This window comes from Emys orbicularis, chromosome 11, assembly GCF_028017835.1.
Source record: "Emys orbicularis isolate rEmyOrb1 chromosome 11, rEmyOrb1.hap1, whole genome shotgun sequence".
In the NCBI taxonomy this organism is placed as follows: Eukaryota; Metazoa; Chordata; order Testudines; family Emydidae; genus Emys; species Emys orbicularis.
In genome coordinates this window covers 62950749-63022687 of record NC_088693.1, presented here as the reverse complement: position 1 = coordinate 63022687, position 71939 = coordinate 62950749, and the positions used below count along the sequence as shown (strand labels likewise).

Genomic DNA, 71939 nt, shown 5'->3' with positions numbered 1-71939 from the left:
TTTAAAATTCCTCATCTGTGTTATTAATCAACAGTCTTGATTGTGACAGCTGCATTGATGGCACAGATCTGTCCTCCTTATAGGGTTTGTTTACTATTTATGTTTGTGGTAGCTGCAAAGAGACTCTCTGCAAGTCAGTTTCGCGCTGTGGGTCTGATGCACTAGCACAGTGCTGTGATGTTGTGCAACCAGGGCAAGGGAAGGGGCACATCGCAACACCCACCTTTGCATTTGACACTGCAAGTCACTTCCCCCGCCGGTGCCTGTGTCAAAGTGAGAGCTCGGGTGCTCCAGGGTGGCCTGGATGGGGAGCTGTGCCTGAGGACTGGCAGTGGCTTCCCTTTGGAAGCGGAGACTCCCCGGTTGCTCGGGGAAGGGTCCCCGTTTAAGCAGATTCAGAGGTGGGGCGCCCCGCCCAGCGCCGGTGTGTGCCCCAATGGGAGCGGGGGAATGAGACGCTCCCTTGGGGAATCACCGTGGGGAGTGGGTGGGGCTAAACGCGGAGGGGGCGTGGCACTCAGCAGGGGGCGTGTCCAGCAGGCGAGGGGGCGGGGCTGCAGCCCGTGCATTTGAGCGCAGGTGGCCGTGTCCGCGGCTCCACTCCGCCCACGCCGGCTGTAGGGGTGGCGGTGGCTGCAGCGAGTGTCGGGGCCGGAGCCCGCGGGCGGCAGAGCGCAGCAGCGGCTGAGGGGGGCTACACGGTGCCGGGCGCCCGGGGCAGTCTGATGCCCTGCCCGCCCACAGCGGCCGGGACCTCGCTCCCCTTCCCCTTTCGCTGCAGGTGGCTGCCTGCGGCCATGGAGCCCGGCGTGCGGGGGCAGCGGGCCGGCCGGGGCTGAGCGCCGAGCCGCCCCTCGCGGGCGGGCCATGCCCCAGGGGCCGGGCGCGGCGCAGGGACCGCTGCCAAACTTCTCCGGGAGCCGAGCGCCGCCCGTGCCTAGGGAGCGCCCCGGCCCGCCGGACTCGGGGTCCCCGCCGGTGGCGGGCGCCGGGGAGAGACTCCGCGGCTCCTGCCCGAGCTCGTCTGCTGCTGTCCCGGGCCAGCCGCGGCCGGTGCCGGGGCGCGCTGCGCTCACGATGGTCGGCGCCGGCCGGGGGCTCCTGAGCCTGCTGCTCCTGCTGCGGCTCCCGCTGCTCGCGGCCGCCGCCGCCAAGGCGCCCGTGTGCCAGGAGATCACGGTGCCCATGTGCAAGGGCATCGGCTACAACCTGACCTACATGCCCAACCAGTTCAACCACGACACGCAGGACGAGGCGGGGCTGGAGGTGCACCAGTTCTGGCCGCTGGTGGAGATCCAGTGCTCGCCGGACCTGCGCTTCTTCCTCTGCAGCGTCTACACCCCCATCTGCCTGCTGGACTACGCCAAGCCCCTGCCGCCCTGCCGCGCCGTGTGCGAGCGGGCCAAGGCCGGCTGCTCGCCCCTCATGCGCCAGTACGGCTTCGCCTGGCCCGAGCGGATGAGCTGTGACCGGCTGCCGGCGCTGGGGGACCCGGACACGCTCTGCATGGATTACAACCGCAGCGAGCCCACCACCCCGCCCGCCGCGCCGCCCGCCCTGGCCAAGCCCACCCGCGCCTCCAGGGGGCCCCCGAGGAGCCTGACCCCGGACTGCGGCCGGGTGTGCCGGTGCACCGAGCCCTTCGTGCCCATCGCCCGCGAGTCCCACCCGCTCTACAGCAAGATCCGGACCGGCCAGGTGCCCAACTGCGCCGTGCCCTGCTTCCAGCCCTACTTCACCCAGGACGAGAAGACCTTCGCCAGCTTCTGGATCGGGCTCTGGTCCATCCTCTGCTTCCTCTCCACCTCCACCACCGTGGCCACCTTCCTGATCGACATGGAGCGGTTCCGCTACCCGGAGCGGCCCATCATCTTCCTCTCCGCCTGCTACCTCTTCGTCTCCCTGGGCTACATCGTGCGGCTGGTGGCGGGCCACGCCAGCGTGGCTTGCAACCCGGAGTACCGCCACGTGCACTACGAGACCACGGGCCCCGCGCTCTGCACCATGGTCTTCCTCCTGCTGTACTTCTTCGGCATGGCCAGCTCCATCTGGTGGGTGATCCTGTCCCTCACCTGGTTCCTGGCCGCCGGCCTGAAATGGGGCAACGAGGCCATCGCCGGCTACTCCCAGTACTTCCACCTGGCCGCCTGGCTCATCCCCAGCGTCAAGTCCATCGCCGTGCTGGCCCTGAGCTCGGTGGACGGGGACCCGGTGGCGGGGGTTTGCTACGTGGGCAACCAGAACCTGGACAACCTGCGGGGCTTCGTGCTGGCCCCCCTGGTGGTCTATCTCTTCACCGGGACCCTCTTCCTGCTGGCGGGCTTCGTGTCCCTCTTCCGCATCCGCAGCGTCATCAAGCAAGGGGGCACCAAGACGGACAAGCTGGAGAAGCTGATGATCCGCATCGGCATCTTCACCGTCCTCTACACGGTGCCGGCCACCCTGGTGGTGGCGTGTTACGTGTACGAGCAGCACTACCGGGAGAGCTGGGAGAAGGCGCACAACTGCTCCTGCCCCGGCGACCCCAGCAAGCCCAAGCCGGACTACGCCATCTTCATGCTCAAGTACTTCATGTGCCTGGTGGTGGGCATCACCTCGGGCGTGTGGATCTGGTCCGGGAAGACGCTGGACTCCTGGAGGCAGTTCACGGGGAAGTGGTGCCGGGGGAGGAAGCCCTCCACCTACAGTGAAAGCGGCTCCGCTTTGACAGCGAGGGCTGGGGGCGCCACCGCCGCTTCCTACCACAAACCAGTCCCGCTTTCTCAGGTGTGACGAGCACCGGGACCGCGCCAGGCTCCCCCGGGGCCAGGGTTTGCAAAGCAGGAGAGTGGGGGCTCTGCTCCGGGAGCTGCAGCTTCCCCCAGCACTTTGTAATGGGACGGGGATCCCGCTGGGAAGGGCCAGAGGGTCCCTTGAAGCGCGTGTGGCCACCTGTCCGAGCGGGGAGAGCTGACTGCTCCGGCCGGCCCCGCTCAGAGCCGCTGTACAATACCTGAGCTAGCAGGTAACTCCAGCCTATTGATCGCTCCCCTCTCGCGGGTACCAGCAGGGACGTGTCTCTGAGGCGGGCTGGTAGATTTCACTCCCAGGTGCCCACGGGCGGATGTAACAGGAAAGGGAGCCCGTTGAACGGAGACTTTTAGAAGATCAACGCACTGGAAGATCAGCTTCCAGTGTAACTTTATTCAAAAACCCTGGGTGGCGGGGGCGGAGAATAAACACGGGGTTTTCGTGCCCTTTATACCGATCCGTGCTGCCTTTTTCCGCGGGATCCCGCCCCGGGGTGAATGGGACGGGCAGTCACCTACGCATGACGGGGGTGACCAGCTAGAAAGTGTGAAAAATCAGGACGGGGTGGGGGGTAATAGGCGCCCCAATCGCAGGACTGTCCCTATAAAAGCGGGACAGCGGGTCACCCGAAGCATGACAGTTCTTGGGCTAATCCGTTGTCATCTCCTAGAGCAGAGCCCGAGCCCAGGATTTGGGATGAGCTGGATTCCCAGGGTGAAGCGACCCGGCCCCCTAGATTTTGAAACGGCTCCCTGCTCTCAGGCCCGGCCCCGCTGGTTGCTGCTCTAGGCAGGGACACCCCCGTCACACCGCGGGGCTTTAATCAACTGCGTGCGAACACAACCCCCCCCACCCCCCCCGCTGAGTGCTCGGCCACCCGGCTCCCTGCCCAGGAACCAGACAAGCGCCCGCCTCCACGCACGGCTGGGGCCATGGCAGTCCCCGGGAATCCTGCCCCGTGAGCTGGGGGGGGGGCGGGGGGTTAAACCTCGGTGAGCTCTTGCGAAGCAGAGATTCGTAGTTTACAAGGGGCCTTTAACAGCCCGCCTGTTTAAAAGGGAGTCAGTCCCCCGGGTTAGTAAAGCAGGGGGGAGGGAAGCAAGCGCAGGTTGCAGTTACAAAAACCAAGTGTCCTGGGGGAGGGGGCCGCTTTTCACCCTCCCTTAAAGGGCCGGGGAGGGGAAAGGGCCCCTGGCTGCCAGAGGTCGCTTATTGGCGCTGCGCACTTAAAGCCCTAACCGTGTTTGCAACCTGGAAGTTTTGCCACCGTCTTGAGCGGGGCAAAGGTCTGCGCCTGCCTCAGCCTGCCAGGGCGGAGTTTACTGCCGCCTTTTCCCCTCGCTTTCCCTCCTGGTTCTTGCAGTGGGTTAGGGCCCAATTCGCTGCTTTGCCTACAACAACCGAGGCGAGCCTACCAATCGCTGGCCCGCTCTTAGCCGACAGGCCCGAACTCCCCCAGCCGGGCGAGCAAAGTTAAAGCCGCCCTTTCTGCAGGGGGAGATGGGGAAGGAGCAGGCAAAGAGGCCGAGCGGCTACTCCAAGCATGCTTGAGCCTAGGCCACTGCCTGCTGCAATAGCACTGGCCTGGTTTTCACTCCCCCCGGGGAACGAGGGCCAGGGGGTTCTATTGAAACCGGATTTGCCATTTCCTCCTCCGCTCTCTTCTAGGCAGGGTGCCGCCCGCCCGGGTTTCCGACTTCAGCAGTAGGGCTGGGCTGGGCTGGGCAGCGGGGCTGGATGATGGGCGGATTAAAACGCTCTAAAGCCTAGAGCCAAAGCAGCGGCCTCCTGCGTTGCTCCAGCGGCTGGGCTCTGCCAGGCGCTATCGCCCGGGACACGCTGCAGGGGAAGGCGACTTTCCACCACCGGCGTTAACCAGGCTGCTGGCTCCTATGTGCTGCCCCTGAATTGGACAAACTACTCTGGGGCCAAGCACCGCCCCTTTCCCTTCAGATCCCCTTTCAGACAGGAGCACGTGGAGACTTGCCTCGGCTCATGTCAATTTCATGGGCTGCTCCTAAGCGCCTGAGCCAGGCTCGCTGAGCCGTCAGGGAGCAACAGGCCCGTTTGCCTGTGTTTTTAGCCCTGTAAGGGAGAACGATCTCCCCGCCCCTTCCCATGGAAAGCTGGCAGCAGTGGCTCACTGCTCCCTACTCATGACTGGTGCCCAGGAGTGCAATTGATAGGGTGCTTCCCCTCCCTGTGCACCTGCCTAAACACAGACACGGAGTCGTTTGCTCCCCCTAAAGTCAGCCAGGGCTCAGCAGAGCAGAGCGGGCCACAGTCACAGGACTGACCGAGGTTGGAGGAAGGAGCTATTGCCAAACGGGGTAGTCAGCTTTACCCAGAATTGGGAGCTGGAGGCGAAGCTCCTGGGTGCTAAGGAGCAGGAATTACCAACTGAGGGATAGCTCAGTGGTTTGAGCATTGGCCTGCTAAACCCAGGGTTATGAGTTCAATCCTTGAGGGGGCCATTTAGGGAACTGGGGTAAAAAGCTGTCTGGGGATTGGTCCTGCTTTGAGCAGCAGGTTGGACTAGGTGACCTCCTGAGGTCCCTTCCAACCCTGATATTCTATGATTCTATTCTATAACTCTATCAAAGGAGCAGCCCCCCCCCCCCCCTGCAGCTGATTTGAGTTTCCCAGGAGGAGCTGCTTCCACTCCCTGGAACTAAATTTAGGAATAAAACCCCAGGGTGCTCTTCATTTTCTGGCAAGCCAACACCTAATAACTTCCCCCCTTGCACCAGCCTCCAGCTTTGATGCAATGTGGCAGTAGCCCAGCACCTGCTTTTGGACTATAAAGTGGTGCAGCTTTAAAGCTGGCACTGACCAGTGAGCACGCAGTCAGCAGGACCCACACTGGTAAGGGGACAGGGCTGGTGCATTGACCTGCACTCCCCAGGCACAAAAATGGACACAGCCCCTCCCCCCACCAGCCGGATATTTCAAGGCCCAGGCCCCTGAGCCTAGAGGCCTCTCGCTTTGTGGGCAGTAGAAGGAGTAAGGGGGAAAGCTCTAAAAACCCTGATTTCCGCAGAAGCAGCTGAATGTTCTCTTCTGAGTTGCACCACCTCCAATAGCCACAGCAGCGCCAGAGAGCACCTGCTCCCTGAGATGGCCAGGCTTTGAAAGCTCTACACCCCTTCCTCCCAAGGCAGCTCTATAGGCAAGTTCTCCTCCCCTGCTTATCCGAAACCGAGAGGGAAAGCAAGCCTGCAGCCAGCCAGAAACCCAAGGATGGCCAGGGTCTTGCCTATCCAGTGGTAGTGGGAATATGAACAAGCCCCCAGCAGCTGGGCAATAACCTTCCCCAGCTCAAGTTAGCAGCAGCTGTGACACAAGGGTCCTGCAATGCAGTGAATGTACAGTACTTCACCTGGAGATGGTTCTGTTACACGCTGTAAATAATTGTACTAGGGAAGCTGGTCTGTATATACTAGAGAGTTTTAGTGAACTTTGATACGGGTTTGTTCTCATTAATAAGGCAGCTTCAGCCTAGCTACACTGGGGCTAGTTGTGGGATGTAGTCCAGCATCTTGACTCATTTTACAGTCGTCAAATTCATGCCCAGTCTTACCCGGGTCTTGCTGTAGTAGGCACAGCTAGACATGCTTCATTCAATACTTTGAACAAAACCACATCAAAGGATTTTTCTTCAAGTGTAACTGCCTCAGTGCAGTTTTTTTTTTTTTTTAAATCAGCTGCAAACTGTGGACTACCGGAAAAAACGTGAGCATAGGTGAAGCAGAGGTCGAGGTAGCTTTGGGCTAGCGACAAATCTTTGCTACAGACAATCATAACGGCTGAAACTTTACTTGCCCTGGCTTTCAGGATTCTCCAGATTTTCACCACTGCATTGCCAGCAGCAGCAACTAAAAGCAGGAGGTGGGTAAAGAGACATTAGTTTGTGCCCAGGTGGGTGGGGCCCACACTTATCCGCATTCGAATTCACACACTTCAGTTGCTGACGCTGTGACTTTTTTTTGTTTAAGAAGTAACTTTGTATGTATTCTATTTTGTGAAAAGTTGACAAAAACCTGAGATTTTATTCAAAGAAAAAATATGGAGATTAGCTATTTATGAGAAAACAAAAAAGTGTCTATTTTTATTTCTTTGTTCCGGATGATGGTAGAGCAAAATAAAAGGAACAGAGGGGGAAATGAGAACGTGCTTGAGAATGTGTCCGCCCCCCCCATTTCTTACCAGCAGGAGACACTGAAAGGGATGTGCTGAGACTAGCCCTGAGGCAATGAAATAGGGCTTATAGGAGTAGTGCTTAGCTCCATGAGGCCCTATTCCCAAATTGGGGACTCCAGGCATTACTATACAAATAATAAACATGTCACATTTCCCTGCAGGAAATAGGAATGCAGCTAGTGGAATCCCACCAGAAGTCTTCACACAGGTTATAAACAAAGCCTTGTAAGGAAATGTTAGAGAAATGGGCGGGGGGGAAGCTTAGGTCTGTTCTGTGACTTAAAAAAAAAAGGGGGGGGGTAAACACACATAGATCAAGAGTTGCTTTCAAGGCAAGCATTGCTGTTGGCTTGTGTCCATAACAGCTCCTGTAAAGTGCACTGCCCTGACTGTTCAAGGTAACACCCCATCGCTAGAGCATAGGCCTTACTATAAAATGTACGGGTCTTTTGACTTGGAATAGTGTCAGGTCCTTATCCAGCAATAAACTCAAGCACCGTACACCTGTCCTTTGGTACTTGCCAGTTAACACAGTCAAGCAAGTCTCAGGCAACTAGGAGTGTATGCCAATCTCAGTCTTGTGTCCAGATTTGTGTCCACAAGACAGACCCTGGAAATCTTCCACTGCAGGAGGCAACATCTCATTTTGCAAGGATTCAGTCTAAAAGGTACCGATGCTGTAGGAAGAGCATTTAAAATAGGGAGGCTCGGGGTTAAGACTTGCTCACTTGTGACTAATCACGCAGCACTCAGCTATCCAGTTAGCTTTGAAGTGTGCACGCCTAGCATCGGCTGGATTTCTGTCACCCAAGCAGCACTATCAGAAGTGATCATGGACAAAATACGGACACTGACCCCCCCAAGATTACGATTCCAAGGCACCAATACCTGTCTGGCCATTCTCCATCAGTGCAAATAAGATGGTCACAGGGTTTGATCCTGCCGTGCATCAAGATCCACAACTTCCTTTGGGTAGAGAGGCTGCAGCACCTCTCAGAATGGGGCCTTTTCTAATAAAGTAGGGCACACTCACTTTCTTTTAAATACACCCTTTAAAACACACACTGAGTCTTGTCTTGTTCCAGCCTTCCCCTCTCCTGGAGTCTGCCATACTCTGGGATTTGGAGGCCTGGATCTGCATGGGGAGTTAGAATGCGTAGGTGAATAGGAGGTGTACAGAAGTGGCACACCAGGATTCAGCACAGCGCTGGCCCAGAGTTCATCCCTACAGGTGGGGAAGGAAGCTGGTTACTGTAGGTGGCAGGTTGCTAGTCAGTCCCTTACTAACAAGTAAGGTATTGGACTAGTTTATCCCACAATTAGGCATCTCATCACTAATCTAGGTCCCCCAGGGTGCGTTCAGTCCGTATCTGTCTATTCAGACTAATCTCAGGGCAGCTGCTGCCTCTTCCAGTGTCTTGCACAGCACCAGTCACAGCACGTAAGAGCTGGCATGGAACAGGTGCTGTCGAGATCTTAGCCTTGTGAGGTAAGTTTAGGAACTGCACTACAGGGGACAAACTTGTGTATCTTGGATTAGTCTCCTCCTCCTGCTGCCCTCCCCCCCAGCAGTCTTAGAACTAGGCATAGCCTTTACAGACTGACAAGTTAGCCACCCCCAGTACAGCAAATCAGCAGTAATTCAATGGAGCCACAAAGATGTGTGAGACAGGAAGATCAAGTCCAATGACCCAGAGCGCTCACAACTTCTAAGCTACCACGCACCATGAGAAAGGAAGGTAAACGTGAGTGTTAAGGACAAGAGTGGCAACGCTCTTAAGAAAAGAGGGGTGTAATTTGGTGCACTCTATAAATCCTTTCTGCATTTATCTCTGGTATGCCACTTGGCAGGAGAACATGCGTCAGATAAGGATGGATATTTCTTACAAAAACTGGGTACAGGTCACGCAAGAACTACATGAGCAACAGGGAATGGATCACTTGATGATTACCTTTTCTGTTCATTCCCTCTGGGGCACATTGGCCACTGTCAGAAGACAGGATACTGGGCCAGATGGACCTTTTAGTCTGACCCAGTATACCTGTTCTTGTATGGAAATTAGGTCTGAAGAGATACCACCACTTCCTTCTGGTGGAGCTCTCTCCACTATTCAGATCTACACTTCACCATTGACCAGCAGCCATCCCTACTTCAGTGCTTGGAACATACTCTGTAGCACGTACTCCACCTCTCCTTCAGCGCTTGCCTCAAATCGCTCCTTTCTCCTCCTCCTCCACTTGCCCACATTATGCCTGATGCCTTTTCTTGGGTAAAAATATGGGTGTTGTTGACATTTATTCTATCCCAGGAGTACTTGTCCTCCTACCCGCCAAACCCACTTTAAGTGGTTCTCATACTAAATTGCCGTAGCAACAAAACACACCGTTCCTGTATCCAAAGGGCAAAGGTTGCGCTGAAGCAAGTTTGCATTCTTCAGCTGGGATTCTATCAGACTAAGCCCGTATCAATGAATGGTTGGCAGAGTGTTGATCTCCACCTAACACTACTTGTGGATGGGAGCGGAGTTGATTCTAACTAGCCTGCATTGAAGCAAGCACATAGCTGGGCAATTTGCTGCCAGCGATTGAGTGTCACAGCTACGACTAGAAGATGACAGTGTTGCAGCTCAATAAAGATTTAAGTATCCAACTGTTGGATTGGTGGGCATTTTTCATTGGGTTATCTATACCCAGTACACATAGCCCAACGCACACACTGATCTATCCTGCCAGGTTGGCTCATAGGCAGAGAGAGAAAAACAATTAACTTGTCCTCTATAATAAAATCTCATTATTGTTTTTAAAGGGACATTTCCAATAGTGATTATGAATCAATTCCCTCTTAGCAATGGCTTGTTTTTGAAAAAGCACGGCTGACACCTTCTAGGGAGCCTTTTCTAACAACACAAGGCTTCCCGAGGAAAAACTGGATGAGATTCCCTTTGAAACACGCAGATGCTGTCTCTCGGCACCAAAAAGCAAAACCCAACTTCTTTGCTGCTTCTACGTATAAAGGTCCAAAAGATTTAATATCCCCGATTTCTCTGAGGTTGAAGAGCAGATTTTAAAGGTTTGTCTTTTGTGTTTTTGCTGGAAAACTAGAGCACTGGAGTGGGAGTTAAGTCCTCAACAAAAGGGGAATGGATGTTGCCAGCTTTAATTTCTCACAAGCGGTTGTCAGTTTCTTTTGTTAACTCCTATTTGACTGTTTTAAATAGATTAAAAATCACTTCCCCCCCTCCTCAGTAGCTCAGATTTCAGTTTGGTTATAGCAAAATCTCACTAGTTCTCCAATCAACCACCAACTCCTCTTGCAAAAAACAGGGTAGTAAGGACTTGCTTTTCCAAAGAAAGTGTTCTAAAAATATTCAGGCCCTTATACCATCATGAAGCAGCAAAAAGAGCATACCTTTTATTCCTCCCTAAGTCATTTTCAATAGCTTTTAATGCAAAGATGTAAACCAATGGGTAAGGAGACTCAAAGCATCTATAATATAGAAATATGATCACCTACACTTAAAATGAAGAACACTGACATATCAGTAGAAATGCAGAGAAAGTAAAAGATGATTCCACACAAATATCTTACCGTGTAGAAATTTCATACAAGGTATTTTTCACAGGTTGGAGAGACAAGGTGGATGAAGTAATAGCTTTTGTTGGACCAACTTCTGTTGGTGAGAGAGACCGGGTTTTGAGCCACACGGAGTTGTTCTTCAGGTCCGGGAAAGGTCCAATAAAAGATATTACTTCACCCACCTCGTCGCTAATATCCTGGGACTGACAGCTAGAACTACACTGCATATAACATCTGTAGGGGTTGGTCACCAAAGGCTGGCTGAACAGTGGATTTCCATATGGGGGAGGTGGAAAGGAGAGAATGAGCATTCTGACTGATAAGTAGCAATTTGTTAGCCAGTCTGTCAGATTAATGCATCAATGAAAGTTGATTTTTAAGGTAAACTGACTTTTTCAAATTCAGATTTTATCTATTTTGCATGTGTCATCAGATGCCCCATGCTGTTGCAGCACCACATATCATGCATGATACTTGGTAACTTAAAATGCCACTGAGCAAAGGCAGCTCCTGATTTCAGTCTGGTTATGAGGAGTCAGATGCAGTTAGAGCCTGTACTAGCTACACAAAAGATTAGCAATACGTCCTGCAGATTCATGTTACTTTTGGGGGAGTTTTTTTCCGATCCTCCCACACTGTTAGGGAGAGGTCTATTGACACATCCTGAGATCGGTCATGCGCCTACAAACCAGGATCATAAATCTCTTTTCTTACTGTGCTATTACATCCTTCAATATTTCATCTGTCAAAGAAAAGGTGAATACCAGGCACAGGTGATGCTTTCCTTAGAAGTGCCAGAAGGCACCTGCTACGTTTGTGAAAGCTGTATAACCAATCAGCAAAATAAGCACAGGAAAGGTGTGTTTATATTCACCTCAGAAAGTTCAAATCAGGTTGCAGAGTATTAACTAAAACACAGACTTGTAAGAATTAGGTTACAGGTCAACCTGAAAAATCAGAGATTGGAAATTACAAGCAGCTAACCTTGTTCCAGAGTAGATTCAAAAGGAGGACTAATGCAGCAGCGTGAGACAAGTTACCTCCAGAAAGTTTCCTTGCATTTAAACCAAAAATCTACCAGTCACCATTAGTTACTTAAACATTGTTGTTCACAAATGTTAACAATAAATAGGACCTGGAATCACAGAAGTTGTCAGTCAGTCATACCCTTCCTTCAGCTTAAAACACACAAACTGCAGTTGACTGCAAACTGTATGACCCCAGCACACATCTAATATTCATTTTTGGCTCCTAAGGGATATTTTCAGATAAAGGTGGTAAGACGAAAAAATTTAATCAGCTCATATTGGGGTGGATTTCCCACACCATAGGACTAAGATTTGGTGAGATTCTAAAGTAGCCACACAGGGCCACGTCTTCATTTTAATCTGTTCAACAAGTTATTTGCAAACAAACTCAGAGAAAATGGTACAGAACACTCTAACCACCTTTAGCTTTAATTAAAATAGAGTTTATTATTAGCTTTTTTTTTTTTTTTTTAATACAAACATGAGAAAGGAAAACCACCTGAAGATGTAGCATTATTTTCAAAATTGAATCGTGATCAATACCTGAAGTTCCAAGTTCCATGGATTGCGGGGCTGGCGCTGGTAGATTTGCAAACTTTAAAATACTATACATATTTAAATAGTTTGAATGCTGCCAAATTGTTATACTCAGAAGTCCCTAATCTCAAAGGCATGGGGACCTGATAACTTACTGGACCTTGGATGGAAGCAGGGTTGAACAAAATTTGTCCTAGGAACTAATGTCATTCAGTATGGCACAAAGTGCCTAGAATCTATCTAGAACTGGGAGAAGGAGGTATATAAGGGTTAGTAACAGGAAAAGTCTATTAATACTTATCCTGTTTAGAGTTTTGAAGTTTGAAAGGAAACTTCATCCCAAATTCTCATTCTGGAGGAGTAAACTCTATCTTCAGGAAAAGCAGAGTTACACAAGCTATAGTGTTCACTTCTCCAAAAAAATAAGTCTGACAACTTATACATTTGAGTTTTGTTTTTTTTAAGAACTCCATTGAAAGAAATCTTATGTGGTAATTGGGAATAAGTATCTACCCCTATCAGTGAGTCCAGGATCCTCAAACTCACTGTCGCACCACAAAAATAACCCCCCCATCTGAAAGCAGGAAGTCTAGGGGAACCAAAACAGACATGATGATCTTATCATCAACTTAGTCAGAACTCCACTGCATAAAGCACAACGGATCTGTAGTGGAAGAATTCAGAGAAGCAATGCAGTAGGCTATTCATCACTGGATTGCCACATTGTTTGGGATAGTGACTTTGTTTCCAATACAGCTCTCTCTCATTCAGTGCCTCAGAAAGATATACAGGATGCATATTTTCCTAAGCAGTAGTAAAAGTATTAGAAAGTGAGAAGCACCATAGTTCACAAGAAATGCAGCATGGACCCTATACATTTGAACAATCAATATGTAACACCATTTCTCTGCTTCCAACCAAAACATTCAAAATCCTTTGACAGTCTCTACCGGAATGACACTGCTGGTACAGTTATTATATCCTGCTCGAACAGCTTCTTGGTTTTCAACTCATCACCGATAATAGCAGCTTTTGAATAGCAAAACCCCTCAACACTTATCTATGCTACCATTTCAAGCTCCAGAGTGGCTTTATACTTCGTTAGAGTCCTTTTTTTTTTTTTTTTGTGAGCACTGTATTCACTCTGAAAGGCAAACGCAGCAGGATTCTGGATGACCGGGAGAAGAGGGAAGAACATTGTAACTATCGTCACGTGGTTAGTGTTTAAATTCTAAAATTTAAAACTACTCATTATTAAAAACCTCATCATTCACAGCTATAGGCCTACACAGTAAGCAAACATCTGTGGGGGGGAGGTGGGGAGCTTGTTTTTGCACCTCTGGATACATTAAAAGGAGGAGCACGGATTTGACAAGGTCCCATTTTTTGAATGGAATATGCTCCTCAGGCCCTGGGGTCCCTTGGCTGGTTTTATCCTTCCTCCCCTTACTGGAAGACACCATCACTGCTGGCTTATGTGCATGGAGTGGTGGTATTCCTCCGGTTCATACGTACGCTGGCTTCACGGTGCTGCACCCTTCTCTCTCCTCAGGAGAGGATGGCATTAGAACGACGGATACCAACTAAATTATCAGCACTGAAAGATCGTCTCATAGCAGCTTTAGACAAGTCTTTGTATTTGTCCTCACAGAGCCTGGAGATAGCCTGTAAAATATATTCAGACACAAAAGAATGAATGCGGGAATTAGAAGTGTTCAAACATTTTAAGAAAGCTCTTACAATGGCAACGCTAATGGACCAAGCACTTACAGTGCCTATATCTTTCAGTGACGCTACTGGCTGCTGCCCTGGGTATGCTATTACAAAAAAAACCTTTTGTTGAGGGAAAACATTAAGGGGCTGTAGAAATTGCATCTTTAAGGATCTCTCCCCATGTTCACCCGTATCATTATTAGTCACAGGAGATTATGATTTTTAAATGCAGTTCAATCTCCACATCTCTAAGCAACTTAAATCTTATACCAGCCTCTACAGCTTAATGGAAATCTTGGATCCAACTTGAAGGATGTGTGTTCATGTGCAAATTCCACTCAAAACTCCATGTAAATAGATGGGGTTTGGAGCCCAGGCTATGGATATGAGGCTCAGGAGGGATGCTAGAGATTCCTAAGCCCTGAAGGAAGAGGTTACAGGCGGCTGCTGGTTCCCCACCACCCCCCTCTCAACATAACCATCTAGGATTCTTAGGGTGTATAGTGGAGAATTTGAAAGGGAAATTTATTAGGGCTGGTGTTTTTGCACTTCCCGAGCCAGACAACTTTTTGCTGACGTTTGTAAACCAACACAAAGGGTTTGTGAATCCAATAGGGAGATCCTGGTGCTGAACTGTACAGTACCATCCACCCTGCTTTAGTGCAGGCAATGTCCTATTAACACAGGTCTGAGAATTGTATTTAGTATTTGAACTGCTTCAACTAAACTGCAGAGTAGCTCCATTTATTGAACGATTAAAGCAGCATGTACACTGGTGCAGTTATTCCAGTAGTGAGATTCCCATTAAATCTGTGTGTCAACTAATTCGATTAGAAACGCTTCAGGACAGTGTGATTGGGGCCTCTAGGGGCCATCATAATGCAAATAAATACATACAGAAGGGTGTCACTTTCTATTTGTATGCTGAGCCGTTACTATTAGGCTCAGAAGGTCAGTTGTGAGTATTAACTTCCATTAAAAATTTACCACCATCACCAGATGAGCTTTCACAGCACTTCATTCAGTAAAGAGACTGCACCTTCCCTCTAGGGTAGCACCCATTCTGCACAGCCCAATATTCTCAAAGTTCAAAAGGTGAGCAGCGCTTCTCAGCATGAATAGATTGCTAAATGTATTCTAAAATAATTATTTACATTTCTTTCTGTCAGCCTCCTTCTGGAGGCATTCATTTGGCTCAAGAGTGGCATGCTTTGAGACACTGGCTGCACAAGCCCCCGCTGCAAGACCAGACAAAACCTCTCTTTGGCATTAATGCGAGCACATCCATCAGAAAGGAACCCGTGTGTCACATTAAGCCCCACTCCCCCATATGGTGCAAATCCGTTTTCAATCTGCTGGAATACTAATTCGCTGCTTAAGACAAGCTCCCAAACTGACCTTTTTGTGTTTTTAAGCCAAAGGCAGGTTTGTTTTTAAATTCAGAAAAAACGTTTAGCAAATACTTAGTAAATTGTAAACGTTTTAAATCACTGAATATGCAGTAAATGTGTTTCATACATACGCACATTAGTGAGTATGTTGTGGCAAATCATATGCTGTGCTGAGAACCATTCAGTGAAGTAATATTGAATAACAGGCACCCAAATATTTGCAGCAAAGAAGTGCAAAACTGGGGCTCACGCCTGTCCAGAACTCATCCACGTCTGCCTATGTACTGAACAGATTAGAGAACAATTTTCTGAGGAATAGATTAGTAGTAGTATTATTGGCGTGCTCAAATATAAAAACATTTATTATTTGTAGCACAGTAGTACCTGGGAGGCCCCCGTCCTGGACCCCGCTGTGGTAGGTGTTGGTACAAACTACAAAAAAAAAAAAGATATTCCCTGCCCAGAGCTGCACTATAATCACAGAAGCAGTTAGTGACAATATTAGCTTTAACGTTACTTAAAGGTTAAAAAAAAAAAAACAACGAAAAGCAAAACAAAATCTGCAGAAAAATAATGAAGTGATATAGTTCCATTTTTAGACATCTCTTGCCTACCGTTTCAAAGGATCAGTAAGTGATTACACCTTCTGAAATGCAGCCATTTCTGAAATGGAGTTAAGAACCCAGCATGCTGCACAATTTTTGGGGTGTGGATGAAAAGTGGTTTGGGCCAAGAATAAAGTAGCAACACTCTATTATGAAAGGGGCTATCGGACCTTTTAGCGTCTACACAGAGTCTGTGTTTGTAAGGTCTCAAATTAAAGACCAAACTGCCTGGTAGTCAATGTATCTACCTCAGAAAGAGAAGGGATTGAGTTGACCCTGACAGAAGTTTGGCCTGGGGCTCCCATGTAACTTATATGTCGTTCAAATGCTTCTCCTTGCATAGTACTCTAGCATCATGTTAAAGCAACCATGAAGAAAAGTTTGTGCTGGGAAAAGGTTTGTGCGGTTTTAATTAAGTGAGCTTGGATCCTAGAGAACAGTAATGGCGCTCTTAGGGCAGTCATGAGGACTCTCTGGCAGGGGGTATTTTTACTAGCCAAGTTCTGCTAGGTCAGTAATAGTACAGAACATTTAAGTGGAGATTCAAGATTATTCATAAAATAGTTCTTTCCATTGATAAAGCATATTAGTTCACAGTGATTTTTTTCAAGTTGTGAAGTGAAACTACCACCTCCACAGTTGCTACCAAACATCCAGTTTAATAAATCATAATTAGGAGCATTAAGAACTCCTTTAAAGCTCAACAGGAGCTGTGCACTAGGTGCTATGGAAACCTGAATTTCAACAGGTTTGAAATGGATGTTTTAGGGCGCTTGGAAAGGAGACGTGACCAGGGAAAGAGAAAAACAGTCCATTTCGAATACAGCTTTTACTATTAAGTGGCCTAGCCGAACTGCAGTTCCAGAAACTAATGCCTCGTGTTTTATTTAAGGACCTAAATAGACTGAAGCCCCTCTTACGCCGTCTCCTCAGGATATATGCTTAAGTTATAAAGCACCAATGTGTTTTACAAGTGATAACTCCCATTATTAAGGGGGTTAAACCTCTCTAATACACTACTCTAAAAGCTTTTTAGTTTTGCTAATCACCACATAATACAATTAGCCAGAGAAGCTGTTATTATGCAGACACAGGAGTGCCCAGCTCACCAAGTCTCAGGCCATTACCTCCAGTTTCTGTGCTCTCTCTTTACTAAGAGGCTCCAGCAGAAAATTCAGGTTGTTGTCATCTGCTAAGGAGCGAAGGTCAAAGTAGTATTTGGCATAAACACTGGCAGGAACATTGATATTAAACTGCAGCAGCTCCAAGAAGTGTCTTTCCATCTCATTCCTAAAAGGGGTAGCAGGGAAACAAGGAAATGGGATTCAACATTTGCAACCAAGTCAAGCTGAACAGACCACGAATCACTTTCACAATGACCGGTTATACAACAGCCCTTCAAATTCTGTACTGTACTATTGTTTTCAAAACGCAATGGATTAATTCACTAGTGCTCAAAACCAGGTACAGCTTCTGAGCCCCAGCACCTCCAGCTTAGGGAGAAAGGTCATTGCACCGTTCCACACTCACTCAACTGACTTAGAAGGTTCATTCTTCAGACTTCCATTAGGACAGCTGTACAATTCCTACTCCATTCTCGTTCTCTCAGAAGGCCCTACTCTAGCAATCAGATGAAAGGAATGATGTACGCTGTTCATTAGCTCTGAAGAACTTGCAGACATTTTCACCGGGCGGATAACAGGAAGGGGGTTTATTGAAGTAGAGGCAGACCAACAAAAGGAGTAGTCCTATCACCACGGCAACAAATGGATCTATGAAGAGCTGCCGCTATTATCTCAGAGAAAAAAGCCTCTTGAGGCGACATGGATTCATCTCCAATAAGTAAATAAATAAGCAAGCAGCATTAGGTGGGAAAAGGAATTTTCTTCTCAATGGCATTAGGCAGGATAACAAAGTACTCTGTCAGGGCACAGGCACTAGTTTTGACTCACTACGCTATCTGTAGTGTCCAAATCATTTGGGGGGGGGGGGGGAGGGAAGTGGGAAGCGGCCTGTTACATGGGGGGTGAAAAAAAGCTCTCTGACTATTGCAGGTATCGAACAGACCAGAAGTGTTTTACAAAGAAATAATAAAAGTTTTAAAAATTAACCTAAAAAATAAACTGGCACCTGGAATAGGCAATTAAATTCAACGCTAACTGAGAACAGCACCATAGTTCGCAAGAATAATACACAAGTGAGCAGATGAATAAACAAACTGTATGCAATTTGAAAGGTAAGTCACACAAAAGAAAAAAAATCAGTAAGTTGTTCTTGCTCTTTGGAAGCTTTTAAGATGGATGTTTTTAAGATGGCCCCACCAGAGAGGGAAAACAAATCGAGGAATCATCCAGATTGTGTCTTGGGTTGGATGGCTGGTCTCATAATGTGAATAAGCAGCTTTGTGTTTGTTTCTAGCAGGGTGGACTTGAGTCCCATTGAACCTACTGCCAAAATTAATTTCCTGTTCATATGGTCATAAGCCTATAGAAATGTAAATCAGATAATGTTTTGATGATCAGCTGATCAGGGCTTGATTTATCCCATGAATAAATGCTCTTCATCACCCCTTTTGTTCTTGCTACACTAATACATTTTAATTGTGTAAAAATACAATACTTCATAGGATTAACAAGTCTATTAATAGCAGTTTTAAAAAAAATCTAGCAAAAGCATAATACCCATGTGTTTGCTGTACAAATGTAGGTAGCCAAAAGAATGAACAGCATGTTCCCTCTTTTGCACAATGTAATGCACAGGATTAGCAGCTGCACGGTTAATTTTGTCACTGATTAGAGACAAACTCCATCAAGGCATAAAAGTTTATAGCAAAGAAGGGTTTCCAAATATCAAATTAATTTTCTTTTAATTTTTCAATTAAGAAATTAAGAAAGTGTCTTTAGGTCCCAACTTTCTGCTGGGGAGATTGAGGTGAGGCAGAGGATGAAGATACGCAGAATGTTGATGCTTTACTTTTGGTCATGTTGCCTCTCTATTTGCCCTTCATATGAAAATTAAATTCATATACCCATAACAGGACTTTAGTAGCGTTCACTTTCCACAGCTCCAAAAAGCTAATTTTCTAACAGCTAACCAATGCATTTGGGACCCCAAGTACTGTACCACACTGCAAAATTAAGCACTTCAGTGGCGTTATAAATAGGGGAAAATGAGTTTATTTCTGCAATATGCCTTCTTCTGGGGCACTGCCTACTTGGTTTATAAGTGGCTATAGAACTGTAAAGCATCTTTTTCATCAGTTCTGCAATTACCACTCTCAGGTGGGTAGGAGTGTGAATGAAAGATCAGCCAGTCCGCAATCTTCCAAATTTCAGCTCAAAGAGAAAATGAAGCACACAGGCTACTAGGAATCAGCTAGGTCTAACAGTTGTAGAGAGTGAAAGGCTTTATTTGCACACAAAAGTTGCACCAAACTGATTTAAGTGGAACTGGTATAAACCCTTGTGACACTGAAACTGATTTAAGAGTGTTCACACAAGGAGTTACACCAATTTAGTTAGATCGGTTTCTAAATTGATTGAGGGCTTGTCTATACAGGGAAATTGACCAGCAGAATAACTATAGCAGTATAATTATTTAGTATGGGTCCACTGGTAAGTTTCCCCATTTAGACAAGTCCTTAGTTAAAATCAGAGCAGCTTGTGTTTAGACATGGCCCAAGTGTTTGGAAAATAAAAGTTGCACTGGGACAGCTGCTCTGGTGTCACTCAAACAACAAGGCTCTGCTTAGCACTTGCTACAAAGCGGTCTCCAACATCTGAACATGACCATTTCTGAAATTCTTTCCCAGGTATTTCGCTCAGTAGGATTAACATACAAAAGGACTTAATTCCCACTATTGGAAAAGTAGTTTAAAAATAGCAGAACAGCTAATACTGGCAAAAAAAAATAATACACTGCCAAGTACTAATTAAAGGGAGACAGATTGAATTGGGCCTAAGTTAGGTTTGGTTAAGAGGAAATCACTTACCAGTAGCAGTTTCCTAAAGATCTAGATCACATTAGGCCACCACAATTGGGTTTGTTTTGCACAAACTCCAAACTCAGAGTTCTAAGCTTCTAGTTTCAAGCAGGGGCTAAACCCCTGCAGTGAAACATAAGCCACCTCCTAGAATGCCAGCTCCTTTCAATCTAATGGTGGAAAGTTGTTCATGAGAGGCTTGATCAAAAAGATCACAGAACCTTCAACTCAGCAACTGTCGACACTAGGGAAAAACCATCTTTAAAAAATTAACTTAATTTTCAGCCCTATGTCAATTCAATTTGCTCCTAGCAGGGTTAGAGGATGAGATGCTGACTGTTAACAATCAGCAGGATTCCCCAGCATTGCCAACACCAGTTCAGCTGTACCAGGGATACCTGTGTGAAATTTTTCAAAAATGCTATTAGTGTAGACAAGTGCTTTGAGGTAAGATGAATGGTGATTTATCACAACTGGTATCTGCTAAAAGAACACCAGTTCCACTTCTCTCCTCCAAAACAGTCAATAGAGCCCCATTCTTGAAGACCAGTCTGCAGGAAAGGGGTGTGTATAAAACAAGCAGACAGAGTAAAAGCCAAGGAAAATACCTTGAACAGTAACAAAGGAATGTTTTTGGTGTGAAGGATGATAAACACAAGGTTGGTTGGTTTTAAAAGGATCATTATCTCAAAAACACTTCTCTGATATTTTATTGTTTGGAAAGTACAATTACTATTTGGGAAGTGAAATGTGTGACCCTAGTCCTCAAAAAAAATCCTGGGCGGAAAAAATCCTGTAAAACCAACAGGTCAAATTTTGAGTCCCAGTTTGAGGCTGAATCCAAAGTACAGTGCTTAGGAAACATACGCAGAGTCCTTCACATTTCTGCACTATAAATCTACTACTGAGAAAGAAACCAGATGCCTACTGTTATAGCACACACAACTGCCTTATATTGAATAAGACTGAATGTGTACTTGGAATTATAGCTCTATCAGGCTGTTAATTTTGTTTTGTTTTGTTTTGTTAACACATAGAAGAGCTAGCTAGAACCTGGGAGAAGTGACGCATCGAATCCAGTGTGAAGTTCCCTATGTACAATGCTTTGTGGATTCTCTGAGGGGCTTAGATACCATGACGATAAACAATTGAGAACAGAGATAAAACCAAGATTAACTAAGAAATACAATTAAACTGCGGCTTTGACAATGTTCTCTTGGAGACCGAGCCTACTGAGATGTAAATTGAAACCAAGAGCTGATGGGTTTTGAGAGCTTAAGTCCTCGCCATATAAAAGTCTAGTGACATTGGTTTTGGGGAAAAGGGACTTCTCTAGAACATTAGCAGGTTGATTAAAGGTATCAGTTAAAACCACCTTAGTAGGTAATTTAGTATTTGTCCTAAGCACTGCCTTATTTGAATGAAATAAAATGGATTAGTCCCTGGAGCTTCATGTTCAGTTTGACGTGAAGTCACTACTACAAGAACAAAAAATATGTAGAACTCAAGCTCATGGGTACTGAGTAGCTGTAGATAATATCAGGATGTTCATATTAATATAAAATGACATGCAGTTTAAGTGCACCAATCACCATACAAATCCAATAAGGAGGGGTTACAGAAGAAGTGACCTAGTTTTAATGTTTGTGTAAAGCCAAATAGCTGGCCAAGTGAATTCTTTGGAAAGTATTCCAGGAAAGGCCTCCTAGTTATGCAGACAAATAGCCACATCAATTTACCTCAGTCAGATTGCCCCACACATCCAAAAGAAATGTTTCCTCTGCTCGTTAGCTACCCTACCTGCTATTTTACTTCCCTGGCTTCTTCATCTGCTTCTTCTCAATCTACCCACAACAGGTAGTTCAGTTGATATCCTGCACTGGCCTTCATATTGCTGCCCTTAAAAGGCTGGTGGGGAAAAGCAGCAAGAGGAAGAATCTTCCAGACTGAGGACTCCCACCTGGTGTAGACTCTCTCTCCTGCAACCTGAAGTGTTTAAGACTTCAGATGCAGGATGGGCCTCAGCCTGTCCTCATTTGGGGAAATAGGAAAGAAGCCAGAATAAAATCTTCCCCTTTTCTGATGGCCTTTCAGGAGGGAGTTGTTGCCTATAGTCTCAAACTGCATTCGCAAGGGGACAGTTTGGAGAATTCTCTGAAGCTAATTAGCCCTGCTAGCTAATGCCTAAGAGGCACAAGTCCACAGCAATGCAAGCTTCCTGGGGAGGTGGAGCTAAAAAGGCTTTTGGTGTCCCTACAACAGAAAGATCCTCTGAAAGGGAGATCCTGGTAGTCTGGCTGGTTTCCCTACCTCAGAAACCTTGACGCTATTTCTTGTCTTAGGGCCTCGGAACACTTTGGCTTTTCACAGGAAGGCAGAACACCAGTTTTGGATGTTGTAAGCAACCCTGCAACCAGACTCGTGGGCCGGCTTCTGCCTGATGCAGTCTCTTTATTCCATACTTGATTGGAAGAGGACTGGATGACCGAGCTTAGCATCTGCGACTAGCCTTTAACTTTTGCCTAAAAGACGTTCCCCATCCATCTTTTGGCAGATCCTCGAATTTCTGCTGAACATCTGTGTGAAGTCTTAAAAAAGGCAGTCTTGTTCTCATGAAAACATCAATACTGTAAATAGTTTATCATACTGTCATCTCACTGATATCAAACGAGATAGATACCACTGCTGTCTCCACACTGCCAAATCAGCTTTTTGAGAACCTTTATTCTGTTTGGGAAGAGAATCTAACAAGTGCCGTGGCTGTCTAACACAGCTCCAGTTAGCATCTGCCCATGAAGTACAGGTAGTTTCCAATGACACCTGCCATCGAGGTGAATTGGCAAATCTTCATCCAAAGGTGACCCAACGTTTCTGATTATGGTCCTGAAGTGCTGTAATCTGTGTCTAATCTGACAGTAGTAGTCGTCATCAGAACCAGGATCGAACAGGGAGTGTGATGCAACAATCTTGGTGTTCCTACGCTGAAGGTACTACTTACCTACCATCTTTGACCCAGCTGGGGTTGCAGGACACAGAAACATCAAATAGCCCAGAAGGAAGTGGATGGGCACTGCTATCCTATCCCCAGATACCCTAATATGTATGCTTTGTATCCTAGATGGTCTCCAAATTTAAAGGACCTTATCTTCAAGTCTGTAGAAAGCCAAATCCAGAAAGTTAGTAGATTTCATGTTCAGAGTCTTAAAATACTATGTAAACATTAAATATCATCCTGGAAAGAGTTTGCTTACTGGCTTCTTCCCCAGCAAAGAAATGCTTTGCATCAGAAGAGTCCTCTTCCTCCTTAACATCCAAATCTCTCCAATCATTTTTTGAAACTGCCTTAATCCCAAACAGGCATTGCAGGTTTCTGCAAAAGCAGGAGCAGCTAAACTACCACAGTAAGTGTGTTAACACTAGGACCATCACAGCAGGCTTAGCCATAGACATCAGCCCAGAGACCAATGCATCTTGTGGGAGTCCAAACCTCTACTTCAATATACTCAATGCTTCCACAGCACTGGAGACAACTGGGTCTCAAGATACCATGTCAGAAAGTGGTTTAGTGTAGAAATCTGATGCAACAGGAGTTCAAAACAAAAAAGAAGGCATCAGGCTGATCAATACTTCCTGCTGTCTTGCACCAGAAATCCTGCTGACCAGAAGCTGAGGCACCTGAAGGTTTTGACCAGTTGCTTGCTGAAGCTGAAGTCAGCATAGACCAGTCTTAATGCATACCCATCTTGCAGTTCAGAAGAAGAGACATTTCGCTAAACAAAGAGTTGGAATCAATCACCACTGAAGTAGTATGAAACTTCAGGACGTCCTAAGGAAAGCAATATACTGGGTCTTTCTGGCCACTGAGGGCATCCCAATCTTTCAGCCCCTATTGATGGGAAAACACACAAGGTGCCAAAAGAACTAATGACCAGCTGGTTGACACATGGCAAGAGCCTTTAAGGCTTTCTGAGCCAACTTGTTAGGCCAGAAGAGATTCAAATGGTCAGGTCCTGGCCTGAGTGCCTCAGGTAACATGTGAGGAAGTGTCATAGCAAAACCAGTCATGAACTGCTGTGAGGCACAAAATACAAGTCAAGCTTCTACACGAGGGACACAGTGTGACTGTTCAAAACATTCACATTGTTTTGTGAACCAAAAAATGTATTACCCCCCCCCAACCCAGCTCTTCTCCACACATTTTTACCTATCAACACAAGCACAGAATACCACAAGAACACAGCAGGAGCTGTGGGGCTCAAGGCCTATTTGTAATGACAGAGGTGGTTCACGGTTTCCTAAGATTTGCAATTGGAGAACCTGAGGCAAAACGAATAGGCAAGAGGAACACGTTTATTTGTACGATGAGCAGTACAGCTGAAGAACTGATTGCAGAGACCACGGAAAAGTGCTTTCAACAACTCATTCAGAAGAGAAAGGCAGTCGCAGTACTAGGGGTGCCTATGTGCCACAGTAGGTTCTGGCACAAGACACCTGTTTCTGGACTAAACGGAGGGGGGTGTTCCTGATTTGGCTGAAAGCTGGAATATGGATCCAGGAGTGAGAAATCACAACTAATCCTGAAAGCTCTTACAAAAAAAATCCAAAAGCAACAAAAAGTATTTTAATCAATTCTTAGTTTAAATTTCAATGGATTTTTTTTAAAGATGCCCATTGTGTCTATGGACCAAGTATTTCTTTATTGCACTAGCAAACAGAAACCTGAAAGTGATATTGATTAGTGACTAGCTTGTTTTTTTATTATCAGGCTAAGGGAAGTGAAAATGGCAGACACTAATAACTTTTAATAAATTTTTGCTAACACCAATATGGACTTGTTCTAAGAGAACGCTTTTATCCGGAGTTTCCCTGTTAACAGACAGATAATTCTACTTTCAAGGGAACGAAGCCTGACAACATGAACTATTTCAGTTCTCCATACTGCATACCAGCCTTAGAATGGACAACTTTACAATAATGGCAGCTCTCCAAAAAACATTGTTTTTAAGAAAGCAGCAAATTGACCAAACTTGCAACTTACATGTCCTCAACCGTAATGTCCTTCAATATTTGGCAGTAATCCACATTCCACACAGCCTGATCATCCCAAACCTTAGAAGCCAGCAGAATAGCTCCTAGAACTATTCTTTTCCAGTTACTAGGACAGATGTCAATCTCCGCATAGGTTAAGAGTCTTTCCAAGTAAACCTACAGAAAGAGAACTCATCTTAGACATCTCAATCTGAAGTTTGAGTTCCAAACAAGTGTTCAGTCAGATTTAATTAGACTTTACCAATTATGTTCGTTTATTTATCCCAAAATTCATTAAGCTACCAGAAAAGACGGTTACTCACCGTTGTAACTGTTGTTCTTCGAGATGTGTTGCTCATATCCATTCCAGTCAGGTGTGCGCGCGCCGCGTGCACGATCGTCGGAAAACTTTTACCCTAGCAACACCCGGTGGGTCGGCTGTGGAGCCCCCTGGAGTGGCGCCCTCATGGCGCCGGATATATACCGCAGCCGACCCAGCGCCCCCTCAGTTCCTTCTTGCCGGCTACTCCGACAGTGGGGAAGGGGGGCGGGTTTGGAATGGATATGAGCAACACATCTCGAAGAACAACAGTTACAACGGTGAGTAACCGTCTTTTCTTCTTCGAGTGCTTGCTCATATCCATTCCAGTCAGGTGACTCCCAAGCCCCACCTAGGTGGCGGGGTCGGAGTGAGACATTGCTGTGTGCAGAACCGCTGACCCGAAAGCAGCATCGTCTCTGGATTGTTGCACCAGCGCATAGTGCGCTGCGAACGTGTGCACCGAAGACCACACTGCAGCTCTACAAATGTCCTGGATCGGGACTTGAGCCAGGAAGGCAGTCGAGGAGGCCTGGGCCCTCGTGGAGTGAGCGGTGAGGCGTGGCGTCGGGACACCGGCCAGGTCGTAACAAGCACGAATGCAGGACGTGATCCAAGAGGACAGGCACTGTGAGGAGACCGGTGAGCCCTTCATCCGGTCGGCCACCGCAACGAAGAGTTGCGTCGTCTTTCTAAACGGCTTTGTACGGTCAATGTAGAAAGCCAGGGCCCTGCGTACGTCCAAAGAATGCAGACGCTGGTCTTGACGAGTAGCGTGTGGCTTTGGATGGAAGACCGGGAGAAAGATGTCCTGGTTTACGTGGAAAGGTGAAACCACCTTCGGAAGAAAGGCAGGGTGGGGGCGAAGCTGCACCTTGTCCTTGTGGAACACCGTGTATGGGGGCTCGGACGTCAGCGCTCTGAGTTCAGAAACACGCCGTGCTGAGGTAATGGCTACGAGGAAGGCCGTCTTCCAGGATAAGTACAGGAGCGAACAGGTCGCTAATGGTTCAAACGGGGGCCCTGTGAGCCTGGAGAGAACAAGGTTGAGGTCCCACGTTGGAACCGGCTGGCGTATTTGTGGGTACAGCTGGTCCAAGCCCTTGAGGAATCTAACGACCATCGGGTTAGAGAAGACCGATGACGAGAGTTCTCCTGGGTGGAATGCCGAAATGGCGGCGAGGTGAACCCTGATTGAAGATACCGCCAAGCCTTGCTGTCTTAGTGACAGGAGATAGTCCAGTATGAGAGGGATAGGTGCCTGCAAGGGGGACGTAGCCCGTTGCTGACACCAACAGGAGAACCGCTTCCACTTGGCTAAGTAAGTGGACCGTGTAGAGGGCTTCCTACTTCCCAGCAGGATCTGCTGGACGGACTGCGAACATTGTTGCTCCGTCTGACTCAGCCATGGAGCATCCACGCTGTGAGGTGGAGCGATTGTAGGTCGGGGTGACACAGACGGCCGTGGTCCTGAGAGATGAGATCCGGACTCAAGGGGAGCGTGATCGGCGCTTGAACCGACAGCTCTAGCAGTGTGGTGTACCAGTGCTGCCTCGGCCAAGCGGGAGCCACTAGAATTACTCGTGCCTGGTCGGTGCGGATCTTGAGCAGCACCCTGTGGACAAGCGGAAATGGGGGAAAGGCGTAGAACAGGTGACCCTTCCACGTTAGAAGGAATGCGTCCGACAGAGAGCCTGGAGCTCGTCCGTAAAGGGAGCAGAATGCGTGGCACTTCCTGTTGGCCCGGGATGCGAATAGGTCGATCTGGGGAAATCCCCACCTCCGGAAGACGGAATAGATGACATCCGGGCGAATCGACCACTCGTGCGTCTGGAAGGACCTGCTGAGACGGTCCGCCAGCGTATTCTGGACTCCAGGCAGGAATGATGCGGTGAGATAGATCGAGTGGGCGATGCAGAAGTCCCACAAGCGAATGGCCTCTTGGCATAGGAGCGATGAGTGGGCTCCGCCTTGCTTGTTGATGTAAAACATGGCCGTGGTGTTGTCGGTGAGGACCAGCACGCAACGGCCCTGTAGGAAGTTGAGGAATGCCTGGCAGGCTAGGCGCACCGCCATCAGTTCCCGGACGTTGATGTGTAGGGCTAATTCGGAAGCGGACCACAGACCCTGGGTATGACGCTCCCCGAGGTGAGCGCCCCATCCTAGAGATGAAGCGTCCGTGACTAGGTGGAGGGAAGGTTGTGGGGCGTGAAAAGGCACTCCTGCACAGACCACTGCGCGATCCAACCACCAGGTGAGGGAGGTCAAGACCGAGGGCGGGACCGTGACCAGCATGTTCAGGTCGTCCCGGTGAGGACGGTACACCGATGACACCCAAGCCTGCAGTGGGCGAAGCCGCAGTCTGGCGTGGCTGGTTACGTAGGTGCACGAGGCCATGTGACCCAACAGGGTAAGGCATGTTCTTATGATGGTGAACGGAGATGCCCGCAGTCCATGAATGACGCGTGCGATGGACTGAAAGCGACCTTCTGGCAGAAAGGCTCGTGCGCTTCTGGAGTCCAGGATCGCTCCAATGAACTCTATTCTCTGTGTTGGCACCAGAGTGGACTTCTCCCTGTTGAGTAGAATGCCCAGTTCGTGGAAAGTCTGTGTCACCATGTGGACGTGAGCTTGAACTTGGTCCCTGGTGCGGCCGCGCACCAGCCAGTCGTCCAAATACGGGAACAGCTGTACCCCTCGTCGGCGAAGGTATGCCGCGACGACTGCCAGACATTTCGTGAACACTCTGGGAGCCGAGGACAAGCCGAAGGGAAGGACTGCGAATTGGTAGTGCACCTTGTTCACTACAAATCGCAGGAAGCGCCTGTGAGGCGGATAAATAGCTATATGGAAGTAAGCGTCCTTCATGTCGAGGGCGGCGAACCAGTCTCCAGGATCCAGCGAGGGAATAATGGTCCCCAATGATACCATGCGGAACTTCAACTTTACTATGAATTTGTTGAGTCCGCGCAGGTCTAAGATGGGACGTAGACCCCCTTTCGATTTGGGGATCAGGAAGTAGCGGGAATAAAACCCCCTGCCCCTTAACTCCTGCGGAACCTCCTCTATGGCTCCCATAGAGAGGAGCCCAAAAACCTCCTGTGAAAGGAGTTGCTCGTGAGAAGGGTCCCTGAAGAGGGACGGGGAGGGGGAGTGGGAGGGGGGGGGCGAGGAAAATTGGAGGGCGTATCCCTTCTCCACCGTGCGAAGGACCCAACGGTCTGATGTTATAAGGGACCAAGCACGGTGGAAACGGGAAAGGCGATCCCGGAAGGGGGGAGATGAATCCTGGGTGCTGGTTCTGGTGCCGTCCTCGACCGCACCTTCAAAAGGCTTGTCTAGGCCCTGAAGGTGGTCTCGGCTGGCCCTGGTTCTGACCGGGTTGAGGGCCGGTCGACCGTCGCCTACCGCCTCGACCCCGCCTCCTGGCAAAGTCCTGTCTCGGGCGAGGCGGGGGAGGGTAGAACCTCTGAGGCTGGGGCCTGAAGGGTCTGCGTTGTGGACCCGGGACGTGCATCCCCAGAGAGCGCATCATTGTTCGAGAGTCCTTAAGGTTTTGGAGCCTCGAGTCTGTCTTTTCCGAAAACAGGCCCTGACCCTCAAAGGGCAAGTCCTGGAGGGTCTGCTGCAGTTCAGGTGGCAGGCCCGACACCTGGAGCCAGGAGGTTCGCCTCATAGCTATACCCGACGCTAGGGTCCTAGCGGCCGAGTCGGCTATATCCAGTGAGGTCTGTAGGGAGGTGCGTGCCACCCGCTTACCCTCCTCTACCAAAGTTCCGAACTCTTCCCTAGATTCCTGGGGAACCAGTTCCTTGAACTTCTCCATGGAGGACCAGGTGTTAAAACTATATCGGCTTAGGAGCGCCTGCTGGTTGGCCGCCCTAAGCTGAAGCCCCCCCGCGGAATAGACCTTGCGCCCGAACAAATCGAAGCGCTTAGCGTCCTTCGATTTCGGCGCTGCCGCCTGCTGACCATGGCGCTCCCGTGCATTTACTGATGAGACCACCAGCGAGCACGGTTGAGGGTGAGTGTACAAGTACTCATGGTCCTTGGAGGGTACAAAGTACTTCCTCTCCACGCCCTTGGCCGTGGGGGGAATAGAGGCCGGGGTTTGCCAGATGGAGGTGGCATTGGTCTGAATGGAGCGAATCAGCGGTAACGCGACCCTGGATGGGGTGTCCGCTGAAAGGATGTTCACGATCGGGTCGTGAACCTCCACGATCTCCTCCATCTGAAGGTCCATATTGCGCGCCACCCGGCGCAACAGGTCCTGGTGGGCCCGGAGGTCTATGGGGGGCGGACCCATGGCGGATGTCCCCGCTACCGCCTCATCAGGCGAGGAGGAGGAGGATACGCCCGGTGGCAAGGGGTCCAAAGGCAAGTCTTGCTCCAGGTGCTCCTGGAGCTGGGCCTCGCTCGTCCCAGTGTCTATGGCCTGCGCCGGCGTGGGCACTGGAGCCTCCATGCCCCCTGGCGGGGGGCGGGAGATGGTGGCCTCCGGGGCTCTGGGCTCAGAGCGTGCCGAGCGGGAGGCAGACGGTGGGGCCCCTTGGGCTTGGTGATAGGCCCATGGGGTCCAAAAGGACCAGTGAGCAGGTCCCTGCGTAGGGTCCTCTGCCATGTCCTGCGAGTGCCCGAAGTCCGCCGAAGCCGCCTGTCCCTGTGGAGGGTAGGCCGATCTAGAGGCCCCTTCAGAGGAGTGGGACGCGGATCTTGACGGCCATGGCGGTGCCGAACGCGAAGCATCCGTCCCCGGCTGGTGCGGTGCCGGTCGGTGCCGGTCGTAGGACGATCTGTCCCAGCGTGCCGGAGAATGGTGCCTGGATCGGGATCGGTGCCGGTAGCCCCGCCGGTGCCGCGATCCGGATCTGGAGCGGGACGACGATCGCGACGACACCCGGTGCCGGGAGCGGTCCCTCGATCGGCGCTCATACCGGTACCGGGAGGTGCGCCTCGAGTCCGATCGGCGCCGGCGGTCGCGACGGTGCCGAGATGTAGAGCGGCGTCGCGAAGAGGATCTCGACCGCGAGTACGACCGGCGCCGAGGTGATAGTCGGCGCCGGGACTCCGAGCGGCGTCGGGACCTGCTCCGAGACCTGGAGCGGTGCCGAGAGTCCACGGTTGGAGACGGTGGGCGCACCAGTGCAGGCTTGCCTCTCGACTGCACAATGCGCGGAGCCACCGGTGCCGGGAGCTGCGACGGTGCCGGCTCCGTGAGTGCGATCAGGTCCCTCGCGGTATTAAACGTCTCCGGAGTCGAGGGGAGACAAGGTTCCACCACCAGCCTAGGTGGGGAAGCAGTCCGTACCGGACTCAACGGCCTCGGTGCCGGAGTCGACGGTGTGGCCGCCTGCTTTTGGCGGTCCAAAGGCGGACACGGCTCTACCCCCGGCACAGGGGGAGCCGGCGTCTTCAGGGCAGCAGTGTCCTGAGCCTTGCGGGCCTTCTTATGGCCTGGAGAGAGGGATCGGCGCCGAGTCCCCTGAGGTGGGCGCGGTGCCGAAGTCTGCCGGTGCCGGGAGGACTTGTCCGCGGCGCCGGTCGGAGCCGCTGGGGCGCTGCGCACCGACGCGCTCGGTGCCGGGGTCGGGCGCGCCGAGGGAGGATCCGGGCTGAGCGCCGCCTCCATGAGGAGCTGCCGAAGCCGAAAGTCCCGCTCCTTCCTCGTTCGAGGCTTGAAGGCCTTGCAGATTGGGCACTTATCTGCGTGATGGGCTTCCCCGAGGCACTTCAAGCAGGAGGCGTGCGGGTCACTTGTTGGCATCGGCTTCGCGCAGGACGCGCACGGCTTAAAGCCAGGAGCCTTGGGCATGAGCCCGGTATGCACCGGGGGGAAAAAAAGGGGGGAGAACAACCCCCTTAACCCCCGCTCACAATTTATAACAGCTACCAGCTAAATAACAACTATCTAAAGACTCTAACTACTATACAACTATCTAAACTATCTACAGAAATAAGCTAGACGCTAGGGAGTGTGGAGACCAGCTAAGCTGTGCTCCGTAGTTCCAACGACCGTCAGGGGCGGTAAGAAGGAACTGAGGGGGCGCTGGGTCGGCTGCGGTATATATCCGGCGCCATGAGGGCGCCACTCCAGGGGGCTCCACAGCCGACCCACCGGGTGTTGCTAGGGTAAAAGTTTTCCGACGATCGTGCACGCGGCGCGCGCACACCTGACTGGAATGGATATGAGCAAGCACTCGAAGAAGAATTAATGGCTATTACTGAATTTTAGCATTCAGACTTTCAAAAAGATTACACATTCCATTTTAAATGCAAGATATTAAAGGACTGAATGACCCTGAAGTGCAGAATACAATGCATGAAGTAAAACCAGTTTCTCACAATAAGCTCTGCTGTACCAGTAAGACTCATTATGAAAGTCATTTACAACAGTGTGACGTTTTCATTAATGCCAACCCAGGATTATTAACCACTCCACTCTAATGCATTAGCCTTCTCTCTTCATGGCTGGGCTGATGTGTTTAAAGCAAGATAGCAAGTATCGCAGCCTGCATTTAAGCCATTTTTTCCACAGCCTTAAGCTGTATTGCATCTATTTGCCCCATGCCCATCATTGTGGTATCTAGGTTCCATCCCATCACAGCTCCACTTCAATCTGCATGAAGCAGATTGGTAGCCACTGCACACACATCTCGGTAAGCGCTGCCCTCACGTCTCAGCTTGCCGCACTGAGAGGTAGGTGGTGACAAAACCTCAAGTAGAAAACTGAATTTCAAAGTTCCCAATGGATTTCCTACCTCCTCCGATACGATTTCTACCAGCCCCCAAGCAGCTTGAATCTCAACGGTTTCCTTACAGACACTGCTCTTCCTAGAGGTACATGCAGGTTTACTCCAGGGCTACATGTGCCAAGCAGCTGGCACTTTTATAGAAAAAAAAAAAAATTACTTTTGAAAAAAAAAATCTACTTGTGAATCAAGATTTTAAACTCCATTCACAAGTGGGTGTGAGGGCCTGGAGAGAACCATAGCTTAGTGACCTCAATATGTTTTCAATACTTTTTCATCTACACCTCTACCTCGATATAACGCGATCCGATATAACACGAATTCAGATATAACGCGGTAAAGCAGTGCTCCAGGCGGGGGGGGGCGGCGCTGCGCACTCCGGCGGATCAAAGCAAGTTCGATATAACGCGGTTTCACCTATAACGCGGTAAGATTTTTTGGCTCCCGAGGACAGCGTTATATCGAGGTAGAGGTGTATTCATAAGATGTTTTTGAATGGAAAAAATGGACTCAAATAGTGAATGAACCTTCTGCTTGTAGCCTTAGACTGGAATCCCGGAGGTTTTCAAATAGCTAATAGAGCCACCTACTGGCTGAAGTCCACTTTTTAAAAACAAACTTTTTCAGATCAGGGGAAATGCTAATTTCCAAATATTTGTATTGGTCAGAATGCCTGAGGTCAAACACAGGAAAGCAACACAAAATGTTTGCAGAGTTTCAGTAGCTCAGGGTAATTATTTAGCCTTCGCAGTCACACTTTTGATTAAATCATTTCTTAACTTTAGGAGTCTGCTTCTTTGCCACACTCAGTTCTGTTATCTCTTTTTGGTTGCAATTCTTTCCTCCTCTACTCATCTCTGCATTATTTCTTCCGCTCCCAGATGTGAAACTAAACTGAAATTACCATATAGTTTTATAGTAGGCAACTCAAGCCCAAATTTCAGTAGTCCACACCCCCAGAATAATTATATAAGTTCGGAAGTGTTTTTTGGACCATCAGTGTCAATCTTCAGTTTCTTTATCTGCCGCACTTTTCAAAGTCACATGGCAAGAACATAATGAGATGGATGTGTTTTGGGTGGGTTTTTTTTTTTTTTTTTTTTTAAGATACTATCAAACATACCTGGAAGCAGCTATTAGTCAGAGGACTAAACTTAACAGCTGGATATTGATAAAATGGGAGGAGGGGCTCCAGCATTGCAATGGCAAGGCGGCTCAGCTGCTGGGATTCTTACCAGAGCGCTGTTCCTGGACCCACTTAGGGGCTCGATCGTCTACATCAGTCTCTAGCTAATATACATCTGATAAATTAGAAGCAGCCCACCTCCCTCAACTGATGGAAGGGAAAAGGAGTTAATTCCCCCCAACTCTAGAGGTGTTTAGGGTGGTGGTCCATTACTATATCTTCCTCTAATCTCCCAATTTCTGCAAAAGGTCTCTACTATATTATTATACACAACCACATTTTGTTTCTCCGCCACCAGTAAATGACTCCACCGGCCCTCTGGTATCATATGCAGAAGCAGAGTAAATAGGACCTGGTTAGTTTTACTGTTGCTCATAGGTTTCTGAATAAGCCAGTTACATTCAGTGCACTGTGGCTTGGAAAAGTCATGATCGGCAAGGGCTCCACTGCTTCAATTTACCCAACAGTGTATCTTAGTCAAGATAAGGGCAAGCAGCTTATTTTTAAATGAAAGCTTAAAATGCTCTGAAACTGATTACTTAAGATCCCTTTAGAATAGTTTCACTGCTCTCCAGGGAAATTAGCCTATATACCACCGGTGAGTGGATTTTGAGAGCCCTGCCTGCACATCTCAGGTGAAATGAGACGTGATGTCAAAGGCCTTCAGCCATATTGTAAAGGAAGGTCGCTGCTACATTTGCAGTTAATAGGAAAGTCTATATGTGAATTTGAAGTTAATGTGCCTGACTGACAGTCCTGGAAACCAAATACTGCAGATACCACATGGGCAGACATTGCACGCTTCATAGTGTTTCTACGATTTAGACAGAAGTTCAGTCAATTCAACCCTAGTCAATTCATCTGTGCGATAAGTAAGGACAATAACTTTCTAATGTGGATATTTCCCTTAAGAATTATATTGAAGCCACAACTCGGTTCTTATTGGCCAACGAACGGCCATTCAATAGTGGTTGTTTTTAATCACTACTGACAGGGGCTAGATTCAACCTGTGGCCCAGTGGTTAAAGTGCCATAACCCCTTCACCATTCCCCTATAACTGCACCTCACTAGTAACTATTCACTTTTCATTAATTTTATCAAATTGGAACAAATGGTTCATTTTACAAACTGACCAGACCTTGCATATGCAGACACAGGAAAGGAAGTGTAAGTGCCATTCCTGAAATATCAGAAAAATTATAAATACAATTTTGCAGCGGATTGAAAACGCTGATTTGCGGTTATATCTGCATTACATCCAGACAGACGCCTTTTTCAATTTACGTATACCTTATATTCAGCAGAGTTTAATCAACTTGTTCAATGGAAAAGAAATTTTGACAGCTTGAATTGAATGATCGAGCATGGCTTACCAGTGTCACTATTGCACATTCAGCTGTCAGCTGCGCTGCACTAAAAAGCGTCCGTACAAAACGGTAAATGTGCTTGTGATCAGGGTCATGCTTGCTGTAGTCATTTGGAACTTCTTCCCGCTGAAACAGAAAGCGCCTAGAGTTAGTCACTGTACATCTAAATGTTACTTGGCACTGCTTTTTACAGCAATACACTATTGTTTCCTTTCACCAATCTGAAAGGCAAATCTACGCAAACTTTTGCTTTGGAAAGAGAAGGAACAAAATCCTATACAAAATAGAAAGCAGCACTGGCCATACAAGTAAATATTAGGAGAGTCCTCTAACAAAAAGCAATAGTTTTACCTGGTCTTTTGTAGTCCAGTTTTAATTCACATTTTGCTCCTATAAGAATATAGGTTTGAATGAAAGGCAGACTACTGCCTGTCATCCCGAAGTTACATTTCTTGGTTATATCCTTGGAGTGATGATTAGAAGTATGTAATCTTGACAGGCGAGATGGTGGGTAACGTTCTTGGCATATCAATGCCCATGCTGCATTCTTCTGTAGCCACACAGCAATTACATAACATCAGGAATCCCTAGGCATTCTGCTTCTCGGAAAGTACCATGCAAGATTTTCATTGCTCTGCATGAGCTACCTAGCATGAGGCAAGGGAAATTCTAAGTTCTGAAAAGGTAATTCTTCTCAAAGGGCTGTGGGCAAGAGCATGAACCACCCCCATGGGGGACAAACTCATCCATGGAACTTTCCTATTTAGCAGGAAGCAAAAATTCCATCCCCAAATAAGCCACAATCACAAATATTGGCCAAACCAGACAGTCTCTACATAAAAGAATAAATGGGACACAAATCAGACGTCAAGAATTATAACATTCAAAAACCAGTTGGAGAACACTTCAATCTCCCAGGTCACTCGATTACAGACCTAAAAGTCGCAATATTACAACAACAAAAACTTCAAAAACAGACTCCAACGAGAGACTGCTGAATAGGAATTAATTTGCAAACTTGACACCATTAAATTAGGCTTGAATAAAGACTGGGAGAGGATGGGTCATTACACAAAGTAAAACTATTTCCCCATGTTTATTTTCCCCCCCTACAGTTCCTCACACCTTCTTGTCAACTGCTGGAAATGGGCCATTTTGATTACCACTACAAAAAGTTTTTTCCCCTCTACTGCTGGTAATAGCTCACCTTAACTGATCACTCTCTTTACAGTGTGTATGGTAACACCCATTGTTTCATGGTGTGTGTGTGTGTGTGTGTGTGTGTGATCTCTCTCTATAGAGAGACAACATGAAACAATGGGTGTTACCATACACACTGTAACGCGAGTGATCAGTTAAGGTGAGCTATTACCAGCAGTAATTATATAATTTTATTTATATATAATCTTCCTACTGTATTTTCCATTGTATGCATCCGATGAAGTGGGTTTTAGCCCCCAATGGCTTATGCTCAAATAAATTTGTTAGTCTCTAAGGTGCCACAAGTACTCCTGTTCTTTTTACAAATATTGGAGGCACTGACTTTTCAAAAGACAAAGTGATACCTCATAAGGTTCCCCTCCAGGCGGAGGGGAGGGTGGTGGATGAGAGTAAATCCTGCAAAATGATCCCAGAAAAACAAAATTAGAAGGTACCTATCCTTTCTTTAAAGATACCATCCCTGAAGGATTCTTACTCCTGGCAAAAAGGAAGTTTAAAGGAAATCTCAAAACAGTTTCAGTAAGACAAACCAACAGCTACAGCAAGACCAAAGCCAAATATAAAATGTTTTTGAAAATGGGAGAAGACAAGCATAAGACAAAAATAATCGAAGTCTTCAAAAATTCGACCAACTCACATAAAGGACATCCTGGTATCCAAAACTTTATGGTGACGTGAGAGAGTTTGGGCTCCGCTATTTTAGAAACAGGTTTTGCAGGACTGAGATCGAAGAGAGTTCTTCCTCAAGTCCAAAGCAAAGCAAAAGGGCAGCAAATGTATGGGATGAGAATTGAACGCCTGCTTTGCATATGTCTAATAGCAACAGCCTTAACGTAGACAAGCAGAGGCTGGTTTGTCTCAGATCAAATGAGCTGACATTGACTTGGCTGGCTTGAAACTAGGCTTCAGAAAGTCAGACATGGTGCTCTTACGTAAGAATGCTGTCCAGTGAAGAGATGTCAAAAGAAACAAAACTGATGAAAACAGTTCTTGCCAAATAGAAACCCAAGACTTTCTGACAAACCACACATGAAGAAAGGCCTCTCCAAAATGGGCATGCAAACCTGGGAATTATACCGGCAGAATGTTCATCTGCATCAGAGGCCACGCCACGCACACCTGATGCTGAGCCAGGCTCGGGCCCTCATGCACCGACTTTGAGCGCCTATCATTTGTCTAGGGAAGCAACAACCTGGTAAAAGGCCTCTGCCCTGAGGTCCACCTGCCTTTTGGCCATGAAGGCCCAGCTGCCCATAACGTAACGTTTTACTGCTGCATACTGGTTAACCTGTCAGAACAGATTCCTGTATCAAAGCTCAGGTTTCCTGGGCACAGTACTATAGCTTCTGTTCTTCCCTCTGGCCAGACCATCCACAACCAGCCAGATTTCAGGTACAAGGTGGAAGACTTAACCAGAGTTGTGCTCAGCACAATATTTTCTCAGCTGCCTTTGAAGCAGGGCCAGTGGAGAGAATTATTTACCAAAGCTTCACTCATTGGTTTGAAATAGGGTACAACTTTACTGGACAGGGACTTCTAACCCAGGTATCTCTTGAACCCAGTTCCTGCAAATTCCTGGACTGGAACCCACTCAAACTGTCAACTCCATTACATTTAATAACGTGGGTATAGTGGAATCCACACATGCAGAGTCAGTAGACTACTAGTCCTTTCCAGTTTTGAAATATACTTGGAAACACGCCTTCCTCCAGCTCATTTTTGTTTAAGCGACAGCCATTGCGGCTACTCAGACCCAGATGCTCTGGAGAAGGACATATTTCCAAGTATCTTGACAGATTAGAAACCATGATCAGCAAGAGCAGCATGATGATCAGGTTCCAGAATGCCAATGCTGATCTTAGCACAAACAGAGCTCCAACCTGAGAGCTCTGATGAAACACAACGTAGTTTTAAGGAGAGCATCGAAGGTGGTACCGCACTCAGATGGCTAGGTCTCTGGTTCTGAACTTGTACAGAGAGGGGAGGCTGGAGTCTTTGGGTACGTCTACACTGCAGTTAGACACCTGTGGCTGGCCCATGCCAGCTGACTCAGACTTGTAGGGCTCAGGCTAAGGGGCTGCTCAAATGCGGTGTAGAGGTTTGGGCTGCAGCCGCAGCTGAGCTCTGGGACTCACCCACCTCACGGGGTCCTAGAGCCTGGGCTGCAGCCTGAGCCTGTACGTCTACACTGCAATTGAGCAGCCCCTTAGCCCGAGCCTAAGTCAGCTGGCACAGGCCAGCCTCGGGTATCTAACTGAAGTGTAGACATATGCTTTGAAGCAGAGCTACCCTAAGTTAAAGGCTTTAGCGGCTGTGAGTCAGGGGCAACTAGTCGCTTGGCACCTCCTGCTGATGCTTCATTTGGGAACGTAAAGTCTTGTTCAAGACAGACAGACCTCAGTACTACTGACTTCAAAACAGACCAGAGGATATTAGGGACTCTGCAAACGGTGGAGTTCCTATCTTTGTAGGGGATGATGTTGGACTCTGACCTCTGGGCTGAAAGGGAAGCGGAGTCTGTGAGGGCACAAATGGCACTGGCACAACCCAGGCGTCCAGCTGTCAAACCTGACTCTGCCATACAATTCAAGGATTTCTCCTTCAAGTCACTGAGCCAGATTCATAAGTCTCTGGGGTATCTAAAGGAGGGAAGAAGGGATGCTTTTCTCCTGTCCCAAGTGGCTGAAACAGAGGATGATATCCTAAACCAGGGGTGGGCAAACTTTTTGGCCCAAGGGCCACATCAGGGTTGCGAAACTGTATGTAGGGCCGGGTAGGGAAGGCTGTGCCTCCCCAAACAGCCTGGCCCCGCCCCCATCCGCCCCTCCCACTTCCCACCCCCAACTGCTCCCCTCAGAACCCCCCACTCATCCAACCCCTCCTTGCTCCTTGTCCCCTGACCGCCCCCTCCCAGGACCCCCTACCCCTAACCGCCCCCCAGGACCCCACCCCCTTATCCAACCCTCACTCGTTGTGCCCTGACCGCCCCCTCCGGAGACCCCCTGCCCCTAACCGCGCCCCCCCCCAGGACCCCACCCACTATCCAACCCTCCCTGCCCCGACTACCTTGACCCCTATCCACACCCCCGCCCCCAACAGGCCCCCTGGGACTCCCACGCCTATCCAACCCCCCGGTCCCAGTCCCCTGACTCCGCCCCACCCCCCCAGAACCTCTGCCCCATCCAAGCACCCCCTGCTCCCTGACTGCCCCCCGGGACTCCCTGCCCCATATCCAAACACCCCCCCCCCCCCCGCTCCCTTACCATGCCGCTCAGAGCAGCAGGAGCTTGCAGCCACGCGGAGAAGTGGGCCAGAGCGCTGGCAGCATGGCGAACTGAGGCTGCGGGGGAGGGGGAACAGCAGTGGAGGGGCCAGGGCTAGCCTCCCCGGCCGGAAGCTCAGGCACCGGGCAGGACAGTCCCGCGGGCCGTAGTTTGCCCACCTCTGTCCTAAACAAAGGAATTCTAGAAGCAAGTAGCAGTGAAGTGAGTGAACTCTAAGGCAAAGCTACCTGAAATGCCTGACACCGGAAATAAAATACAGGGCACAGAAACAAGATTCCTCAGACGCTGCTGGAGCATGGAATCCTACTGATGATCTTAGGCCAGCAGATTCAGGAGGGAATAAAGGGGGAAGTGAAGGAAAAAGAGTTATGGTCTGACTGGAAGGCAAGGAGGGCCATGGAAAAGGATACCGGGAACAGTCAAAGCTGGACAGGATGAAGTGGTACTGAAACATCTGCTGAAGAGGTTCAGTTCCTATAGGGAGGACCTTTCTTTGCTGACTGAAATCAAGCAGGAACAGCTGCAAAAATTTCAAAAGCGTAATCTCCGTGGTGACGGGTGATCAACAGGCAGAGGTGGCTGCACTCCTACTCATCATCACTGTCTTTAGGGACAGAAAAGATGTAGAGCTTGCAGATTTCTGCAGGCCTCACACATGGAGTTGAGACACTGGAGCGAGACTCCTCTATGGAAGGTATCTTTACAGAATAATTCTTTTGCCAAATTAAACTTCTTTTAAAGAAGTTTTAGATACTAGAGGTCAAACGCTGCTGCTCCACAGACACTGTAAAGAATGATTTGTAAAGTTACTTTAAAAAGGATGAAGCTCAGCTAATATAAGTCAATACACACACCCCACACCAGCAATATATATATTTTTAACATTAATAGTAATGTTAATACTAAAGCATATTTTTAGGATCTGGCAGGAAGGTTAATCAAAGCTTTATCTGTTTAAATATTTGAAAGGTAAACTGAATTTTTATTTATTTATTTTTAAAACCACAAAAGTCTTTTAAACCAGCACAGGCACTTCTAAGTTCAATCCTGATGAAAAAGAAAACAAAGTAAACGATTAGGACTCGGCAAGGCAGTCATAACTTGACACCACTCAGCAACTGCACACTGAAGCACACAGCCTTCAGCTCAAATCTACTATCAGGTTTTGTACCTTAGAAGATTGTCTGTAAACAGGAGCATGAAAACGAATAACTTTAGAATAATATGTTGAATGCCCCAAACTGCCAGGGTAAGAGACGTTAAGCGTATTTACTTTAAAATTTTGCCTTTCAGGTTCATTAAAGGCCAGACTCACCGTCTCCTGCTTTGTGTGATGCTTCATGAACTATGTACTCCTATTTGCTATCACTTAAAGGTTAGGCACAAAGGCTGTAAAGGTAAAGCATGCTTCCTCCAAAATGATTATACAGCCTCAGCCAAGTGCTTGGCATGAAATAGTGTTAAAAATCCCAGACACGGGGAAGAAAGAATAGTAAGCATCAGAATAAACACGGAACTAACATGATGCACGTTAAATGTCACCACTTCACTTTTTGTTGCATCTTATTCTTCAAATACCATGAGGAAAAGTGAAGACTATACTGCAATTTGCCTACTGACATAATAATTGGTTGTCTATTCATAAACCAATTTGGTTTTAGAAACTCCAAGAAGAGAGGACCCATATATCTTTGCCTGCACTTAGATCTATATTAACAAAAAGTAACTTAAAAGAAGGTGATTTTACTCTTTTAAAGTGAATGCTATTTATACTGGACATACAACACCAACAAGGATGAAAATAAATACATGAGTAACAAAAAAAGAAAAATATAAACTCAAGAAATTACACTTACCGTGAGAGGATGGGATTTTTCATCAAAAATATCCAATGATCTGGCTGAATCTCTATCAAACAAGAGTATGCATTTTACCAATGGAGATTAACTATTGGCAGAGCAAAGCATTTGATATTGTAAAAATTGTTCACCACATTAAAGTTTTTTTTTTTGTTTGTTTTTTTTTTGTTTGTTTTTTTAAGTTTTGTAGGTTTTTCCTGGAATTTGGCACTAGGTTTTGCTGCATTCCCATAAGCATATTATGAAGAGATTTTCCACAACTGAAAGAATTTAATAAGCAAAAGCAGGCATGTGAACAGCTAGCTATGTTCTCACTACCAGAAGTTAAATTAAGCATCTGCATAAAAGCCCTAGAGTTGACGTTCTATGAAATTTATTTACTGTATAGGCTCTTCTGAAAACAAACTTTCATCTCTTTATAAAGCAACACTTCTCATAGTCATACGATGTATGCTGCAGCTAAATATAACGCGACACAAGCCCTGGCAGCATCGCCGTCAATGGACCTACAGTAGGTCCTTGCCGCAGAAAAACAAAAACATGTTTTTACATTGAAACCTCTGTCTTGAGTTAGCGGTCTTGATGTAAAATGCTAGCAGAGACAAAGCACAGGTGGTTTGCATTCAGTGTAGCTAGTTGAGACAAACCCCAGGTGAGGGGTATAGTGCTGACCTCGACTAGCGGCATCAAGGCAAAAAACTACCTGCACCTTGTCTCTACTTGGATTTTACAACAACACAGTTAACTATCTCAATGTCAAAAGCACCTTTTTTCTAGAGGAGATATAGCAAGCATTACACTAGTGACTCCCTCAGCTGCAGCTACCCCTGGGAGCTTCATTTGGCCCTGTCCTCACTAGGAAAAACGGTGTGGTCATTAATACACATTAAAATCCTAGTATAGGCAAAGCCACTATATTTTTAATGTGTTTGATAGTCAAAATAAAACCTTTGCTCCCCAGAGTCTCTCTCAGCCAGCTAGTGTTCGTAAAACTACAACAGCCTTGCCTACAGAAGGATTTTAGCATGCTAGCTAACGTCTTTACTAGAAAAAAAAGGTGTATTTTTTAAAGCATAAGGCCCTGATGTACTTTTTTCAATTGTGTTAGCTGAATTAAGTTAACTGAACATGATTGAAAAGCCCTCTTACTGTTCCTTATGATGTTCGCTGGCCACATTGTAGCCTAGGCTTCCCTTAGACTTTAACTAGATTAGTTTAATATATGTTAAAGGCAGTGTATGCCTTGTCTACAAAAGACTTGGTACATATCCCATCTTAAAGCCTAGTCTATACAAGACCTCAAACATGAAAAGTGCTTTTCAAACATGTTACACTACCTCGATTGAGCTAACAGTGTTAAAACATGCCCCATTTTTCCCCAATCAAGAAGGGTGGATACCTTTTCAAGGGTATTCTCCCCTTCCTAAAAAGAAGGGCTCTGTAAAACCTGTAGGGGTGAAGTAAGATGACATGCATCCCTGCTCTACCCAACCCTTGGGGCTGACCACTCTCCATCCTTAGAGTTATTTATCTCAAATTAATCTATTCACAATTGATCAAGGCAGTTTATAGGATTGTAGAGGCTAGCCTGGACAGTCCCCAGACATTTGTTCCAGGCTACAGACATTTGTGGTTTACTCTAGGGACTAATCTCCACAATCACTGGCAGTTCTCTCAAGGTAGTTAATCTTAGGTAAAACCTCTAGCGAAAGTAAGACTGCAGCAGATCCCAACTCTACAAAAGTGACATCTTCACAAAGAGGGACAGTGACAGAGAGATGGCTGGCACCCCTCTGCTGCCAGATCTTATAGACATGATCTGGCTTGTTTTTAAGAAGCTGCTGATCATTTAATACATGATCAGACAGTTCGTGTTCTTCTCTATTTCCATTCTCTGAAAGGGCATCTCTAGCAGCTTCATTTGAGTGGCAAAAATGTTCTACAAGGCTCAGCATTCACTTCCCAATTCAAATATTTAGCATTATACCATGGAAAGAGATTAGATCATATGTAATGAGGTTACTAGTATGTGGTATTTGCATATTAATGTAGTACACAGGGCAAAATTTTCTTATGAACATCTAAATTGTAATAATCTAAACCCCATTTTATTTAGAAGGAGACTAGCCAAAGCCCAGATCAAGTGCTGGTACACTTAAAAGCAGCAGCAGGTTTTAGAACAAGTTCAGTATGTTTTTCCAACACTGCCACTTTAATTTTTGTGCTTCACCCTTGACGTAATATTGAACGTAAGCATTGTTTTACAAGAAGGTTGATCAGCCTATGACATAACTATGAAGGAAAAGCAGAGGCTCCATAAAACTGTATGATGTTTTGAACCTAAATTACTTACTAATTATGCCAATACAGCTCAAATGACTTGGACATACAACTGTTAAGCCACAGTTATAATTTTGCTTAACTAGAGAGAGAAGTTTAGAGAGAGTGCTCACCTGTTCTTTATGTGGTAGTATATTGCTAACGTCACACTGCGAGGAAAGGGGGAAAAAAGGTTATTTTACCGAAGCATATTCTGCCTTGACAAGAGGTTGCTCAGGACAAAAACAGATTTCTAGAACCCATTTAGAGTATGACTTTATTCTATTTCTGAAGTTGAAATGAAATTAGTGATTCCCCATCTCCCAAGTACATTTTTTTTCTTAAGTTCTCATTCCCTGGTTCTGGTTCTCTCCTGTGAGCAGAAGTTAGCCAAGACAGATACAATCTGATTTGCTAGCTACACTCATTTTAAAACTACATGTATCATCTTTGTATCATAAAAGAAGTCTGAGGCACCTAGTTGAATGCATGTCTGATTAACCACTGACAAAAAGCTTCAGCATGCCAGAAGCCCGCTCATCATAAGCTCCCTTTGGAGTTTTGTTTTTTTAAACAGTGTACTTTAATGGTAAGATGGGCTTATTGGCTGAAACATCTGTTCGTTCCACAACCAGAAAGCAGCCAGTCCATAATGGTACTCAGAGACTACGGCGATGTGGGCCATATAAGTGGAACAGATGCAATGGTGGAAAGAGGCTAGCACCCACTACTGTATGGTACCGACATACACCAGAAACAAATCAAGTTATTGATCCTGAGTTATACTGACAATATCATGCTTTGAAAATAAACATGTCCACATTTATTGACAGGGCACCACTAGACTAGCACAATAAACGATTCAGTTATAAACTGTCATTTTAAATTTGTCAGGATTTTATTTTATGCCTAGTTCACTATTAACCCTCTAAATTAGATCTGTTGCCGTCTTCGTTTCCAAAAACTGGCCAAAGAAAATTCTGAGTAAGTCTCACTTCATCTTTAAATCATCCAACTGGGCCCAAGTTCTTCTGTATGGTTGTTTCTAAGAAGTGAGCAGCCTTAAAAAACTGTGACTCATGCAGAGGAAAAAACACATTAATTACATGTAAGCAGAGCTTCAGTTTGGAAGTTCCCTTGCTACAAATGAGCCTTTTACATTCATGATATATACTCAAGATCCGATTTTAAAAGTTTCAGGTATTTCAGGTACTTGCCCAAGCTCCCCTGCCAATTTTTTTCTCGCTTGTGTCCTACTGTGTATGAGACCCACAAAAACAAGCTAAGTAGTAAAACGGACTATAATGTCACGTGTACAAAGTCAGAAGTCTGGAAAAAACTGTTGTAATTTCAGTCACAATAACCTTGGGTAAAAATTTTCAGACAAGTGATTTTTAGCTGATGTCCCCTTTCAATATCCTTTATAAAACTAAAATCAAATGACCCTGCATTTAGTCAGTGGATTGTTCAGAACTGGCTGAATGGGTAGGAGCACTGCAGCTCTTCAGAGTGTAGAGTGCAGAGAAAAGCCCGGTCTACACAGTTTTTGCTACAGTGATGGTCAGTTTTGGGCTATGGTTTATTTTTACTGATGTTGTCATAGCAGTATGATATCCAGCATGGACACAGTTAGACCAAAAGGTGTCTTATGCTGGTATAGTTAGTTTCCCCTGCCCAAACAGGTATAAGCACATTTACACTGGGGGGAGGGGCTGTACAAAATAGTTAAAGCAGTACAACGCATGCAATAAAATTGTTCTCTTATTACACTTGCTGAGATTTGGTGCAACCCTTTGTTTGAGTAGCAGTACAAAATTTAAAAAGCCAGAACATTCAGAGTAATGAATTTAATATTATGAAACATTAAATTGACAGCTGTAGAGACTAAAGTATCTGTTTAGTCAGAGAAAAAGGGCATAAGGGGAAACTCCAGTGCCCGTTTCCCCACCAGGGAGTGTCAGTCATAGCCCCAGAGGCGGACAGGAGTAGAGTTCACTCTCTTGCCCATTCAGTCCTGGCCACACCTGTTGCGACTCGAACAACTCATTTCACATGGGCAATGAAACAGCCTTCAGATGGCAGTGACTCACTGCTAGTACTGGCCAATAAAAGGGGAACTGGTGATTTGGTTTTCCACTTTGGCTGGAAGACTTCCTTTTGAAACAAGTCTGACAGTTCTATTTGTCTGGATCAGATGTAAGAGGCAAGCTGTAGGTGCAGCTTCCTAATCCCATTACAATTCTGAGCCGCACAGCCCTCTACTAGTCTAACCTCAGAGTCCTACCAAAAGAAGAAAAACTTACCAAGTCCTAAACAAAGTTAGACATGCCCAACATGCCACCTAACCCATTGCTGAAAGGACAGCCAGGCATATGGCAAGGCGAGAGAGGACAAGAGGGGATGGGATGGTTTGAACTCTTCACCTTCAGCACCTCCCTTCTGGCCAAGCAGCAGCTGTGTCACTTTCAGGTCTGGATTCTAATAGCCAAGTCAGCAGCTTAATACACTTCCAAAATTTGTTCAAACTTTAGCATCTGCCTGCAGGTGCAATGCCTTGGGAGAGCTACCAAGTCTTCCTCTTTGTTGCATCAAGGAAAGGAAAAATCACTTCTCAGCTTTGGCTCCCTACCAGCTGTGTATGAAACTAGTTCTCACTATGCTATCAACAGCACGTGGATCAAAAAAGCCTCAGATGGGGAACAACAGAGATTGTATTGTCACTTCTTTTTAGATGAAAGGTGTTTTATAACTATACTCAAATACATGACGACAACTGTGGAACCAGAGCTAAAACTATGCATTAGGTATAGTCTTCTACCACTAGAGGGCAGACTAGCACTACAGGCAGCTTGGGAAGACGTTCCAAAAGGACTGTATTATATAGAACTCCCCACAAAACCACTTCCCATTTTTCAACCCAGAGTTTTTGCTTTGCTTTCATTTTAAAGAATTAAAAAGCCCCTTTTTATTCAACATCAATACTCCAATTCTGCAAAAAATCATCAAGTGACCTGAGCGTGGTTGTAACTAAGGTCTTGTCTCCACAGCACATTAGTATGCAGCGGAGTGTGAATCTACAGTGCACAGGCCTGCCATGAAGTAATGTCCTATGCAGACAAGCCCTGACACGTGAAGACGCCTTAAGCTGCATTACTGGATGGCAAGGGAAAAGCTCAGCCCTCACACCTCCCGAAACCCTAGCCCCAAGTCCCTTTCCGTGACCAAACTGTCAGGGATGAACTGTCAAATCAGAGCCAGTTGAATGCCTTGACTGACAGAGACCAGCATGATTAACTAATCCCAGGCTCAAAGCCCGCAATGTCACTCTGCCTCTTGCATGATCAGAATGGTACTTACCATTTTATTGTGCTTCTAAGATTAGGCTGGCTGACTGTGCTGTCGTCTATAAATATGGTTGAGCATGAGCTATACTTTTTCGTAAGCTGCCCTGGAGAAACCTTAAAAAAAAAAAAAAAAAAAAAAAAAGACAAATTTAAGAAAAGTGCTTCTACAAGTTTGTTTACAGAAATTTGGGTTCTGGGTGTACAACTTCATCGACACATCCAAAATACTGTAGATGGATACTAAGTAGCAAACAGGAGGCACTTGGAGATGAATGCTCTTTGCGTCTAAACTGCCCTATATCAGTAGTTAGTCAAGATGCTGCTAATTCAGCAACACAGACAGAAATGTTCATGTACACAAACGCAAGACACACAAAAATGTAACTGTTCTAATTTTAGTTCGGTATCAGCCTTTTCCCTCCTTTAATACATTTATCTACTTCCTCTATGCCAACTGCTCCCATGTCTCCTTCTCCCACGCCTTGTTTATCCCCTTCTTTTATACCACACCCCACACTTTAAACATGCTCCCATTTTCTGGCCGCTCCATCCTCCCTTTAAATCCCAGCTCTTCCATAAACTCTTCATAACATTAATCTCTTCCTTGTATCCTGTTTATCATTTTGAACCAGAACGTGAGCTATCTTGAGATCTTTGTTTTAGTCTGCAGCTGTAATCTCAAGCAAAGAAGGGTCTGTACTTGGGATAGGAAACCTCAGAAGACACCTAAGCATGCTGAAGGATGCAATATTGGTAATTTCATTACCAGTGAGTGCCTCTTCCCTAGTAAGGTATAATTCACTTCCTGTCCTCCAACTATGTAGCATTTGATGTTTGAACAAGGTCTGATTGTTTAAAAAAAATATTTAAAGGATTTCTCTGCCTTTTAGTATTAAAAATATCAGGATTTGATTTCCCTCTTTCTTGGAGGACTCCCTGAACAACCAAAGGGATATGACCTCACAATCAGGTTGAAGAGATTTAACTGAACAGTTTAAGGTTTGCCAACCTCTACTTAATACCAAACCTCAGTCACTGAGAAATCTGTGTAAGCTCCAACACCTTTCACCCCCTCAACTGAGGCCTGGGAAAAGATCCCATGGCAGTTCTTAAGTCCTCCCGCAAAAACAAGGAAGTCTTCAACCTGAATTTTGGCAGACAGAACTGGAACACACACACACACACACCTATGAAAATAAGAATGACAAAATACACAAGTCATTGTGCTACCAATGTGGGCATATGAAAGGAGACTCGAGGAGCTCGGTTTGTTTAGCCTAACCAAAAGAAGGCTGAGGGGGGATATGATTGCTCTCTTTAAATATATCAGAGGGATAAATACCAGGGAGGGAGAGGAATTATTTTAGCTCAGTACTAATGTGGACACGAGAACAAATGGATATAAACTGGCCGTGGGGAAGTTTAGGCTTGAAATTAGACGAAGGTTTCTAACCGTCAGAGGGGTGAAATTTTGGAACAGCCTTCCGAGGGAAACGGTGGGGGCAAAAGACCTCTCTGGCTTCAAGATTAGGCTAGATAAGTTTATGGAGGGAATGGTTTGATGGGATAACGTGATTTTAGTCAATTAGGCAATAACGTGCCATCGCTGGTAAAATGAGGGTCCGGCTGGAGAATCTTGCCTGTATGCTCGGGGTTCTACTGATCGCCATATTTGGGGTCGGGAAGGAATTTTCCTCCAGGGTAGATTGGCAGAGGCCCTGGAGGTTTTTCGCCTTCCTCCGCAGCATAGGGCAGGGGTCGCAAGCTGGAGGATTCTCTGCGACTTGAAGTCTTTAAATCACGATCTGGAGACTTCAACAGCTGAGTTAAGGGAAAGTGGGTGGGTCAGCTTTTGTGGCCTGCATCATGCGGGAGGTCAGACTAGATGACCATAATGGTCCCTTCTGACCTTAAAGTCTATGAGTCTATATACATTTCACCTTCCATGGCACATCCAAAAACTTTCAGCACCAAAGCAGTTTTACTAATTTAAGTTTGTTTTTTTTAAGTACCAAGAGTGTAAGTTATTAGAAGACATCTCCCTGGCCTATTATCCAGTGGCATAATAAAGTCTCATGCATTTCTCTCTCTGGTGAGATGTCAAAAAGGAAAAAAAAAAAGGGGGGGGGGGAGCTAGATGTGTGAAGTATCAGCAAATGAGAAGATCAGAACAGTTTTGTCTACTAAAAAGTTACTGCTAGGTTATCATGGTCCCAATTTCCAGAGGTGCTGAATACTCGCAGCTCTCGCTGAAGTCAGTGGTGCTATGGATGGATGCTCAGCACTCCTGAACAGCCAGATCACTTCCTTCAGTTTATTAGAAGCCATCGCTCAATTTTTTCTTCCTTTTAACAAGAAAGTTTGCCCTGAAGAAATGTCATTACTTCAATGAAGACTAGCTGCATTGCCTAAAATTGCCTTTAGATAGCAGCACTCATAACAGCAAATCTTTCGCGAATTAAGATTTAAATAGCTTGTCATCTCAGGTTTTAAATGTACCTGGTTTTACTTCTGCTTTAAAGAGACATCAACTTAAGAATCACACTTGTCTGAATTTTCCCCCCTACTACTGTTTATAATCAATACACAAGGTCAGTAGAACTGAAAAATATATATATATATATATATATATATATATATATATATACACACACACACATACATACACACACACACACTATTTTGTGTTTTGACAGCTCATTCATCGCTGTGCTCTCCTGTGTCTGTTTTCTCCATTTGCGTAGATCTTTCACACAGCAATGTAGGAAAGAAATGATTGTGGGTTTTTTTAAACTTGGAAAAGGTAATTGTATAATCAATAAAATTTGCAGGGACTCTAGGGGACATAAAGGACCCACAGCTACTCTGAATGTGTTTTTGAAATTTGACTAAATTCCAAGTTGACAGTATCCCTTAAACAGCATCTTACGTCTGATGGTTTGTTTTACTTACATGATTGATGTGGTTACTCTTCCTCTTCTCTCGCACTAGGAATGGGGGAGGAAAATGAACTCAGTTATAAATTAAGAAGTTCCATAGCAAGGCACGCAGTGGTATCAAGCAAGCTGTAGTGTTTTCCCAAAATATAAACAAGCAACACACAGGATGCTATCTTGGTTCTTGTACTTTCCATATCTGGAATTCAGTTTTGAGGACAAATAAATCAATACACTTGTTTTTAAATGTTTCACAAAGCCATTATTAATAAGTACTCTCCCACTTATAGAATAGAAGTTTATAGAATATCAGGGTTGGAAGGGACCTGAGGAGGTCATCTAGTCCAACCCCCTGCTCAAAGCAGGACCAATCCCTAACTAATTCCCCAAATGGCCCCCTCAAGGATTGAACTCACAACCCTGGGTTTAGCAGGCCAATGCTCAAACCACTGAGCTATCCCTCCCCCTCCACTTATCCGAACGACCTGGGGACAGCCAAACCTTTCAGATAACTGGGCATTTGGATAAATGGAAGTGCCAGAGCATTTAGTGCTAGAAGCCAGAGGAAGCAAGAAACAGTGGTTGGGCCTTCCTGTGCTCTGACCCTGCATGCTGCAGTGATACTGCAGGGACAGAGCCCAAAGGGAGGTAAAGAGAAGGGTGAGGAAACGGAGAGTAGCCACAGGAGATAGAAGCATCCTTGACAGCCTCAACCTCTGCAAGCACCAGTACAAATAGGGAGGGGTAGGACTGGCCCCATCCATTAGGGCTTTCAGTGCCAGGAAGCGCTCAAGCAGCACCAAGGAAACTATTCCCCATTGCAGCTACTCCCCCCTCTGCCTCTATCTTTCCTTTCCATTCTCTCCCCTTCAACCTCCTCTCCCTTCCTCCTGCCCCATTCATTTTCCTTAACCCATCAAGTCTCCCTCTGTCCTTTCTCAGTGAACCCCTCATTTCTTTCTTGCTCTCTCCTCCCCTATGTTCTCCCATTCTCCCCCCACACCTCACTTCTCTCATTCCTATCTCTATAAATCCTCCCAAATCCCAGTTCCTGCAACCTTAATGTTAACCAGACAGTAGGTGATAACTAACAGACCTTTTTTGGGGAGGAGGGCGAGAGACACTGTGGCTTCGTATAACTAGGGTTTCTGGATAAAGGCAATTCAGATAACAGAAATTATACTGTTGCTCAAATAAAATCAAATGACAGAGTCTAAACTCCGTTTACAACCACAATTAAGAATTGCATTATTTCAGTTGCATAGTCTTCTAAAAAGTGCAGAAGTGTTGAAAATATGTATGGAGGCTAACTGAACTATTTGGCAGCCAGAAACACTTGATAAAAGCTTTACATTCAAGACATTATTTCATTTGTAAAAGTTGGACACATTTTACAACTAGCTGTTAGTTTTCATATGCACAGATGGAAATATTCTCAGCATCAACTTCTGGCCCTACCACACAGTTCAAGGATAACTACCTCCGTTTTGGGAAGACTTCAGAGGTTCAGAAAAAACCCCAGCCATTTCCACAAACAGACGCTAGGGACACCATCCTGGCTAATAGTTATTGATGGACCTATCCCTCCATGAACTTATCTAGTTCTTTTTTAACCCTGTTATAGTCTTGGCCTTCACAACATTCTCTGGCAAAGAGTTCCACAGGTTGACTGTGCGTTGTGTGAAGAAATACTTCCTTATGTTTGTTTTAAACCTGCTGCCTGTTAATTTCATTGGGTGATCCCTAGTTCTTGTGTTATGAGGAGTAAAAAACACTTCTTTATTCACTTTCTCCACACTAGTCATGATTTTATAGCCCTCAATCACAGCCGCCCCTTAGTCATTTCTTTTCCAAGCTGAAGAGTCCCAGTCTTATTAATCTCTCTTCATATGGCAGCTGTTCCATATCCCTAATATTTTTTGTTGCCCTTTTCTGAACCTTTTCCAATACATCTTTTTTGAGATGGGGCAACCACATCTGCACGCAGTATTCAAGATGTGGGCGTACCACGGATTTATATAGGGGCAATATAATATTTTCTGTCTTCTTATCTAGCCCTTTCTTCATGATTCCAAACATTGTTTGCTTTTTTGACAGCTGTGGCACACTGAGTGGATGTGTTCAGAGAACTATCCACAAGGACTCCAAGATCTTTCTTGAGTGGTAACAGCTAATTTAGACCTCACCATTTTATATGTATAGTTGGGATTATGTTTTCCAATGTGCATTAATTTGCATTTATCAACATTAAATTTCCTCTGCCATTTTGTTGCCCAGTCACCCAGTATTGAGAGATCCTTCTGTAGCTCCTCTCAGTCTGCCTGGGACTTAACTATCTTGAGAAGTTTTGTATCATCTGCAAATTTTGCCACCTCACTGTTTATCCCTTTTTCCTGATCATTTATGATTATGTTGAATAGGACCGGTCCCAGTACAGACCCCTGGGGGACACCACTATTTACCTCTCCCCTTTCTGAAAACTGACCATGTATTCCTACCCTTTGTTTCCGATCTTTTAACCTGTTACAATCCATGAGAGGACCTTCCTCTTATCCCATGACAACTTATTTCGCTTAAGAGCCTTTGGTGAGGGGCCGGTCATGCAATCTTTTTATGCCACAGACTTAACAGAGGGTGAAAAGGGACTTCTCATTCCAAAGATGACACAAGCCAAAGCTCATGGCCATCTGGCCACATTTTTATTTGTTATACAAAGTCTACATGAGGGTTGGAACTACTTCAATTTTCTCATGATACTGTGTTGGTCTTTTTAAAAATACAATAAGGATGAACAGCCAACTATAAAGTAGCAGCAGTAAACAGAACTAAAACTAGCTAAGCAGAGGGAGCAGCGGGGGATATTTATATGTACAGAACAAGCTGAAAGATAATCAGCAGTCTGGCTATCGGCTTGTACAACGTACCCTCTTTCCAAACCTTCAACCTTTGACTTTACGGATTGCTAGCTCCTGAAAGCAGAGACAGTCTTCCTACCTGTCTGTAGAAACTAGCACATCTGACACCAATGTATAACTACCACTTTTAACAAACAAGAACTGCTGGCCCGGTTAAGTGTTAATGTCTCAAAGTGGAAATCACTGATTTTATTGACCTGGCAAAATGTTCAGAGATAAAGCAGATCCAGTACAGTCTAAATAAAAGGTTCTGCATCGTCTACTCATGGAAAAGTCCTGTCCACCGTAGCGCTAACAGTTACTAATCCTTAGCAGGTCCATACTACCTTTCCCAAACAAATGTTTAGACATCAGTTCCAAGGAATACTGAACATGTCAGACCCACGTTTAAGATGGAGCCTCCGCCAGCAGGACTTTCGTATAGTTTAACATATTTCTGGCATGGCTTAAAGACTGCATACTGCACAAGTAAACCACATTCCCAAATGTGTCAAGTTTTCTGATACAGTTTAAAGTGGTATTTGGTTACTAAGTTCTAATATTTGCAACTTCATCTCTATAGCTGCCCCAACCTCTACCTCTTTTGGGGGGGCTTTTTGGTAGGGTGGGAGCTAGCTGGAGTTCTCCTTCCCATGACTAACTTCAGTGCCCACCTCTCTCGCTTAGAGATTTCCCAAGCAGCATAATCATGATGCTGACATGACTGAATCGCCCTAGAAGGGGGATTCTGAATAGCAGCTTTGAAACGTACAGATTTGTCAATTTAACTCTACTGTTCTTTGGCAAAACTGTAAGCAAGCACAGCCACACTGAAGCTTTTTGTCAAGGCAAATAGGTCCTTCATTCTTATGGTTGCAAAGATAACGTTCCAAATAAGGGTTAGAAACTTTAAAAGAAAAGAACTGAACCTTAAGGGACCAATCAGTTTAAATCACTGATTTTTTATTTTTTTTAAACACTACTATCATTACCAATAACAGATTTCTATAACTAAGAGATGAGAATATATTTCTCCATTATTTCAGTTTGTTTAGCTTGTGCATTCAACAGCCTTTTGTGATTAGACAGCTTCACTGTTTACCCTGAATAGTCAGTTTCCAATGTGTGGGTCTTTCACAGAAAAGGGGAATTTTTTTTAAGTTAGTAAATCTATTCACGTGTTTAAGGGGGGCTCAAGAATAGGTGTGCTTTCTGAAACTACTTAACACTTACAAAAGTGAACAGATTTCAAACGGACAGTGTCCCTTACAGAATTCATGGCTTCGGCCCACCATTCACTGGGGCAAGCTTCCCACTTGCAAGGGGATTTTTTCAAGCTCTGGTCATAAGACAACTGTCTTCTGCAGCTAAATACCGAAGTGAGGTAAGGCAAACCTGTTCTCTCAGACCACTAGAAGCAAGAAGCTTGAAATCGCCTAATATTTGATACCCATAAAGCACAAATGGCACTGTCATAATAAAACAGCCTATGAAGACATTACTACGAAGAGCTGCAAATTTTTAAGCTAGTAACTCCTTACTGTGACTCAGGTTAAACACAAAGTAAACTTATGTTTCTATGACTCAGCTTGACCCGCAGTTCAAATATCCAGTTATTTTTCACTGTTCTCCCACCCCCTTTCAAAAAGGAAAACAAGCGTTCGCTTACCATCTGTTTGGGACTTGCTCAGGAAAATTGTGCTTGCTCTGGGATGGTCAGATGGATTTGATTCCAAGGCTAAATCTGAAAGACAAGGGACAAAGAGATGGCATTTCAGTTTGGGGTGGACAGAGAAGAAAGGACCACGGAGGGGTAGTGAGGGTGACTACTGAGGAGGCTGAGGTGAACATTCTGAAGGCTGTCAGACTCTTGGAGAGCTGTATCAGCTTTCAAATCAATGAGCCGGTGTTAAAATCCTGGCTTTTTAGCTTAATGTCCCAAACAAAAATCCAGTCTACACTACCAGTTTTAAAACTATAAGCAAATGGAGGTACAATTTACAAGCCAAGTTATTTAGCGTAGAGGACAAAAAATGGTCTCAATAAGTAAACAGGTTATTTTTCACTTTACTAAAGTTTCCTTTCCCACAAAGAAAAGCTGCCTGAGATATGCAAATGGCATCAGTCCTGAGAAGTAGCAAGATTCTGCCACCTCTTGCTGGTGCTATCACACGGACTAAGAAGCAGTCTCCTGTTATCCCCTACTTTAGGAATTCCCCCATCCCAGGACAGGAGATCCTATTTTTGTGGAAAGCGGAGTAAGCTGAAAAGGTAGTTGCGGTTGTCAGATCCCTCTTGCTCTCACACCCCCATTCCCAGCCAGCCTGGTTTCACCACACTATACTGCCTCCCACTAGGGTGGTTTACATCGGTTTCAAAGTAGGTTCTACTTAGCTATAAGCATGCTCAAGCCTCACTTGAGTCTCAAAGTGTTTGATTTTATCTCCTCACTAGTCCTGCCTTTATAAAGCTATGCCAGGCGCACAATTCCCAGAATACCATGTGGACAAGCTAACCTGGCTTTAAAAGCTGTTTCACTAACTGGGATAAACACTTAGTTTCAAAGCCAAACTGCTTTTTAACTACATCTCTGCCTGCACTGTGGAAAACTTATCTTATAAAACTTAAATTAGATGAATTTTAGGTAATCAAGAAATGTTTACAAATATTTGAGATGGAAGGGGAGAGCACTTTTAAAAATCTTACCCACTCAGAAACGAGCATTTGCAAGCCTGCTCACTAAAATTCCAACTAATCTATGAAACACTGATGTAGGTTAAGTAGTCAAGTAAGGAAATGTCAGAATTAAGGTTGCTTTAGTCTCTTGCCATGATGAATCAAAGACGACATCAGAAAAGAACCTACAACTCACTTAGATTGAGACAGGCACAGTGCATGGACAAGTTATAGTACTGAAGGGGTTGTAAACATCATGCTACTATCAAGCTGGCACCACATTTATGAAAGGCGGAACAGCTGTTCTGAAGGATTCATGTTGTAGAAATACCAACCTACGCTTCATGATCCAATTCATGTATGTTCTGGTGGGACTTTTTTTCCCCCTTCCCAAAACTAGGCTCTCCTACACTCTAAGGAGCACAATTCCTGACTATTTACACTGGTCATGCTGACCAACCCTCTTCCAACGTATGCTGCATTTACTACATAAACTATACAAACCAGGAACAAGAAGTCTAATATCTCAAGACAACGTGCTGATGCGGTGGTGACTCCTTCAAGGGTACAAATGAACGTAAAATGCCCCATACACTTTCCGCAGAAGAAGTGAAGGGAGATTAAACTGTTTACACCCTTAATCCCGATGCCATCCCCACACTAAAATGCTGATTACATAATTAGTAGCCAAAATAATACAATAATATGACAACTCTTCATGCATCTCTCTTGGATTCTCCCCAGGTACATACATACAAGCCTTCTGTGCTACACACCATCTACTCATAATATAGCTGTTCCTCATTTGTCATGGTAAGAGCTGGTCTACGCTGAAAAGTTAGGTCAACCCAGCTATGTGACATAGAGGTGTGAAAAATCCACATCCCTGAGTGATGTAGCTAAACTGACTTTCTTCCATTGACCTAGCTACTGCCTCTCAGGGAGGTGGATTAACTACAGCGCTGGGAGAACCCCTCCTATTGCTGTAGTGAGTGTCTACACTGAAATGCTACAGCACTGGGCTGCTGTAGTGTTTAAAGTGTAGACATAGCTTAAGTCAAGTTACTGGTTAGGTGAACGTACTCCTCTCAGTCCTTTCATTCAAGATTCCCCAATGGCACACTACATTGGTTTCTAGCCCTGGACATTTGCCAAATATTTGGCTTAAAATATCACTGATCATGGCAAACAGTATTGTTTTGACATTAGTCCAGGACTGAACACAGCAAGTTTCAGAACAGTGTAATTCTGAACCTTACTATTCAAATGTGCTGCATAAAGATTTATTCTAGCAATATGAAGGTTTGGGTTTTTTTGTTGTTTTTTTTTTTTTTTAATTCTTCCAGCCCTCTCACTTCAAAGAGGTCATAATCAATTAAGAAAATTGATCCCTTTGATCAGTGTTTTTTTTCTGTTTTGTTTTTAAACTTAAACCAAAATTTCTTGGTACAGTTTTACACACACACACACACACACACACACACACACACACACACACACAAAGTTGAGTGCTCATGGTGCCCATGAAAAGCTTCCTCATAGTCCTGCACGATAGGCTATAATAACGATTTGGCAGGATCACCTCGAAAAGAGTGGTTTCCTCTCTCCGCCCATTAATTCCTTTGTTTCTATACTCAGGATTGTCAACACGAATATCAATTTTAATACTTCACAATAATATTTTGAGGATTTATGTGACATGGACACCTGCGCACTAGGAAATGGACTAAGAGCAACACATTTTATATATGACTGTCTGGATGGCTAAGATGGCTGCTACTTTGACTGCCAATCACTACCAATCTGGATGGGAAAAAAGCTGCAACCCAGAAGTGGAAGTGCTCTGTATCTCCTCTACCATGCAAGTTACATTTCATCATTAGCTAAGCAGACTGTATAGCATATCATCATTCAAACCGATGTTTAAAAGACATTGCAATACAAAGGCTGTGGGACAAGGATCATGGTTTTAAAACATAAAGGCGATGACTGAACAGACAGCTCTTTTAATTGGTCACAATGGGGCAATATCTCAGTGAAAAGTTTTAAGACCAAAGAGTAATGCTTCTATTTTTTTTCTTTTCTTAAAGTCAGTCAAGTGAGATATAACCCCCATTGCTTCTTTCACATCGCTAAGGTTGCATGGAAGTGATGTTTGTCGAACTGACAAGACACACTGGTGGGTTAAATTGACCCTGACCCCACCTCCATTATTTTGGCCTCCTCTCATTCTTCTCTTCTGCCAATCCTTTCATAGTATTAGATACTAGAAGCCAACGTGGAATGCTAAAAGTGCTACCAGAAATATAGACACAGCCCTTCTTGCTTCTCGTTACACACGCTAGTAAACCACTTTGAGACAACATATTGTGCTGTCCCTGGGACAAAACCCCAGCAACACCTGATCGGGATTGCGGTGTACCAGTGCTTCTCACCCCCCCCCCCCCCAGCAGTGTGAAAGGCACCAGCACAGCTGCATTCCTCCACAGCAGCTGAGAATGCAAGGGAGGAAGAGCTGCATTTGGTAGCTCACCACTCCAAAGCCCTGACCATCGGAGCAGCCATGGAGGATTGGTATCTATATGGCTGCACCGTTCCTCCTGCCCAGCGCAAGCAGGACAAAACAGGTCAGCTGTGGCAGTTTCACTTTTTTAGTACTTCCGTCTGTGTTACTGGGCAAGTGCTATAAGCAGGAGCAACAGCAGAGGTGATGAACAAAGCAGAACACAGGAAGGACGTCAGGAGCAGTGAGGAAGAAGACAAGAAAGCAAGTGGAGTGCAGGGTCAGTAATGCGGCCCTCGGGCCAATGTACTAATCCTCATGTGGCCCTCATGGTCATTTGAGTTTGAGACGCCTGAGTTAGAATGTGGCTGACAGACAAGAGGTCACTCTTACCTAAAAAACAGTCCACATAACAGTTTTATAGCAAGTCAACTCATTGCAGGAGAACACTAAAATATTGCATTTCCTATGGTCGCATTATCACCATCTGTTGCTTCATTGGGCAGCAGTATTGCTCAAAGAACTAACGTTGTGATACAGCACCTACTTAAAGCATTTAAGTCATAAAATCATTTCTTTTCTTTGTTCTGGGCGGGATTTCTGCGCTAGCTAAGCGATCTGACACTTTGATTAATGGCTGCACTGCTCTTATTTCACCATCTACCAGAATAGGAAGGTCCAAGCTATGTAACACTCCCAATAAAAATTAAGACGACAGGAATTAGACTTATACATATGCCAATATGTTTCAGAAAGTCCAAAGTTTATTATTCCCTATCACAGTTATGAATGAAGATAAAGTGGTGTTTCATGATCCATTTCCTTCAAACCATTTTAGTGCATTTATGCTCAGAGAGGGACTAAACAACATTGTGGGGTTTAGTTTCCACACCAAATGTGCTCCATTTACTTCTAACATGAAGAATCACAAGCCCTGCAAATTCAACACACAAACTGAAAATCCAGGTGAGCTCTTTGTCTTCCATGTATCAGCACCAGTACCAGTAAAAGATTCTGCAAGCCAAGTTATGTTCTCAGTTATACTTATGCCACACAGTCTTCAAATTAAACCCTTAGTCTTAAGTGGCATTTTCAATGAATTTGCACAGGAACTTAGTAAACCATTCCACAGTCAATTCACAGGAAACTGAATCCAACTCAACCTCCCATTGCCAGACTGGCTCGGGGGGGGGGGGGGGGGGGGGAAGAGGGGAAGATTACTGCATTTTTAGCAACTAACGTAAACTAATATGGCTCTGAATATAATAGGTCTGCTGAGTAAGAAAACTTTAAACCAAGACTTGCATAGGAGTTTTAAAGATCCTGCTCTTATCAGTTCATTTTCCATTGAAAGTCCAATCCTATTTTCAACATCAAAGAAATACACCATTGGTCACTGCTGAAGAAGTGATAATCTCCAAGGTCTAGGACTTCAGATGATAAATAAATACAAAGAGAAATTGCTTTTTGTATGAAACAATGATGAAATAAATAAGGATATTGCAAAGTATTTGTATACTGTTCATGGATTGACACTGGATGTGGTATTAAGGGTTCTGCATTTTCAGAAGTCCCTGTGGTACTGAATCTACTTCACAGCAAAACCAACGAAGTCCTAGTCAATTTAACTTTTAGCCCCCTGCTGGGGAACCTAAAACAAAATACATGCCCATTCCACCACATGCACTAATCAGGCCCAGGGCTGGCGGTCGCCTAGGGCGCTACAATTTAGGGGGCGGCGACCGCGGCAGTATTTCGGTGGCGGGACCTTCCGCCACCTCTGAGAGGGGCAGCATTTCGGGGCAGAACCTTCCGCCGCCTAGGGCAGCAGAAAAGCTGGCAGTGCTCCTGATCAGGCCTTTCAGGGATTGAGAGAAATTGAACAGGATTCCATCACCTGAAGCTCTGTGTGCAGTAGCAAAAGTATTTTGGATGGGCAGAGTCAGAATGTGAAAGGGACCAAGAATTCCAGAGGGAAAAATAAAACCAATTACAAAATTTATAGGAGGAGAAAGACATCCTCAACATTTTGTATCTGGGGGAGGGAAGGAAAATGGAAATCCAGATGAAAGAAGATGTGACAAATGGACCACATTTTAATACAGCAATTAGAAAATTAATATAAACTCAATGTGACATTTAATTGGGTGGGTAGAAAACCAACTTTAAACTGTCCACTTTTTCCTCCCTGTTAAAATGTTAAGTAAGCCTATGACAGGGCTATCCCGTCTGTTTTGTTTTTTAAATCAAAAGGAGTAAGTCTTATTTAAAATGAGAGGAATTACAATTCTGAGTGAGAGAGGAAACAGAGCTCACACAATATTTGGAGGAAGCAGAGAGTTGAAATTTAATCCTGAATTTCCTTTACTTTGTAAGTTTCATCAAACCAAGCTACTGTTGTATGCTCTTATTGTTGAATATTTTAGCTAGCACTTCCAAAGTTACATGGAAACCAAAGCAATCTTTCTTGGAATTTTTATAGCCAAGAAAAGAGTTCCACATAGCATGATCCCGCAGGGCAGTAGGGCTACTATCATAAATTAATAAAATAAGTTGCCTTTCCATATGAATTACACTTGGCTTTTCATGAACTGGAACTGTAGATACAAGCCACAGACAGATTAACATGTCACATAAGATTCCCTGGTTACGGAATTATTTGCAGAACTTAATGGAGGAAAAATGGAGAGAACAAGAGATTCTTTGGTTACCAGTAGCATCTAAGCATGGAAGAAATAAAATGGGGTACACAACAACTGTCATTTTTCTTCTTCATGGTCAACTACCACGTGGATACAGTACATTCATGGGAAGACATTTCAATCCACCCCCTCACTTCCACCTATCCAATGGGAACTCATCAAGTTGACCTCTGATCAGGTGTCAACTACAATAGAACCTCAGAGTTACGAACACCTTGGAAAGGGAGGTTATTCGTAACTCTGACATGTTTGTAACTCTGAACAATACGTTATGGTGTTTTTTCAAAAGTTTACAACTGAACATTGACTTAATACAGCTTTGAAACTTTACTGTTCAGAAGAAAAATGTTGCTTTCCCTTTTCCCCCCCAGTAGTTTACGTTTAAGACAGTACTATACTGCTGCTGCTTGATTGTGTAATTCCAGGTCCAAATAAGGTGTGTGGTTGATTGGTCAGTTCGTAACTCTGAGGTTCTACTGTACCTACTACCAAGAAGATGCATTTTCAGGATAGCAAGCCTGAATAGCACAAAAGGGACAAGACAAAAAAACAAAAACAAACAAACAAAAACAGATTGTGATTGTGTCAAGCAAAGCTTGTCTTCCACCAGCAACTTCATCTTTTACCTCAGCAGACAACTGAATGCACCAGTTCTTTCACTGCTGATCTTCAAATACAATGAGCCACAAGATAAGACACAATATAAGCTGGTTAAGCCTTTGATGCAAGCAGTTTCCAGCATGGGGGAAAACTGACTCCTTGCATCAAAGTTTATTTTTGATTTAGCTTGCAAACAATTTTACCAAGATCAAAAAGAGCAAAACGCCCACACGCTTTAGGCTATTTAACATGTTCTATAAAATGGAATAGTGCTTAGATATCTGAAATGAAGATTTGCGGATAGACTATAGTTAGTCAATGTATTATTGCACTGTATATTCATCGTTGAATAGATAACTAAGAAAAAACAGGAAGAGTCTTCACAGATTATGCCTTCCTCTAGGCTAGGCTAGGCAACTGCTTCTGCACTCCTCTGGAGAGCCTTCATCTTTTGAATGGGACTTTGACTAGTTAGATAAATTATTCTAATACTGACAAAGGGGAAGAAAATAGGATGACATGTTTGTCAAAACAAGAACCAAGTACTGTGCTGTATTCCAGTAGTAAGGTTCTCATCCTAGACAAACTTCACTTCTCTCTCCCCTTATGTTTCCATTCTTTTTTAGCCCTGATCTTCTTTATCTTAACCGCAAGTGGTTATTTCACCTCACCTGGTGCCTCTCCTAATCTTGCCTGGCCTCTCTTCCCCATTCCTGGTTACCCCAGTTCTTAGTTCAACCCAGTGCTGGTTATCTCAGATCTACCTCTCATTTCTCTTCCTTTTCTGTTCAGCTTCCTCTCTTTCCCACATATATCCTCCAAAAATACTGACTTGTTTGGAATTCAGATTTGATACATGTAATCCAAGTAGTGCTATTAACGATCCTTGCTGGGACAGTGCACCATACTGTCCTCCCTAGGAGGACGCAAATCGATTGATCTCAGATCAGGACCATAAGCCATCAGCCTGCAATAAATACAGGAACTTCTTTTTAAATGACTAAATTTAATGAGTATTCATATTGAAGTCCAATGAGCTGTAGCATGTGTCATCAGTACAGTTTTTAATAGATGCTAATCACATAAACTGACTTACTGTGATTCAATCTTGAATATGGGATAGGCCAATTTGTGGTAACAAAAATATTAGGAATTTATTCAGCTGTACATATTCACTGAATATGTAACTCAAATTACAATGGGAGTGAAGATGTTTCTTCAGCAACAAAAATAGATCCTAAATGGTTTGGATTTATGCAGTGTACTTTGAGCACTGTCTTTTCCTAAACATCAAATCTTGGTTTATCCGTCAAATCAACAATAGCTTAAAATGTGCTGTTAAGATACTATGCTGGTAAACTGGGGACCATTTCCAATTTAAGATACAAGCATACATCACCACCACACTCCATTGCAAACAGGTTAACAGTGCTAAGTCTCAGCTGTTAACTGTCAAGTTCCTGTTGCCACTGAAACACTCAATTTCAGCAAAACAAAGGCAAGAGAGTTAAAGTGTGGATTTAAAGTGTAATCCCTGCTTTGTCATCGCCCCTCCCCCCCAAACAGCACTTCAGAGAGAATTCTGTTCAAGCCAGAAATTGAGCAAGATGTCTCTATCATCACTTTCAGACACTAGTGTTACCTGTCAGCTCTGTGTTCTTGGGGAACCAGGGTGCAGTATCCAACCTGTCTGACTCATGAAGGCACCCCCCTCCTACTCCCAGCCTCTGCTTGAGCCAAAGCCGATCAGAAGAAAGACTTACAAAAAGCAATGAAAAGGCAGTGGGAGATCCATCTAAACCCCTCCGGACTAGGATGACAAGGAAACTCCCCTAGCCTCATTTGCATCAAAGATGGGACAGGGAGGCATCCCTATTAGCATACAGAATGGAGAACAGAGATTCCAAGACAAGAACCGCACTGAACTCTGGGACCAGAAAAGCAGGGAGGCACTGCATGATGGGGGAATCTCTGCTCCAGATGTTAATGAACCCACGCCTGCACACACCCAGCTCAGTAGTTATCAGACCAATTCTAGTAATAAATCCTTTATTGGTATCCAAAATACTGACGCTGTCTAACTGCATTGTGAGCTGCCTCGAAGGAGCACCACCCATAGCCAGGAATGATCAGCTCCTATTGTCTAGCCTGAACAAAACAACTTTGGTATACTCCCTTGAGCCATCAGTTTACCCAAAAAAACAAATCTAGTGTTCTCCCTTGAACCATTGTTCTTTCCCTACAAAAACCCTACCCATGCTCAAGTAAGTGTTCTCTTGCCTGTATCCAACATCTGCATCAGTTCCATTGGGACTTCATCTTCTCCAGACTGATCATGCTGGAGGCTCTGCCTGTCTCCAGCACTCCGGACCCTCAGCTACCACCACCATCTGGGAATCCCGATGGATTCAAGCTTCACGGAGTGGTGAGAACTCAGCTCTCTCTCTAGATAGAGCCTTCTGACCCTGACTTGTGTGATCAGTTATAGTTTTCTAAACCTGACTTATAATATTAAAAGTAACTTAAATTTGTTTATAACTGTTTTGTTTGTTTGGCTCCCCTATGGTTACCACCTGGCAATAAATAGCTTTCATGGTTAAGCTGGTTGCGTCTCTCTCTCCCCGCCCAACCATGGGTGTTTTTTGGCTTCCTCATTTGCTCTGCAGCAACGCTCCTCATACCTAAACTAAAAGGTCCCTGCAGCGCCCAAAAATCCTGTGAGGTTTGCTCATCAAGTGGGTTACTACCAGAACAACTGTAATGTGAAAGTGGGGGTAGGGACGTGCTGAACCTGGGACTTGAGGGTGGCAGCTTGGAAGTGCTGTTCAACCCAGCCTACTGAGTCCAGGGACATATAAGGGTCAGCTTGGGAGTGCTGATTAACTTGGTCCTCTCAGACATGGGGTGGGAGGGGGGGGGTGGAAGAACCTAGGTCCTGCAGGATAGCTCCATTGGGAGGGAACTTGCAGAAGGGAAAAGTAGAGTGCCGTATGAGAACACAAGTGACACAAGCAGTATATTGATAGAATTACAGAACACTTGCCCCCCCCAGAAGAGTAACCCTAATAAATGAGCGTACACTAAAGTAACTGGCAATCAGGTAACACTAGCTGCCTGCTCCGTAATCAATAAGTGAATGTTCTCAAAAAACCCTGAGAATAATTGACAGAAAAAAATTGTTGGGATGATTATTACTTCCATCCCTTGAATTGTTTTAATCATTAGAGAAAGGCAAACTGGCTAATAAGTTCCAACCTGGCAGTTACTAGTAGAACTGGAAGCTTCCTCAACCATCACATCACTCCTTTCATAAAACCCTTTCCATGTAAACCCTTAAATTGCTGGGCCAAATCAACCAATATCAGTAATGCTGTAATAGTCAAAAGTATAGAACTTGTGTAGTTATAGTGGATGCTTGTATGCCTTGTGTGCCATGTGACAAAGCTAGCATCTTTCAACGTCATGATAAATACAGGTATCTAGTATACAACAGCTACAGTTTAATTTAACATTCTATAAAATGACAAACTTTTACTGACACCTGCATAATCTGAACCTCTACGAGAAGCCCTCCTTCATAATGCTTATTTTTAAAATCTTGCATATGGAGAGTCCTTCATGGTGTGAAGTGAACCACTCCAAGATGTTATTGTAACTACTGAAGTCATATTTTAAAGTTACTTGCTCATTTTAGAACTTTAAAAATACACTTGTAGTGGTTGGTGGCCCACAGTACATCTAATTTCATGACTGTCTCATTCCAAGTTTACCTGGGACAACTCAGTTTTGTTTTGCAGCCTCATAAACAGGAACCAAATATATTCAAGACACACAATAATATTAATAGAGATAGGAAACAGTCAGTGATTTATTGTAATGAGGCCTAGCTTACCAAAGGCAACATAAAAATGAATTAAGAGCAATGTTGTGTGAATAACTATGCCTCTGAAAGTCTCTTATAACTTGTCTAATTTGTGCCCATCACAAATTCTAGAATTATGTCCGACCTCAAGATCAAAATTTCCACAACCCCAAAGCCAATCTGGGTTAGTTACTACATTATCCTTTGATTGTACAGTACTGTCATAATACACCTCTACCTCGATATAATGCTGTCCTCAGGAGCTAAAAAAAAATCTTACCGCCTTACAGGTGAAACCGTGTTATATCGAATTTGCTTTGATCCACCGGAGCGCGCAGCCCCCCCCCCGCAGCACTGCTTTACCACGTTATATCCGAATTCGTGTTATATCGGGTTGCGTTATATCGGGGTAGAGGTGTAGTCTGCAAACCCAGAAAATGAAATGCTTCCCTTCTCCAAGGCCAATTCTGACATTGGGATGAACTCACAATTAAGCTTACCATAGCTATTCAGCACTGGATCAAAACTGAAGTCATTAGGTAGTTGAGAGATTCAGACAAACACAGCCCTTATTTCTGAGCAGCTTTATTTAGTTTAGGCATTTTTGATCAGATTACTAGAATCTTTATTAGAGAATTTATCCCACCCAAAAAGAATTATGAGAGAAATAGTTCATAGATTCCATAACAGTTTCTTGCAAGATTAGAATTTTCCTTTTCCTAACCTGTAAATGTGACTTTTCCCATTGCTGCATTACACTGCTGTCTCAGAGAAAACCTGGAAAGTTGGCTATTCTATTTAGTTTCATTTCTATAAAAACAGCTATGCCATATGGTCCTGTGTGCAGAACCATAGATGTTTAAACCTTCCATTTCTGACAGTTTTCTCACACTCCTCTGCAACCAGTTTCTAAATGACTGCCAAAAATGTGTCCCTAAAATTCAGGAACAAGAATGGAAGACCAACGTTAAATGTTATTGCAGGCATCCTACACACCAGATGGCAAACATGCTGTCTCTTTCAAACTGTGTGTATTTTGAATAGTGTTGGTTGTTATAATCATGAAATGGGATGGCAAAGCTCTCTTATACAAGTCAGAAGTTAAAGATGTCAAGCAGACAGTCATGAAATTTGAAAGATTGAGTGTAATAGCATTTGAACCAAAGTTCACACACACAGCAGCACCAGTAAGACATCAGGTGATGTCTAAACAATTCCCACCAAGGCAGATCCTGTCAGCTCTTCTTAGGCGGTAGGTGTGGTTGAGATTAGAAAATGTTTTCACCCCTCAGCCATAAGGCCGAGAAGCAAACTACAGAACAATTATGTTCACAAGCACACCCAAGTTTGCTGTTCAGACTGCAGTGAAACATCTGGAATCCTTGAGCCAATGGGGAAGTAAGTGCAGAACCACAAGAGCTATGTGAAAATGGACTTTCAGTGCAATGAGTCTACTGCTGTAATTTAGCTCCCTGTGGGGCTAGTTTATAAATTGTCCTTGTCTCCCAGAGTGATGTCACATTACACACAATCTTTATAATTTATAATCCTTTTACCCTCCAACCCTCCTCCTCCTCTCAGCTAAACAGAGATTGGGAATGCAGCAACTATTGTCAGCTCCACAAAAGTTATGAAGTCAGTTAGGACTCCAAAGTTAAAGGGCTATCAACGTAAAAACACTTCCACCTGAAAGTGTTTTACTTACTGATATTACCACTGGCAGCTAAAATTTAAAGAAAAACCTCTTCAGAGATTGCTTGTCTACAGCCAGTTTCACTGTTTTGTCTGTTGAGTTGGCCTCTCCTGCTTGGGTGGGGCTTCCACACAAAGTATAGGAGGAAAACCTTGTGAAGCCACAAAATTTGACAGTGAATTCCAGGTTAAACTGTAGAACCTACAGCTACTTTTAACCTTTTTTTTTTTTTTTTTAAAAGACACTGACCAGATTACCCTTTAAGCTTGCCAGTAGTTTTCCATTCTAAGCCTTATTTCTGATTCTCCCCTAACTTCCTTAAGAAAAGTTCTTTGACCTGAAATTTCTCATGTTTAGTTTCAAGCCAAAAATAAATTGTTCTAGAAAAATGGAAAAAAAACCCAGCAATCTATAAGAATTATAAAATTTACAGATACCCAATGAATCTTTGTTTCAGCTACATCACGATCTACAGAAGACCATCTAGGGGAGCAGTGCAACACTAAAGAAAATTAAGATGCAAATTATAGCACAGATCTTCAGAGCGCCTCAAAAGCAGTTACATGCCCAAATGAGATGCTGATTCAGTCTTTATCCACCCAAGGGGCAGAAGACTGTATGCTGCATCTTGCCTCGCCAGCCCATTCCCTGCAGCCAGCCCATCGATGGGGCAAGGGATGAAAGAGATGGCTGGGCGGCACCCCCTGTACAGAGGTGGGTATCCATGGGGACCCATCCCAAAGAAAGGGGGGGAACCTCCAATGGCGGATAGATTCATCAGGTAGCAGCATCACCCCCTCCCACCCCAGTTTCTGGGGGCTCCCTCCAGGAGTGGGGTGACGCAGGCTCCAACGCACCGCAAGGGCCAGGCCGGTGCCACCCCACGCACACGGTGCCCCCATCAGAAGGGCGCAACCACATGCAGCCTCCCGAGTGCAGACACCCCCTCGCTCTGCCCGGTCCCTCTCTACATCCCCCAGGCAAGGTCCGGTCCGGTCCGGCCCCCCCCCCGCATTCTGACCCTCCCCCCGCACTGTGCTCCCTTTCCCCCCGCGGCTGGCCCCGGCCCCCCCTCGGGCCGCTCGCTCCGCCGCTCACCATCCGGGAACTCCCGGTCGCTGATGTGCTGCAGGTGGGGGCCGCCCCCAGGATCCGAGTCCCCCGACTCGGCCTCCGCCGCGGCCGCCGCTACCTGGTAAGCGTCCGCCCGGCGCTCGGCCCCCGGCGCGGCCCCGCCGCCGCCCCCCGCGCGGGCCCGGCCGAGCTTGGGGCTGGCGTCCGGGGACACGCAGCAGGTGACGGTGTTACCCATGGGGCCCGGCCGGAGCCCCCGGCCCCGCTACGCGGCTCCCAGGCGGGGGCCGAGCCGGGCTACGGGCGGGCGCAGCGCCGCATCCCGCCACGCACCCGGCAGCTGCCTCAGCTACGGCTCATGGAGCGCGAGAGCCGCAGCCTCCGCCGCCTTCCCAGGAGCCCCGGGGAAACGCCCCGCCCGTCACCTGATGCCGGGCAGCCAATCAGAGGGCAAGAACGGACTGGGGCCGCTGTGTCACGTGACCCGGGAAGCCCCTGCTCCTCCCTCTCCCATCCTTGCTCCTCCCCCTCAGCCCCTCCCATCGCTGCTCCTGCTCCCCCTCCCCCCCACACTCCTGCAGCGTGGGAAGGGCAGGGGCAGCTGCAGGCTACACTAGTCGCTTCCCGGGGTGGGGACGTTTCTGACCTGGCCGTGCCGTGCTGCTAGCGGCTGCTGAGGCTCATCCCCCGCAACCTCCAGGGAAAGGCCCTTGCACGGGAGCGAGCGAGAATGGAGGTGAAAGATGCAGCAGAGGGGACCGACTCAGGCCGGTCCATATGGTTCCCTTATGGCCCACTGAGCCTGGGCAAGTTTTACAACTCATTTTTATGCTGATTAGAGCCTTAGTGTAGACGGGATCTGAGGTGACTTCAACCAAACAAGATCAGTTTACATAGTCTAGCCTCAGCCAGCCTTAAAAGCTGTTCAGCTCATCCGGTTTTAATAGTTCCCTAGGGTCCACACGTGCCTATATTGCACAGACACTCCTTGTGCTGCTCTCCCCTTCTCCCCACAAGGGAGAAGTTTTCATAATAGGCAAGAAGAGGTTAAATCGAATATATACACAGTACACTACACAAAAGTGGGGGGGAGGGATAGAAAGGTTTTGTCGGCGTGAATGTGGGGTGGTCAAACTGCCAGTGACCAGATGAGTGCTGAGAAAAATGTTTGTAGCATAGCACTCCATATATGCCACACATTTTTTTAAATTTATATTACAGTAGCATGCAGAGGCCCCAATCAGGGACAGGGGTTCCCTTCTGGGATGCAGTGTACATGCACAACCCAGAAAGATGGTCCTACCGAGTTTCAAATTTAAGTTCATTTTACGGAAAAATCGATATGTTTAAAATGTTTGAGTTTTAAACATTTTTAGTGGCAATTCATATATTTATCCCTCAACCTCTAAACCAGGAACCTTAAGTATCAGAAGTCCAACTGCATGGGGTTCAGAAGAAGAGGGCTCTAAATTCATCTAAAGTCACAATTTTGACATTGTAAGATAAGGTCTCCCAAGCTGCTTGGGCTAGAAACAAGTGCTGTATCCCAGTAGGGAAATGGGATTCCCATGAGAAAATCCATATGTCTAATGGTGATGTTTTGAGAGATAAGGAACCATAAATCCATCACCAATTCAGGACTGAATATTTCCCATCCTACTTTTAAACCAGTGTGGTTTGGAGGGGGAAACTCCTACAGTTGATGGAAGGAAAAACCTACCCTTCCCCAATAAATGTTGGGGTTTTTTTTTGTTTGTTTGTTGTACATAGCAGCTATCTGACAGCTGCTCAGAGGTTTGGAATGTTAGATTACACCCTAGGGAAGATGGATTACTAGGCAAGATACCTCATGACACAGTCAAAGTTCATGAGAAGTACAGCCTATGCATGACTCTGCAATGTATCACCACAAAAAATGTATAACTCTAGATACTGATAAGAATGAAACCACAAAAGATTTAAGAGAATAAGATTTTTGCAGGAATATATTGAAATAAAGGACCCTAGAACACAGGCATGTATCCAAAAATTAGTGGAATTGATATCCATTTTGTAGTAGTAATCCTAACAACTGAAGGTGCATCTTGCATATATGAACATATAATTTTAGAAACAAGATAACGTCTTCTCTTCATAAGGTGGATATAAATGCTATATGACTAGAGTCCAGCTGAGTTAACAGTGTTATAAATATAGGAACCTATTGATTTATATAGTCCTAGTCTTACATGTGGGCTAAACCCTCATACTGATAAATTATGTTTTTCACCTGCATGCTAGTTCTGCTAAACTTTAGTGCCACCTATGTCCATGTAACATGTTGTTAAAGTCTAAAGGGATGTTACCCTAGAGAAATGTGTCATTTAATACAAGAGTGGTTTGGAGTAGACCGAGGTTCTCAAACTGTGGGTCAGGACCCCAAAGTGGGTCGCAACCCCCTTTGAATGTGGTTGCCAGGACTGGCTTAGACTTGCTGGGGCGCGGGGCTGAAGTCCAAGCCCCACTGCCCAAGGCTGAAGCCAAAGCCCGAGGGCTTTAGCCCTGGGTGGCAGGGCTCAGGTTGCAGGCCCCCTGACTAGGGGCTGACGTGCTTGAGATTCAGCTTTGGCCCCCATGCCTGGAGCGGTGGGGCTGGGGCTTGGGCTCGGGCTCCCCCCATCGCCCAGGACAGTGGAGCTTGGACAGAGGCGACCCCTGCCTGCCTCAATACAAGCAGCAAATTGGGAGGAATGACCCTGCCCGCCTCCCCCTAACGTGTCTCCTGGGCTTGGGTGGGCTCAGGCTTTGGTCCCCCCTCCTGGGATCGTGAAGTAATTTTTGTTGTCAGAAGCGGGTCGTGGCACAATGAAGTTTGAAAACCCCTGGAGCAGACTTTTAGGGCTTGTGTACACAAAACACTAGGTCTACACTCCAGCATATATTCGCATAATTTATGTCACTCGGGGGTGAATAAATTACCCTGCTTGGCGGACCACCTGAAACCTGCTCGCAGACCCCTGGTTGAGAACCACTGATGTAGACAAATCCTGGCCCCCGAGTCACTCTGTTTCAATGCGGTCTTAAGGGGCACTTTGCCAAGACTGAAGTTTGGGGATGCAAAAAATCTGCTGCAGGTTAAAACACAGACAACTGAATGAGAGAGGTGAGGAACAGTGGTTAACCAGACTCCAGCCCAGCTGATCATTAGGACTCACCCTGTGATAAAGTACCAGTCATAAAAGCCTGATGGATCAGTACAGCTATATAGAGGTAGATGGGAATTGGGAACCAACTTTGATTAGGGTGTTTTCTCCCACAGTTACCAGCAAGTGGAAGTGTATGATTTGCACAACTCCCAGAGGGTGAAGTTTCTTGCTGGATTTTGCGCTTGATGCATCAGGCTGCAAAGGAGATTGATTAAGATAAATATATTCCTTCTGCAACAAGCTCTTTACAAAGGGAGCAGGATGCAAGAAGAAAAGAGACGAATCAGAAGTCAGTTTCCCTTTACAGCCTTATTCATAAAGATCAAAGTCCAAAAGGAAACTCCAACCCCTGGGAATCCCAAAACAGCAAACTGTGTCACCTGTCAGTAACTCCAGGAGAAGAACACTTTTCCTAGTATCTAGTTTAACCCTTTCCTTCCACATTCCCCAAGTATGGCCACACATTATACTTCCCATCCTATAAGAAGTCATATCCAGATCTTTTTATGCCCCTTTAGGTACAGAAATGGGGGGGGTGTCTTCAGTTTGTTCCCCAAGTTAACTCTTGGGGTATGTTTATACTCTGATAAAAACCCATGGCACGGCTGCAGCTGGCCCAGGTCAGCTGGCTCGGGCTCATGGGGATCAGACTGTGGGGCTATAAAATTGCCGTGTAGACATTCAGGGTCAGGTTGCAGCTTGGGCTCTGAGATCCCGCGATGGAGAAGAGTCTGAGCTGAGGCTCCAGCTCGAGCCGGAACATCTACACTGCAGTTTTTTAGCCCTGCAGCCCAAGCCCCGTGAGCCCAAGTCAGATGACCCACTCAAGCTCTGCGTCTTGGTGCTGAAAGTTTTTTATTGCAGCATTGTTTTACCCCTGGAGGCTTTGTTTCTTGATAAACCAGACCCTTCAGATCATGAATCAAACTTGGCACCCGCTGTACTCTCTCCAGGACCAGGATATCCTTTTTTACCTAGGCGTGTGGACAGGGACCATTATATCTTTGATTGAAACATTATTCCCTTATTTATGAAATTTAACACCCTATTGACTCATTGCTAATAGCAATACGGTGTATCTACTATCACAATTTATTACCAGCCCTAGGTCTCTTTCTTCTTTTGATTTTCTGCTTGATCTAACTCGATGAATCAGACAGTTCCCACTACAAAAAAATCACTTTTGATCTACAAATATGGACATTATGTACCTTGTTCCGTATTTCACATGATAAACGGGGGTTTTGAATATGATCAATTCCAGCATAATGAATTAATGTGCTGCCAGCAGTTTACTATATACATGAGATTTGA

General features: G+C 45.7%; 2 protein-coding genes across 2 annotated transcripts; one reads left to right on the top strand and one right to left on the bottom strand.

Moving 5' to 3' along the window:
• The first annotated feature begins 867 nt into the window (after positions 1-867).
• On the top strand, positions 868-2772 carry FZD5 (frizzled class receptor 5). The gene has a single exon (XM_065413389.1). It carries the CDS (start codon positions 868-870, stop codon positions 2770-2772), a length of 1905 nt encoding a protein of 634 aa, XP_065269461.1.
• A 9301-nt stretch (positions 2773-12073) lies between these two features.
• Positions 12074-67678, bottom strand: CCNYL1 (cyclin Y like 1). The gene is made up of 10 exons (XM_065413071.1): positions 67465-67678; positions 54000-54074; positions 49453-49487; positions 46514-46614; positions 43291-43326; positions 40835-40886; positions 34480-34599; positions 24862-25028; positions 16969-17131; positions 12074-13797 (listed from the first exon to the last, which is right to left on the bottom strand). The coding sequence occupies exons 1-10, from the start codon at positions 67676-67678 to the stop codon at positions 13681-13683; spliced, it is 1080 nt and encodes a 359-aa protein (XP_065269143.1). The 3' UTR covers positions 12074-13680.
• Between the last annotated feature and the right edge of the window lie 4261 nt (positions 67679-71939).

Excerpts from the sequence above, each read along its gene's own strand:
- FZD5 (XM_065413389.1), top strand. The coding sequence starts at position 868 with ATGCCCCAGGGGCCGGGCGCGGCGCAGGGACCGCTGCCAAACTTCTCC.
- CCNYL1 (XM_065413071.1), bottom strand. The coding sequence starts at position 67,678 with ATGGGTAACACCGTCACCTGCTGCGTGTCCCCGGACGCCAGCCCCAAG. Across the intron at positions 46,615-49,452 it reads AGAGTAACCACATCAATCAT|GTTTCTCCAGGGCAGCTTAC; the intron begins GTAAGTAAAACA and ends TTTTTTTTTAAG. Across the intron at positions 43,327-46,513 it reads CTTAGAAGCACAATAAAATG|TGTGACGTTAGCAATATACT; the intron begins GTAAGTACCATT and ends CTTTCCTCGCAG.